Source organism: Ylistrum balloti, unplaced genomic scaffold (genome assembly GCF_031769215.1).
Source record: "Ylistrum balloti isolate Yb309-2 unplaced genomic scaffold, AGI_CSIRO_Ybal_v1 Utg369574, whole genome shotgun sequence".
NCBI lineage: Eukaryota > Metazoa > Mollusca > Bivalvia > Pectinida > Pectinidae > Ylistrum > Ylistrum balloti.
The window spans coordinates 118,297-190,385 of NW_026781868.1; the positions used below are offsets into that span (position 1 = coordinate 118,297).

At 35.2% G+C, this 72,089-nt stretch overlaps 2 protein-coding genes across 2 annotated transcripts in view; one reads left to right on the plus strand and one right to left on the minus strand.

The window, feature by feature from the left end:
* The first annotated feature begins 9,542 nt into the window (after positions 1–9,542).
* Positions 9,543–48,662, plus strand: LOC132565247 (uncharacterized). Its single transcript, XM_060229886.1, has 12 exons — positions 9,543–10,649; positions 31,872–32,028; positions 39,802–39,927; positions 40,218–40,356; positions 40,659–40,740; positions 40,977–41,169; positions 42,142–42,197; positions 42,685–42,835; positions 43,946–44,097; positions 45,608–45,787; positions 46,262–46,359; positions 46,505–48,662. Exons 1-12 carry the CDS (start codon positions 9,543–9,545, stop codon positions 47,277–47,279), a joined length of 3,216 nt encoding a protein of 1,071 aa, XP_060085869.1. The 3' UTR covers positions 47,280–48,662.
* An 11,838-nt stretch (positions 48,663–60,500) lies between these two features.
* Positions 60,501–72,089, minus strand: part of LOC132565267 (stromal interaction molecule 1-like) — a gene marked incomplete at its 5' end in the record, with an annotated part of 16,311 nt that continues 4,722 nt past the window's right edge. Inside the window, 7 exons of the mRNA XM_060229907.1 lie at positions 60,501–60,903; positions 63,412–63,616; positions 67,213–67,269; positions 70,326–70,430; positions 70,925–71,061; positions 71,382–71,482; positions 72,002–72,089. The exon at positions 72,002–72,089 is cut by the window's right edge and continues 68 nt beyond it. Coding sequence (XP_060085890.1) covers positions 60,501–60,903; positions 63,412–63,616; positions 67,213–67,269; positions 70,326–70,430; positions 70,925–71,061; positions 71,382–71,482; positions 72,002–72,089 — 1,096 coding nt within the window. The remainder of the gene's footprint in view (positions 60,904–63,411; positions 63,617–67,212; positions 67,270–70,325; positions 70,431–70,924; positions 71,062–71,381; positions 71,483–72,001) is intronic.

Consider the following 72,089-nt stretch of genomic DNA (forward strand, 5'->3'; position numbering starts at 1 on the left):
ACGTGTCCGTTCAGTAGCTTCCTCTGTAACCTTGAGATGACCATGATTTAAATGCATTTGGATGACCTCGGAAGCTACGTCTGCTAATGACTAACACCTGTTTCTGACTTCCGAGTGTAAACATTCCCGCATACCGTCACACATTTCCCCTCACTAATCCGTTCCATTAAACAATAGTTTCTTTACCAAAAATATTCTGCCTGTTTTACGTTCCATAAATAAACGTCAAAACTAGAACAGACCAGTGGCCTGACGTCACCAGCCAAGATACCCTGGAATAATGTGCCGACTGTATAGAGAACTGGAGAAACCATTAGGCCGAGCCTGTGAGTACGGACCAACATTGGGTCGCTTCATTAGGCTGGCTTTGTTCTTTGTATACGCCTTAGCCCTCAGTCGAAGAAATGATTATCTGGGCTACAAGGAGTATACTTTCACAAGGGTATCGAGAGTGCAAGCAATAAAACCGGAACTGGTTCGGCTTAGCTCGGTACAGCGTCTGTATACTAGATACAGATTATCGGCTATCGGTGGCTTCAATTATAGATACACTATCTTGGTGTATTGCTGAGAAGGAGGTGAGAGATACAGGTACACGATAGAACGAGCTTAGGGGAGAACTTGGTGAAGTTGTGTTTTCATAACATTCAAAATAATGGTTTGATCGTTTGGTATACATGACCTTCAATTCGTTTCTCTTCTTATCAGATTCATGAAAGATTGTCTTTGTGAAATGAAATTTAGAAAATTGGTGTATTTTAATTGTTCTTATTCAAATTCTAAGATTTGTAAACACATGGGAGAGTAGTTATGTTTAGGTACGAACCTATTGAAGCCTGCATCCTTGAGAGATAGCGATAAACGGATAGTTTCTATGGTTGCAAATTAGGTGAGGGCTCTATACACTTCAGGAATGGTAAGAGACACCTCGGGCTGTGTGGGGGAAGGTTACAGTCACAAAAGTAATAGACAATATACAGGAAGGCAAGGCTAGCAGTGAATATTGTACCACTATGTACGATAACTACAGCCAATTATAGAACTAATAGTCAAAACGAATCATGATATGATATTGTACATTTCTACAAAAATTCATTAAACGAGCAGATGAGCTTTTATCAGCCAAGCCTTTGGCGAAAGAAAATGAAAATATTTTAGCGAGTTTCATAATATTATGAGAAATTAACTCTGATTGGATCCCTTTTTATAGCATGATTAAAACTGTTTGCAATTATAGAAGAATGTTTGACATTCTAAAGGATTCTTGGTGTTACTACTTACATGTAAAACGTCTCTATTTCGATGTCAATTAATAATCTGCAATTGTACGATGTTAACTGATAATATGACGTCACAATAGAGTGTATAATATGGCAAAAACACTATTTATTAAGTGAATTGATATGATTAAAGCAAGATCCCACATTACACTTCACACCATATGCCTCGTTTCACGTAACGAGGTACGAAGTGAAACGCGAGACCTGACCTTTTAAATTAGATTAGCAAAACATAGCATGAGGGAATGTCATTTTAAGTTGTTGTTTTGTATGATAATTTTTCCACCAAATGTGTTTTTTAAGTACACAGACTTATACATAAGCCGTATTGATAGTTTTTGCATATTTAATACATTGACAAAATTTGAAATCTCGCGAGTTGATGACAAACTGACATGACACGAAAGAAATATATCAGAGTTGTCTCTCTTGTTTCATTAAAGCCAGTAATAACTTTAATACTCCCGTGTTTATTTTCATCAGGGATAAAAGATTAGCAAAGTTTTATTTCTTGTAAGCATGGTCATGTCTGGATGATTTTAAACCTTGATAAAAGTTGACAAGTGACACCTTCCAAAATATCCTACTAACGGGGCCAGGAGGGGCGGTCTTTTGTTTTGTTTTTCTTTTAATCCTGTCACTCATCAGTTTCGATCTACATATTTTGCTAGTGGAATAGAAACTCCCGCGGTAATTCTGAAACAAAATCGTGGACGATACGAAAAGACAATTAGGATAAGACACTGACACGATATAATCATTAACCAACAGTGGAACTAACGGGTGTTTTTAGCACGACATTGTATACACTACCTCTCGTTAGCGAAGTATAATTAGAGATCTATAGAACCCCAGTTTTACAGAACAATATACCTACAGTATAGACAGTGTTCCTCTGGCCTATAGCCATTCAGCGGTCCTTAGACTACACTGTTACCCGCTAACCTCAATTTCCGAATTCCTTTTAGACGCTATACATCGCCTACCTGCAGTTTGTGTACTTGGTTCTGTAGATTGCCCCACTGCCCCAGTTCTCGTCTGCTAGTTGAGAAATTAGATGTTTTTAGATATAGACGTTGGCAGATAAGGTTTATGATGAGAAATTGTATATTCTTTTCAGTTTTAGTATTTTTCTTCTTACGAAAATCGGTGAAGATTGAGAGATGATTGGTCTGGTTGTTTGTTGTGTTTATTTACAAGACTACTGCTGCGTAATGACGAAATGTAGTCGTTACTAAATCATGACAAAATACAATATGTTTAACGAAATATCTCGACCTGACATCGAGGATAGTAGATATAAGAGCAAGCTATGATTAATAGCGAAAACATGAAAACCTTGTGTTACGTAGGCCTAGAAGTGTCAATCCATCAAAAAGACGTGATGTTTCGTTACTCGGTCAACTACTTCTGTAAAAATAGAAAATCGTCAAATACTAGGAATACTTAACGCTGGAGGAGATGTTAACAAAATGTGTTCATCGGCATATAGCGTTGCTGAAGAGTTCCAAACCCAGTATACATCACAACAAGGAAATTTACGATGATAGACGTTTCAGTAAAACAAGTAATAACACCCAGGGAGGTAACCGAGATTACTAACCCAACCAGACTGTTGTAATAACCGGAACAGATGTCATTTTTTCCTACCGTGTAAAAAATGTGTGTAGATAGTGTAGCTATCGGATTCAATGATTTACTCACCTCGGTTTTTCGCAGTATAGAGGCATTATATGACGTGAAGAAAGAAAGGGTGATAAATATCCTTCTGGTAACATCTTCTCTCGCATGACCTTGACTAAACATAGTATTATCATGTTAGTAACTTAATTGGTTATGATCGCGGTCTTCTGTGGAATAGATAATCAGTTTATAGGGAAAATATCCTAAACATCAAACCCTGTAAACAGGAAAGTGATAGAGTCAAACACACAGAGAATACCTAGTTTTATGCGTGATAATTCAATACTAAATAATTTAATCTCCTGAAACGCCGAGTTGCTAAGAATGACAGGAACTGGTAGATGCCTCCATCTTTCAGTGATATTTTTTCCTATTATGTGTTCTCCCCGGAATTGTTTTGGTTTAAGATCCATATATGTTGAATCTAAGTGAAGTATTGAATACAAACGTAATTAGTCTGGGCGATCGCCAAAAAATAACCAAGCTTTTCATTTATCATTTCAAACGAGATTTATGAAACTCGGGCAGACGTTTTTGTAATGTTTCTCGATTAAAATATATTGCAAAAACTTCAAAATGACTGCACATTACCTTCGTTTCATATACCTTATTACGTCTTTAAACAGTTCAAAATTGACATCTTTCACTTAAATGACACAAACTTTGAACCTTTGATATTTTTTTTCTTACCTGTGTATATAAATGACAGGCAACACAATTGTATTTTGAATTGTCACTAGTTATAAAGGCATGTGTTGATATACTGATGACTTAGACAGGTGAACAAAGCCAGCAGGTTGTCTTTTGATTATCGAGGTGTATCTCGGATTGTACAGCGGTATGTTTTCAAGTGCATTCACTTTTTAAACTCTCGTATTTACAAAGTTGGCCCCCCTGGAGCACAAAGTCAAATTGCGTGTGTACGAATTACCAGTGGTAGCGGGAGAAATGCATGGCCTTGTGAAACAACACATTACAAAGACTAACGACACCTCCCACACGGCTGATTTAACTGATGATCCGAATGACGCTATTCCGGGTATTGGGGTGTTCAAATTAGGCATATACGTAAGATAGTTGGACACACACATTCTGCTTTATAGGTAACTTTTAAGGAATTATCTTTACAATGTCTTCAACAAAGAGTTCCATCAACTCCTATGGATAGAACCGCTAGTCCGAATCAAATGCGCTCGAAAAATGGACCTCCCGAGCGAAGAACATGCGAGGTAACTATCATGAGATGGGTGTGTCTATGAGGGTTGGGAGGAGTGGGGGTCACGGGGGAAACTTTACCCAAAATGGCGCAGCTGAGATTTAGGAAGGTTTCAGGAAGATTTACAATGACTCTATCAAGACATTTTATATAATAATAATGAAGACTAGATTTGACAGTTTAATCGGTGTCATTTCTGTGTGAAAAGAATATTTTATCTATTTATAAAGAAACACTCCGTGGAGAAGTATTGGTAGTTAGGGCCTTAGTCTGTACCGCCACAGAATGGTGATCTGAGTTACTTCTTCATGATCTACGTTATATTGAGGTCACGGTTTGTTAACAAGATATCTTGTCATATTTAACGATCTTTAACTGTATTATCGCCGGAGGGGTCTTACTCTGGAAGAAAACATGAAAATCCAATTATAATCTCCTAATCTTATGTTTTATTTTAAATAAAAAAAATACAGTATTCTATTTTCTTAAATATTGTACTGAATTCATATAACCAAATATCAGACTAGAAAATTCGTTTTTCGACTCCAGTTCGGTTTGTACAGATCACATGGCGCAATTAACAAACATTGTCTGGTAGTTCACTGTTTCTTGGCTACTTTTATTTTTCAACTTCTATTACATAAAATAATTTAAACTAAAAAATTGTCTAAATGAAGTGTATTTAAAAATCATCAGAGAGAAATCAAAATGTCAAGTTTTAACTGTTATGTGGTCAACTTTGTAGGATTCATTATAATCAATTAGGGCAAGTTTGTTTGTTTAATCGATAAGTATTGTTATTACGTTTCCACAAGATTATCATACAACATACAGATTGTCGAAAGATCTGAAAGAACACTGATCCGACAGAAAGGCATAATATGGCCATAAAGAAAATATAAATTTTGGGTTCAAATTGCTTCTGGACTCTTTATCCTACCAGGTTTTTCGATATCACTGTATTGTTGACAAATTATAATTTTAATGTTTTATGAAAGAGGCAAAGTTCTTTCACAAAGCCCAGTGGTTATATTAAACAATCAAGGTTGAAATAGAATATTCCGTTTCGCGCGCATGTATTCTCGTCACACAGAGTCGTTAAGTTATTTATGTCTCTTACTTTACGTAAAACTGTGCACATGCATCATGTGTTGGAATGCCACCGAACACGGCTAAGGTCAAATGTCACCACTGTCTGGAGGTGTAGACTTGTGTGAAATATGTCTACATCTCGCGTGTACGTGCACGGTCCCGCTCGCGCACCCAGCCACACGCAGGAGCGTGCAGTTGTCGATAGACCAGTCAGATGCCCGGACCTTTATACATCATCAGACAGAGTTGTTCACTACAGACCAATATCAATGCTGTTGGAAATGCCAAACGTTCTCAATAAATGTTCCCTTTGTTTGGTCTCTTATCATAGCTATATACGCAACATAGAAACTAGGGGATTTGCCTTCAAACTTTTACCAGGTAGAAATATCTGTAGAAGGTATTCAATGTTTCTAAAGAATCAATATACAAGTCTTTACATTTTAAGAATACATCATAAAAATCTATATGTTTGCCTGTAATCAATTACCTCTCTTAAATCCACGATTTATGTAGCATCAGGCTAATATTTTATATTTATGATACAATTTAAAATATATCAAATATTGTTTTGTTTGCATGAGTGTTGTAAATTCACGAATTAGTATTCTTTCATAGATTTTTTTTAAATAATGCATTTATTTAAAATGATAATTAGAAATTGTCAGATGTATCTTCTCATTTCTGTATAGAAAATGGAGGCGTATTACAATAGTTTACAACTAACGTTCGATAAAGGTTTTCCCTAAAGAATGCCATTGTGATATGTAATGTATGACAAATGACATGTTTGGGAGACAGCTCTCGGCGAATAGATGTGATCAGAACTGTGTCCATCTGTGGTGGTCAAGGTGAATTAGGACGTTATCATGTAATCACACAAGACACTCTAATTTTAGTATACCTTACGCAAGAATAGACACAAACACACAAGAATTATCTCCCCTTGTAGCTATAAACATGATCAGTGTTTATATGGGTGTGTGATGTTTATGACTCTGAAAGTTTTATTCTTCTAATAAATTACCTCCCTTAAGAGGACCGGTTAAAAATCTCAAGTTATAAAATGACGTTAATTGCACACAGAAGAACTACCCCTGCCACTGATTTTTAGATGCATTCATATTTGTATGCATTATATCCGAGCTTCCACTTGTTCATTTTGTTTACAGACACCGCGATACAACAGGTGAGACCCTACCCCAGAGAGGGAGGTTTCACAGAACCGCAGACCACGGATTGTCCCGTTCGGTCGTGGTTGTAGTCCTGTACAATACACGTGAACTCAATTTCCTCGGATAGTATGCGATGGATCTCCCGCATGTTGTTCACAGAGGTAGTCATCAGCTGCATAAGGGAGACCCTGCCTCAAAATGACCTTGCATTGGCCGTTGACGAGGCGAAACGCACGAACAATAAAATAAATATATCTCTGAATGGATAATCCATATATCAGTCAATCCCCTCTGTACATTGTCGGAAGCATCAATTTCGTAAATTTTCAACAAATTTACTTATATTATCCAGCTATCTCTCAATCCGGACATTTTTATCGAAGTTGGATGGGTCCTAGCAATGACTTCATCGGGATTTTAAGAAATCATTTTGGATATTATTATTTCATATTGTTTTGTATAATATGTGGGTATTTAATTCAACTCTGTGTTTTTATCTCACTATTCAAACACGTATTTATGTGCTTCTGGCTTTGACTTTGATAATGAATTCACAAACATATTATTTTCAATGCTGGCAGTTTCCATTTCTGAGACATTCTAATATCAAATATGTGCCGCTAGGTAAAAGTTATTTGTATAGTTGTATGTGATTATGGAGAAAAACTTGAATACAAAAAGTTATTTTCATTGTAGGGAAATGTCTTTATTCAATTCTATAGCGATGAAATAAAAACACAACTACCGTGATATACTGTTAGATTGGGTTTTGGGCAAATACAACAATTATATGTAAAAGTCCGGAAATATCCAGATCTATTTACATATATACGAACTACTCTGACTTCATTCAGCTTGTGACAGAAAGCACGTGTTAGTGATGTGTAGGGTGTGACTTTAACGGTCTGGTGTTGTTTACAATGGTCAAATTCTTGTTTACATATCGATAGTCATGTCCACATTCCGCGGGTCTTTGGCCGCCGTCCACCCGAGGGCCCCTCACATCTCGATATACTTATGTTTTATGGTCAGGGTTATTAGCCCTACGGCACAAAATGTGTAGCATCGACAGCTTCACATAAAGAGGAATGAAATCGAATTCTTCTTTGATTAACATAAAACGTAAGCCTCGAAATATTGATTTTACTTAAGCAATGTTTAGCGTACAATTAACCAGGTATGCTCGTTCTGTTATTGTTTTCGAACACTACAATAGGTAAAATTGTTATTATGTATCAACGAAGCAACACAAAACATGTTTTAATGTCATTAAGAAGAGAATTTGATTATAGTTTATAATCCTCAAACACCAAAATACCAGGCCTTGTATACTGGTGCTCGTCATGTCCATAATGGCATACCTAATTAGTGTTAAAGAGGTCCCCCGGGGGTTTCCGGTCTCTTTTGAACAGCCTGAAAAATGGTCAAATTAGTCTCGTTTGTTTCCGAGGTCTTAACTATTTTATAATCGTTAAAAGTGTTAAGTATGACGTAATTTGGAAGTGGCTCTGTTATGAAATAATCCATGAGGATTATTGATAATCCCTCATTAATCCAAAATTATGTTTGAAACGACATGATATTCATAATATAAATAATCGTAGTCATTTTATTTGATAATTTTTGACGCATTTCTAGATAAAACAGTGACGTAAGATATACGTTAAACCGCCGACTTAGACAGAGATTATAAGTCTGTTCAACTACATACAAGTCCCTTCATAAATGGAGTAGCTTTTGTCTAGGACGAAATTTATTCATGTTGTATCAAAAAGAAATATGTTCAATCGTTTATTATCAGTATATGTTTACAGAAGATATCAATGTGACTCTTTATAGTCACATAAGGATGTGCAAAAACAAGGATTTCAATCGTTTGTGTCTGTATGCTTTTTTCTGAATCCCAGTATGTTCTTACATTGTCAAGATTGTAAGAAAGACATCAAACCTAGATAAGACACATAAGAACCAAACTATTAATTAAACTGCATAATACAGCTGTCTCGTCGTCTAAAACTCGACCGAGTGATGCCAAGGGTCTTAATGTTAAACCTAGGAGGCGACGGAGGAAAATCCAAAGTGTCCGAAGATATGCACAAGCTCCACGATTCAGTGAAGTTCGTCATCATCATATTTTTGATAATTTTCAGAAGACCGTCAAATATATATGTATATAAGGTACCAAAATGATGGTTATATCATTATATGTAGGTAAATGCATGAACAATATCGTGTTCAGTACTTTTATTGTCTAAATATACGTATATACCGCGATGTATTTTTAATTCTAGATTATTATCACCGCGGACATGTGTACCGTTTAACTCCATATTTATCAGTAACAGGGAAGACTTTACTTAAGCGAAAGCCGAGAGATTAACTCAAATACTGACGTAAGTACAGGTAACTTACATACAGTGTTATACGGACTACTAGACACAGTTCACTCAACGATTGACCAACCCCTCTGGGGCCTCTTTGTAACGAATACACTTCATTACTCCAGTTTATGGTGTTCACGGTCCAGTGGAGACCAATGAAAACGTCGTTTCGCGGGTCGGTGTGGAGACCACGCCCCCTCGAGTAAAGTCACCGTAGTGGTGATATCGCTTGACTGTCGCTTAAATGTGTTAGCAAGTTTCACCATACAAGTTTGTAGACAGTTTGTCACTCGACAAAAGGGATTTAAAACACAACATTGCATTTTCCCAGGAATATACATTGATAGTTTTCAATAAATATAATTTATTGGAATTTTTACCTGGATGTTTTACCTGTGGATGTGCCGTGTGTACCTGTGTATATAGGTACAAGATATATATATATACACTTATCACCTCCATACATATACCTGTATGTTTACGTTTCTTGTTTCGTGACCTGGAAAACACAGTCATGCAGAGAAGAAAACTGTGCTCTTCTGCTCGCGGACGAGATACTCTATTTGTGTGTTAGTGGAAGTAGACGCCGGTATTGGGACAATTCACTATATAACGCGTGTGTCCTTAAAAACAGCGGATTCTGACTCGCAAATAAGGAGTAGATATAGTTTTAAGTTACTGATTCCGTGACTTGGATGTCCGGCATATATTTATAATGACCGTACACGGACAACGGTCAAGTTCTTCGGAAGCGCACATGTCATCAGCATTTACGACGAGCAGCTCTCCCAATGGATTTGATGTTAGTCCTGGTGTTTTCCCGATTGCTAAGATGAATCGTTCATGGAACGGACTAGTGTTTCAGGTATCGCCTCTGCCAAACGGCAGAATTCCAAACGGGTATATATCTGTCGAGGAAGCACAAAAACCTGATATTCCTCGGAGCATTTCCGACCCTTCGGAAAACGGTAGGAAGTATCCAACGCCGGATGGTTCCCGGTATTGTTCAACATTGAGCCGAGCGCCTCTGACAAATGGGTATCGTACATTGGATGGAGTTCGAAGAGAATTTCCTAGGAGTATATCTTATCAAGAAAATTATCATGGAAATGTACCAGTTCCAGATGTTTCCCGGAACTCCCCAAGTTTGAGTAATTCTTATTCTTCGGGTCAGTATCATTCCCAATCAGGACTAAATGATTCCGGAAGTCTTAACTCCTCCAGATATTTGGAAAGTGAGGAAGAGCCGGAGTATGTAACTTTGGACAATAGTTATGTTTTCCCGTCACGAGGGCAACAGAGTCCCTCGACATCCCCTTCCAAGTATAACCTTAATTTCCGGAGGAATCAACTGAACGGATCTGTCCGATCGGAAAACATCCGGATTATCAACAATCATATAGCTGCGGAAAGAGACCGTATAGTTGGAAATCAATTAAAGGAGAAACAGAAAACCCGAAACAGTTTGAAGAGAATCGCGGAAAATATTGGTGCAGTTTTGACACCAAGAGGAGGGTCAAAGATTGTGAAAGATGAAAATGTTGTGTTGGGGATGGGAAGGGCGCGTAGTAAATCTGTGGGAGACCTTAGGGAATACAAACATCAAAATGATGATGATGTTGGAGAATACTCATGTTGCTATAGTGACGATGATGATGGTGACGACTTTGGATTTCTTAGTTACCCTTTTGCTTCTTCCTCTCTTTCTTTAGCTATGAGCAAAAGCAAATCGCATTCCCAAACGCACGCGATTCTACCCAAGAAATGGCGGAGTAAGACACGACCTCTCCCGGGGGTAGCGACGTGTATGTGGAGCCCACAGGTTAGTAAATATTCAATTACATCACTATTAATTAGAATGTTCATTAAGTTATCGTACCACTTACTCACGTTTTCTGATGCAATGACGTCATAAGACGAATTCATTTAATTTTCGTCCAAATCATTTTCAAGAAATATACAGCAAATATGAATTTTCTGTGCACAATATATTATGAATTAACTTGTAACATCACTCGATAAAAATTGTTGGCTTTGGAATAGATGTACCTGCTACAAGCAGAGACGCATATGAATTATCATGGCGTTTCAGGATTTGAATAACTCATGACGGAAGGAAATTACAACATTATACAAATATATGCATGTAAGGTATTATATGTCGTTGGGAAGATGTCACCACATGACAACTAAACAGATATGCACTGTCATCGTGTATGCATGTCTAAGACATGTGCAAATTAATGAGAATTGTTGGTTGTAATTATGACACGCCTATGTGTTGTGTTTTAGAATTGTATTTCCTTGACTGTTTAACAAAGCAGCATACATTATATGTGTGATATAGAATTTATGTGGATAAAATGATAAGTCATCCATTTTTTTGATGTAGTAATGGTATTGAAGTACAAATTACTAACTTACTACAAATTTAAGGAGAGTCGGGATGAATTCTCGTGTGGGCGAAGCAACATCTCAGGATAGATATATTTGTATTGCCCGTACCCCCGGGCAGACAGTTTTAAATCGCTCAACTGTAAAGACCCCTCGTCCTGTTTATTTCACCTACACAGGTGTATCAGCGTCACACCTGTGTGTAAGTAAACAGATATGTCGGTTATGAAAATAGATTTAGGTCGTTTGATTAAAGAGGTAGTTATGCAAGACGAATCATCAAATGAAATTTAACGTTGATTGTTGATAATCAAATTCTCTCTTACAAAAAATGAGACAAAAACTACTAAAACTAATATGACATCATTTTTAGTGAATCCAATATGTCGGTGATTATGTATATATATAGGGTTAATAATATTTGTACATGTATATAAAACAAATGTTCTATATCTTAGATAATTTCATTTTATCCTTGGTGATACACATACACTAGATGTAGGATAGTGACATCTTTGATACATTATCAGTTTCTGATAAAAGATTTATGTGAGGCTGATTTCACCACATATGAATTTGTTTTGATACGACATCTGAGATTAAACACTTCCCAGGTGAAAGGTTACAACCCCTCCCCGTTTTACCTGTAAAGTAGGTTATTTCCGTCGTTACAGAAAAAGATTTACGACAATACTTAACACGTACAGACATCGATCTTGAGAGAACAACAAGAGAATACACTGTTCACTTATAGGACGTTAAGGCATTGATAAAGTTCAGGAGTTCTGCACCTCATAGGAAACACCACTGATACACACTACACCTCGTTGAAGACACCCTTTAAAACAAAAGCTACCTGTCTTCAGAAGAAATATTGTACTAGCTGCACGCGGACAGTTTCCTGTATTTCTTGACATCGATACTTAAGAAATCTTAGCCATAACAAAATCTGTTTCCGGATAAATTCTATCTTTCGATTAATGCCTGGATAAAATCTGTATTATTTATGGTACCTGCAACAGCTTTTGTGACATATGCTATTAACGGGGCCAAGTTCATGGGTCGTGTGCATTTCATGTAGCCGAGATTACGATCGGATCAGTCGACGATCGACTGACTTTATCGTACCGCCTGTCTGTAGATATCACAACAGTATACACTGATTCACCAGAACACAGGACCACAAACAAACTAAATATCAGGGTCGTTGAAATCGGTTTTTAATTTTCTTTGAAAAAATGCACTAATTAGCATGCAGGAGATACCGTTTTATCGGAAAACTTCCAGATCAATGACTTCGGAGATCTGATTTTCCACCGATGTCGACCTCGAAGTCCCTCTTTTTATCACGTGACTTAGACTCGATTTTGCACGCAGTTTGGAATTTAAAGATTCTCAATGAGTAATACTAAATTACTATACAGTGGGTACGATAAAGAGTTATGTAAGAGCTTGTCTGAAAACAGTGTCGTGTTTTCTCTGACTTCGTTTATCGGTTGGAATCCATTCCCTAGCTGTAGTTGATTGCTTATTAATATAGACACCTCTTACTACAGTAGGATACCTGTATGTAACGGTTTTCATTTGATTTCCTTGTATCTTTCACCTTATCGCCGTACAAACAGTTTTATCAGTAAATGTTTACATATACACGTTTAGTATTGACTTCTTATCGACCTGATATCCACCCGAGAATTCTGCTCCGCCTTCACGTAGGATGACGTCACATCCTGCCAGACTGTCGTGATATAACATTACCGCTCGGCGCCCTCGGACATGTCGCGCGAGACTCCACATTGCCTTACAATCTCCATACAAACTGATATGTCCGATAGACTCTCCACATGTCCAATGTTGTCCACCTCAGGAGGAAGCCATTTACTGATATAATCATCACACACGACAACTTAAAACCGTAGAAGGGGACCGTGGGAACCTATCTAGTATCTATTGGTATAAAAATATTGGAACATTCATGAAGGACTTGGGATAAGATATTTTATTTTGTACGAATCTTCTGGTTCAATACAAGGCAAAGAACCTCTTTGTAACGGAAACACCAATTATAATTAATATGCACACCAAAGCGTATAAGATTCTCTTTCTCCTTCTAGATGTCATTCTTTTCTGACCATTACATCGTTACAACACCACTAAAAAATCATTTGTCCATGACGATATACTTTAGAATAAATGGGTCATGGGGTTGAGGGTCAGAGATCCTTGTTTACATAGTTTTATGATATGTTCGGGTTTCCTCTGGCATTTAGAGCAATCGGAACCTCTATGATACATTTCTTGTTGGAAGTGATTAATTTACGCACTCGGGAATCTTCTCCATTACCACGATGTGGCAGGTTGACAATAAAACCATGTTTTCTTTGATACGACATGTTTAAAGACACATATGTGGTCGGGACTCACGTTTGCGCCGGTCGGAGATGTCATTTTATCAAACTCAGATGGTATAGTGCTATACGATCTGTTGTGGTCAGACAGCTACACTATGGGATGGGATGCCTTAATTATCTGTTTATATCCAGTTGTTTTGATACATTTCTATTCTCGCACTAACCAGATGATTCGTTGATCCTTGAATATATAAACTAAAACTATTTCTGTAAATTAGAAGGTTTTACCTACAGCGAAGAATTTGTTCGTCCCGACAGTCGCGAACCATACTGTTTACAAAAACCGATACCAACACATAGGAATCTTTTATGCGTCCTCCTCGGTATATTTTGAGATACGTATTCAGCGATCTTTCCACTAGTCACCTACCTGTAAATTACCTGTAATTACCTGTTAATTAGCTTGACTTTTTGTTATCAATCCATGGGTTTCAGGATAGAGTTACTAGAATGTGGCATATCTGTGAGGGGCCATGACCTGGCCGAAAGGTTAGCAGACCCGGTGACTAATTTCACATGAAAACTAAAAATTCCACACATTTTTGTTTAAACCTTATCTATACCAAAGAAGATCGCATTTCTCACACCTGGATATTTGAATACCTGTATGATTCACGTGTGCTCATGCCTAGGATCAAACAGGGATAAAACGCATCCCTTAATAATGATTTGCAGATCCTGTTAGGGTACTACCATTGCGGGGGTTACTTATGTACAAAACAAAGTGGTATTGTTGTGCACTCTTTGAAATTGATTTTCCAATCTGTTTCAAAATTCCTTCATTACTATGGATGTATCGACTTCGAGATACAATTGTACACATGTGTTCTGCAAGAACAAAGGACTTTAGGGGCAACTGTTGTAGTCAAATCGTGATAGACATAGAGTGAATTCTTGCCGATTTGAAACAGTTGATCCAATTTGTTTAAAATGGTGACTACGCGTGAATGGACAGGTGACAATGTCATTTTTTGAAGGATTTCTGTTTGTTTTAACAGTTTATTTTAATTCGGTGTTGACACTTCTACAATAGAGGAGAGGGTCACGAGGCGGGAGGTAGTCAGTGTCTCTATCTTGGCAACCTTTTACTCCTTGTCCCCATCCTAACAGCCCGTCAGACACTAAACATGTCCCAGAGACGGTGTAATACGCCCCTGCATGTCCGTCAAGAAGACCTGCTAAGTGTCACGAGAGACAGGAGGTGACCTGTTTTCTACAGCTGTCCTAAAAGCTTTAAATTCTCAATAGATAGCAAGCATCACTGAATATTTTTTTTATTGGATTTGGTTCATTTTTTCATCTTCTTTTTAAAAATTAGATTTGAATACCTGATTGGCAATTCTGACCTGTCGCGTCAGCTCTTAATGTCACTTATAAATGTTAAGACTGACTATTTGATGTCAATAATTGTACCTCTAAGCACTTAAAGGTTTTAATGGATTATCCATATGGTTTTAACATATGTATTTAATGTAACCATATCTACTGCCTAAGACGACCCTGTTGATTTTATATTGAGCTGAAACTGAAAACATCTTTCGAAAAAGAAAATTTGTATATGGTTAGAGATCTGTAAAAAAACCAATTTATTGATGTATATATATATATATATTTATAATTTGATCCCCCACAAACACAATTTATCTTCCCATGATAGTTGATCTCCCGCCCTTCTCACGCCGCATAGAACCTGTCGTGATGTATATGTATATCTAAGTCTTAAGTTGTATTTCAGGGATTTGTTACCTGTATTTGTTTACCTGTTTGTTTGACAGACAACATCCCGGACAGTTTGGTATGTTAGTATTGTTTTAGCTTTACCTTAATCTTCCTTGACACAAATATCACACTACCCAGCATGTCAATAAAACTACAAAAAGAATCCCCACATGGACCTGCATTGTTTTATCAGGGCATGTGATTACGCCATGACTTTGTATAACCAAAGGTAGTTTCCGGTTCTCGGAACTTACTGAGTGCTCTATGATAGAATAGAAGTCATTGTACTCCTAGCTGAATGCCCTTGCAGCTTAGGATTGTTTGCAATATCCGTTGAAACAAGTGGTACTAGTTCACAATACGTCCACATATAGGAACAAGTCTATAGAAACTCGGTCAAGACGAGCAGAACGATTCTTAAAATTATCTTGGACAAAGAGGAAATGCTGGTGATCAATAATTTTTATTCAATAGTTTGTCAATTCAAAAGTAAGAGATACGTTTCCGATGTCAGAAGTACTTTTGCTGTATCCGGATTTGGATGAAGTCAGTGCCCTTTGAATATATTTACCGACATTTCTGCCCGCCCTGGACGCCTACAGGTGTAACCAACTAGATGTTACGAACGTTGATTGTAATATGCTAACTGCACGGTTCCTGTCGTAATTGTCTTGGAACGCCACAAAATCGTCATTTTGGCAATAAAAACTGACCAGTATTGTCCGTGATAGATGGATCGCCACGCTTTGTGACCCGTCCGGTCATAATATGTCACCGGCAGTTATGATTGTCTTGTCCAGATCTTGTTTTCTAGCACCCTTTGTAAAGTAAATCCGAATATATCTGTCCATGAAAATGCCATTTTCCCGATCACACCGTATTTATACTACTCCTTATCTATCGCAGTCGATTTGTGACAGATTTACAAGCATTTATGATCCTCTCGGCTATTTCCGGTAATTGTCGTTATCATCGGAGTCTGATAATTTTCGATTCGTATAACGTGTTATAATTGGTTTCTCAAAATGACATGGAAACGAGCCATCATTTCCTCCAGATCTAAAACATTGAATCAAATCTGATTAATCTCACATAAGAAATTTTTGAGTTTATTGAAAGGATCGAAATAGCCGATCACCCATATTTTTTCTCAGGCAGCAGACAACACTTAAAATTAACCAAAGAAAAAAATATAATAGAGCTAATGTTATGTAAACCTGCCTTCGTGCTTACCAGAAAAGATCCTATATTTTAAACGCGAGGGACATAACCCGGATATATTCATTACGATGACAGAAAAAACTACTTCAGATCATGCTATTAATGACAATATTTCAGAAATTTAATAGGTCCGTTTAGAAATAAATGCTAATTGTATACCTAAATGGAAAATAGAAAATACGCATAAATTTAAAGTGGACTTTGACCTTTTCGCATTCAAAACATCAGTAAATATAAGTTGGTAAATTTAATTTGAAATCTGACAACCCCATTAAATGACAGGATAGTAAGTACCAATAATCCTTTGACCTCGAGATGATTTGAAACTAAACAAGATGGATCACATCAGAAAATTCGAAGTAAATAAATAGGATAGGGTTCATTAGAAGCATTTAACGATGTCTTATGTACTCTTATTTGACCAATTGACCGTAACAGGATCAATGACCCCAAGCAAAGATCGCACTCTTCCTCTGGACAAAATGGCGGCGAACATACCCGAGGGCTACGTCACTTGGCGCCCATATCTATTCGATTGAAATTCAAACCGTAGCTCATTTCCATAAACTGACAACATTTCTCTGTGTGAGGTATAAGGATTGGCGAAACAGATCCTCTAATCGATTACATTTTGAAGAGAAATGGCACTGTCGGTGATTTAGACGAGAATAAAATGTCATAGATTTTTTTTGTGTAAGGTTGAAATAATACATTCACAAAGGCTCGTTACACTTACAGAAAATCAGTAAAAAATAAACTAACTACGTACCTAGATGTTACGAATTTTGTACAGAGGGAGTATCACAAGTTCACCTTACATGTACGCTTTGTTTACCTTTACATAACTTCAATTCGTATTGTTACTGCCAGTTTGGCACTCGATAAAAGGATCTGGTTACTGGGATTAAAAGAAAAGGCTTTTCCATAATAAGGCAGATTCGAATTGGTGGATTTAAAATGTCAATGCAATGAACTTCAAAATGACTTCATGTGGCCATCGTGCAAATCTCCTAAAGCGCACATGTGGTATGAACATTATATGATAGGACCTAGGTTATGTTCAAAGAGATTCTACCAATATGTTATTAAAACAAAATCATGATAGAACTTGGAGTCTTGAATCAAGGTGTGTGGCCATTACAGAATGAATGATTGAGTTTAGACGAATGAACATTGATTTTCAAATGAATGATGTGTATCGAATGGATGGGGGATGTCTGGAAAGATGACGAGTCTCAGATGGATGTGGGGTCACGAATGGATGTGGGGGTCATGAAAACATGCATGTATACATGTTTATACTTTTAGTCAGTGTGCCGGTAACGGACTGTGACCCTATGGTGTACTCGGTATAAATCAGCCCGCGGACTGCCCGCTGTCCGGGCGCGTGATTTATGGAGTGTGGGACACTATGGCCACTCACCGCATGCTCTGTATTGCATCACGGTCAGTTTTAGAGTCACGAACTAGAGACATCGTTTTGTAGTTTGTAGTATCTATTAAGGTTTACAAATGTGAATTTGCATTTTTCTTAGTTGAAAACAACATGTCTGTCATGCTTCTGTCTGTTTAATGAGAGTGGGAATGACAAATGATACGAAATAATCTACATACAAACTTTATTGGCGTTGAAAGCACTTGGACACAAGATCTAAAGAAAGTGATTGGTGAACCATACCTACTGAACGAGGACACAAAATCAAAATCGAAAAGTTTTATTAGAAATCCTTCATATGAAATGATTAGGTTACGTCCAGTCTTCATCATTGGGGTCGGATGAGGTCAACGGTAGTAATTATGTTACGACCAAGGTTAATACTATTGCTCTGGATGGGAGGATCCAAGCTACTACGAGACCGCGCCGATCTGAAATATAGAATGGACTTCACCATAGCCAGTATCTTGTTGGATTGAAATAATTGTATTCACCACAAATAGGGGATTAAGCCATTCATAGTGAAAAGATCAAAAGAAAAATATGAGCTGACGTTTGCAATGGAACGCCATACAAGAACGTTAGGCAATTTGTTACCCGGATAATATCGCCCTTTAGGAGGTCGATAAACACCCTTCCACTAGACCGATACTTAGCCCAGTGGTAGGAGTGTCCAAAACGTAATCAAATTTTATTCAAGGGAAAAAATCGTGGATTTCTATAAAATGTGTATGGGTGTGAGAGCGAACCTCACACAGTTATAACAGGGTCTTTGTCAACACTATTGCATGGTGGCGCTACGTTCACGGAACTGTGAAATAGATTCATTCATACAGGGTGGGAACTTCTGGTCTGGAGTGTCCCTAGTTTACGATACGTGTCTACTCACATGGTAAAGGAGTCACATCTGACCCATACTCAAGTTTACTGACGTATTGAGGTCTAACGATATTTGAATAGAATGTTGACATATTGAAGAGGTTATTACTTCAGTTTGGAACGACCTGCTCAAAGCTAACAGGAGGAACACGTTGTTTGACACAATAAAGTACACTTGAACACGATTTTCATGTGATAAATATCTCCGAATAGCTTACTATGTATCTACTAACTGAAGTCGCGTGAAAAGTCGACCTTAAATTTCTTGAAAAAAAAAAAAATGTGAATGTTGATGTTGAAGTGAATATTTCAAACCAAATCTAGCTTATTTTCACTCTCTCTTTCTCAACATAGAGTTTCTGGGTTACATTACATTCAGTAGAAGTCACAGCGTACAGTTCTTGAGAATGTCCTTCTCAGGACGATAGGTCAGAATGACACAATAAACTGGGTCACTGGAGTGTTTTAATCAGATAGCACTCTCGTATTCCACGGTTATGTCCTTAAAATAAGCTAAAATCAGCTTCGTTATCAATTTTTGAATGTGACTTTCAAAATTTCTGTTTGAAGGACAAACGAAAGACGAGGTTGTCAGTGAATAGTGTGTCGTCGCAATGACATACACATAAGTTTCATACGTTGACCTAGACGGTGAGTGCAGAACTGGAAAAAAGATTTCAGAATAAAAATTACAAATGTTAAAAACCAAGTCGCTGAAATTTAATTCAAATTTTCTTGAACATATATATATAGACGAGATCACGGTGTCTGTAATCCCTTTGTCCGTCGTCTTCACAAATAGATTGATGTTTGTTATTGCGACGGTGGTAAGCTTTTACGTGCATGCTGATACACTGTCCGTCAATCGTGACACGTGTACAACATCATTACTTCAAATGACGTTTAAACGTTTTATAAGATACAGGGAGTGGTAAATATTAATATTCATGCTTAAAATCTATTGAGGTTCCGCCTCATTTATTGATTTGGCTTGTAGGGAAAAACAGTTTGAGTTTATCTCAAGACAACTCCATTCAGCACCATTACGGAGAAATGAAAAAAGCAAATAAGATCCAACTATGATGGGAAATTTAAGTAATCTGCGGTCATATTGAATAAATGGGTAAATTAATTTTGTCAATAATGTCATTCATCACATATAATATATAAGAATGCAAGATATCTCCCCTGTTTCTCCTACATGTGTAATCCTATCAAATCTATTGACACACGATCTTGTACAGGAATGTTTTTCCACAGATGCTTCGGTTTGGGTGTCACGACTTTTCACGGTGTCGTTGTTCTTAGTGTATAGATATCGTACCGCGGTCGTATGAAATTGTCGTGCTAATCTCCGGAAGTCAGTGTAAGTTTCATCAACAGATGTTCATATCTGGATATCTAATAAATACCTGGAAACCGTTTCCGTTTCTTTACATATATATCTACACACATTGGGATGATACTAAATAAAAACTTCGGATATCTGATTGCTATCTTCAGATAATGATAATGCCTTGTGAATATTTTATTGAAATTGATAGCACAGTTTTGTAGTATTGCAAACGTCATGCTGAATATTTCTCGTGACTATAAACGATATTATACAGCAAGCAATGGAAACAATATCACATAGTTGTATGCTGGTGTATGGCTTTATGTTAAAAACTAGACTGGCATATATAATGAAATTGACAGGAACCAAAAAAATCAATTATTAACTCACTTTCTATTGATAAATGGCCCAGACTTGTACCAGTTTGCAATACATCATAAATTAAAAGAACACAAATACATCCATTCAACAGAAATACCCTTCCTCCGCAATGCAGAGGCGCCACCTTTCGGCTCCGAGCCAAACCCTGATAAAATCACATCATCTAAGTTTAGATTATTTCTTTACGAAGATAAATCCCACACTGAACCTGTGTTGACTTCCCGTCATTTTAGAATGGATAAAAAACAAGCAACATTCAGATAGAGATCTTTGTGACGTCAGAGCGCATGTTAGAAATGTCGCTTATGTCACGGCTAATTAGAAGTGGAGCTAAAAGACATGTTGTAATCCGCTTTAGCAATCTCGCATGCAAGAATGTTCCCGACTTCAAGGTCAAACTCTCAATGGAATAATGTATCTTTTTCCTATGTAGTAAGGGGCATTGTGACTCTCTTCTTTGTGGGCAGGGGCCTCCTGATAGATGTGTTTGCAATTCACTGTATCTAAAGCGGTGTTAATTACGTGGAGTGTCTGAAAACAAAAAATACAACAATTACATGCAGTTGTGTAATCACAAACACAGACAGTTTGTTGGTCACAGCTTTCATGTCTATTTAACAACGAAGGTCGTGAAGATTCATGCACCATCGATAGATATGACGACTATTTTATCAAGGAAGGGAAGAGGTTAGTCCAGGAATTGACAATCCTGAAAAGAGCAAAGCCATTGTCGTGGCCATTGACACCAATGAAAACTGGGAGTAGCCATTTAAATATAATTGTAAGTGACAATGGCGTTCTTCATTGGCGTATATATACACAAGCTTTTGACGTCGTCACAATGACAGTGTTATGGCTACAATGAGTTTATGACCAGTGTCAGGCTCGACTCGGTTGTTGTCACTGTTCCGTAAGCTTTAAATGTGTTTTGCCGCGTGGCCACGTGCAGTGTCGTTGTCCCAACATGAGGATTTGGGTCACCTTGCTCCTATTTCGGCTTTTGACAGCTTATAAACTCCTACAATGTCATGCTAAGTCTACATTAGACCTTAAATTCTTACAACTACTAAGTGTTTGTAACACTGGGTGTAGAAAGGAAGTCTTGTGCTTCTATATTCAAGCTGAATATGATACCGCAACCTTCATGAGTTAATATATACTGTAAAAGGTTTCTGCATTGATGATCAGTCGCTATTATTTTTCAATTTGTGTATACGCTTTCTAGTCCGTTTTAACTAAGAACTCTGTTATGATAATGAGATTTAAGGGGTTTTAAATTTCCTTGGGAATAGTCTCGGGTTTTTTTCTCCCAAGTAGTTTTGGCAGAAAATTGTTTTGTAATGTTAACAGTTTTAAAGGATCTAACCTGATACTGGACAGAATTTGTATAGATCGGTATTGTGATGGGTGCGAAGCCCAATTAACATATTCAATCAAAGGCAAATGAATTATTCATTTGTATTCTTAAAAAAAATCCCTACATGTGACTGTGTAAGTATTATCAATATACATGCTTCAAAATCGAAATATATACAATACATAATTACTTCTTTTTAAATTATTACAAAAAAATATTTAATTTTTTTGACATTCTAATACAAAATTTGACATGAACAATTAAGTGACTGCACAGCATATCAGGAACTATAAGAAACTCACGCTTAAATTGTGGTTTCGTGACCAAGGCGTGGGAAAATGATATTTAAATTTAGGATATGTGTTTCGAAATGTTTGCACTTTTAGAAGACTTTCAGCTATTACTTAAGTTACGAAAGGTTACGTTGATATACAGCTGGCGATAGTAACGATACAGATTAAATGGGGAAGAGACAAGGGCAATATTGGTAAGGATACAGGAACTGTTAAATGTTTTGTAGAAATTATTTATACATAATTTTGTCCATAAACTTTATTTCAACCTATATTTGTATGAAAGAGAAACGGAATAACAACTAGATTGTATTTTCTCACTTTGTATTAGATCATTCAAAAAATTGTTAACTGATAAATAAATTCTATTCCAAATTTGTTGACGACGCTGCTGCTGCTGCTGCTGCTGCTGCTGCTGATGATGATGATGATAACTTCCTTTTCCATTATAGCTTAACTCGTTATTCGTGTTTACATCTTGTCCTTGCCGAAACTCCTTTAGCACATGGACATATTTCATAAACACCAGAACGTTCCGTTTTGACATGTGTCATAATAATTATATATGCATCGTTGTCTGGAGTAAGGCATTCATATTAAAACAGCGCCCACTTTATTAGGCAAATGACACTCTCATAAAAACTTCAAGTGAATTATTTTGACAGAAAAAAATGAAAATTTTTGGTTTTGAAAGGTGATGAGTCTTCAGTTTATCTCAAGATTTAAACATTAATAAAACGAGTATATATGACCGATAGAAAGAATAATCATAGGTACCACAGCAAAATATGTTGGATACAAATTTTCATTTGACAGTTTTTTTTAAAGGAGGGTTCGATCGTCGTCGGCCAGGTATAAACAATTAAAGCGGTTGGTTGGTTGGTTGGTTGACAGGTTTTCCGTCTCCGTGACTCCTCCCGGGTCCGGGTATCGTCTCGCTGACGAACATCAGTGTTCTAGCGATGTGAGCGGTCTGATTCATCTCAAATGATATCTAGAGGAACCTGAGGTCAAATTGTAAGGTCAAACACAATTTGGCGGGAAATTGGGCGTAGAGATTAGGGTTAGGTGTCATCGTTGAGATTGATGTACTTTCACATTGACCAGAATACACTATAACAAATACACGTCAACAGGTCACGCTTGGTGAGCTTTCTCGGTCAAATGACCCCCGGGTTTCCTAGGTAATGGTAGCGATCCCGATGCTCTGGGCAATCGCGCATGCGTAGTGGTATCAAAATGGCGCGTCTTCTTGGAAATGATGAACGGGACACTGTACTTTAGTTCGTGTTGTAATGAAGTTGATACATATCTACCTGGTGAAGTAGCCTTATTCTCCCAGGAATAATGACATCGTAAGCGTTAAGGCTGTACCGTGTGTAAGTATTATTGTCGGACAGTCATCGCCAGAACAGCTGCTATGACGACCGTGTCTAAGCACGCATCGTAATTCATATTTTCCCGTTTACAAATTAATGATTATGTATCTCGATTTCGAATGTCTCGTCTTATCACACCTGTACCTGTACAGCAAAATAAAAAAAAAAAACAAAAAAAAAACTTGAACATCACTACTGAGTGGCAACATGGGCATAGTGATCTAAACCATGGTGGTACGAAGTACATTATTTTGACCCCATTTCTTGTTTTTGTGTCACGTGATCACCAATCCCGTATCTAATTTACTCAAGTTCAAGTTCAAGACATGTTTTATCAAAGCATCACATATCAGTATATACATGCGGTATTACATGAATTGGATTGAAAAAAACATAATAGAAATTGACATCCAGCCGAAGTTCACTTATGTGAACCTATGATTTATATTCAAATTCACAATTTAGATGCAATAAATATATTTGACGGAGACTTGTTTCATCACCACGTTTACTACCAAACTGCATCGCGATCTTCAGTATTCCAGTTTTCTTTCCCTCCCCTATCTTGACGTCTTGTTATATTCGGATCCACATTCTTCATAATGGATGTAGTGTAAAAGTTATTTTCACTTAACACTAAAATACTTTTTAACGAGCGGGACTACACAAGTTTACATGTAATAGCTATTAGATACGGACCATTTCATCCACATTTACTGTTACTTTTCATAGAAATACATCGCTTACAAAAAAGAAGAAAGAAAGAAAAAAATCCCCGGGGCCCAAGGTAACGAGAGAATCATATTTTCACATTACAATGAAGCCTGAAATGAATTTATCCGGAATTGTACAAAAACTTATATGATATTAGTGTGAAAAAATGGAACAACCAAACCCATTTGTATTTATATATTGTATACACGGTAACCTTGTCTTTAAAGCCATTACAACAGGTAAAACTCATTACAGGTAAACTATTTAAAAAGCATCTATGTCAAGAATATATTTGTTTAATGGACGCGGAAGGTATTTTAAATAAACCATCTGGAGGGGAGGGGCTGATGACGTATAAAAAATCAATGAAATTGACAGATGATGGGTAAACATCTATTAATTAGAGATATTGACAATCCTATTTGGTTATTTAAGGTAGTGTGAATTCTAATCGTGATGTACTACTACGTTAGGAATGTATATAGATCACGCATGGAGCATCAACATGTTAACGTGATTGGCCTTGATCAGTAAGCTATTGATTAATAAATCAAACAGGTAGGAATGTATAAGACATGACTTAAATAGTTATGAATTAAATCAGTGGAGTCAAAGACAAGGACGCGCGCGTTCTTTTGTTCCCGGATTTTCCTAAAAGTATTAAACACAGAGAAGAAAATGGATTCATTACCAGGACTGATGTAAAATTCTAGTCATCGTTATTATTCGATGTTGGCTAGGCCCCGTTCTCGGCCCGTGTGCTGTCAAGGGTATCGTTATGCGATGATAACAAAGGGAAGTAACTCTGGTAATTACGAATGATTCGGCTCCTGTGCATCTGTATGCATTGTTGTATAAAAAACGGCTGTTTATATGATGGTCGTCTCAGTTGGCGTTTAGGTATTCCTACTAATATGAACGTCAGTTATAGAATTAAAATAGAGGAAACGTTAACGAGGTACACGACCCTTCAGCGCCAATATCATTTCCTCTATTGTATGGGATTGAGTACAAAAGCAGAACAGAGGGCAATGAAACGGATACCAACAATATTGCTAAAGTCAACAATGGAAAACGGAAGTTAATTTAGTTTTCTCTGGCTACTGGTCATAGTTCAAGTTGGTACAACGGTAGTTGCACTATGTCTAGATCTGCAGAACGCTTTGTCAGTACAAATTTTGTGTATTCACGTGCATTGACGTCATCATAACTATGTCGTCTGCCAGAAATGTGGTATGTAGTTCCTATTTTCATTTCCTCAGAGGTATTAGTTACATTATAAAAAAGGGTTAAACGTGATTTTTTCCGGGTCAAATCCGCGGCGTTTGTTAGTTTCTACCCATCAATGTATGATCTTCAATAGAGTGATTTAATCAGCAATTAAAACAAGCACTACCAGAACGCTTTTATATTTTTATATCTTATTTTCATTTTTTAAAACTTTTTTTTATCTTATTGTGGAAAATTGTTATATCAGTATAACTTTCAATTGAAGAAATATTATGTAAAACCGGTTAATTGATTAAAACACAATGACGCCAGTTTTGATAGTTCGTAATACCAAAAATTCTGCAAACCGGTAGAAACTGAACCAAAGAACAGACTTGTGTTGTCAATAGCGACGTGTTTGTGTTAGTATCGGATGATAACGTATTAAATGGCAAAGAAAATGCAATGTAATGGCGAACTGATCAGACTGTGTTGTAAATATTTCTATCCTTCACAACAATGGATCTTCTCTTGTCTTATTTGTTTGGCGCAGTTGTCAAACAGGTACTACGTGATTGACATTGTAACATCAAAGCCTTGCTCAAATCGCAGGTGTCAAAAACAAGTTGCTTGTTTCTCACGTCCGAATTTACGGCATTATAGTGACAACTATTACGACATTATATACTCATTTACGGCAATAGCTACAAGTTAACGACGTAGTTGTGATTCCGTGTTAGGCCCTCGTTTAGTGAGTATTTATTGGGAACAGAACCGTTGCCCCCTGGGGTCCTAACGCGTTCCAACACAAGCATTCTTCCGAGTCTGATCCATTTTATTATTTCTATTGTCCTTAATGTGTCTAGCAGACAACCAGGTGGTGACACAATCTCAGATTATCTCGCGACGGACGAGATTCCAGACACCCCCGGGGCCATATGATCACTACAGATCCCTGTGGTTCTGTGGAATCTAGATCTTGAGTGTTACCGGTACATCATGTGAACATAAGAAAACACGTCTACGATGCAGAAACTAACAAATATTAAACCTGTTTTCTTTTCAAAAAGCATAATCTAATTTCATAACAACGATTATGCTTACGGATGGAAATTTTCGGAGGCGATATTTGATTTCTGAAAGAAGCGCGGTAAACGTGAGTAAATTCAGACAGGATTTATTTATAGCAAATAAAAAAGGGTTGAGCGGCGGATAAGACACAAACACTGGCTGTTATTCCGGTATCCTACCGTGGTTCCGTTACATTCACAGGTCTATCTAACAAAAAGCTACTATATGAAAAAACAACCCCATTTCTTTGAAGGTTTGTTGCGTCAGCGTATAAGTGATTATCAATCCTAAACGTCTTATTTGTTCTCATACAAAGGTTTCTATGATGAGGACCCTGATGTTACGGGTTCAGACAGGGAACTGTTGTCTCTACCCCGCGCTTTTATCCTACAGACAAGATATTGACTTACATAACGATCCCACGAATTGTTCTATTTTAGATGACTATGGGAATTGGTGGTGTTTTAATCAACCTTACATAAGATATAAACTAGAGAGTCGTTAAATCCTGGTAGCAACGCGAGCGTCTCTGTTTACCCTTACTGACTTCAATTAAAGCTCGTGCATTTCAATAGTGCATTCAAAATTCAAAATTTTTAAACAATGATTCTTCAAGTGAGATGCAATAAAGTGGCGTCTCCACGTTCTCTGTTTATCTTGTTATGGATGTATTTGGTCGCTTGAGTAATTGGAATGCACCAAAGTTGAAATCGTTAAACCGGATTTCCATAATCCGGAAACGCCTTACATACTTACACTACTTGAAACGACTATATTCCTTACATTGATAATTAACTCTGACACAAAATTGTTGCCATGACAATCGTTATGACTTGTCAAAATAAAATGTTTTCGTTTCGATGAAATCAAGGTATGGGGAGCCATTGAATTTTGCGGAAATGTGTCCTTTAAAATCATTGACGTCAAACATCTTTTTAAGATCTTGTCTTGGTCTCGGAATTTTACATGTAATTGAAATAGGTTGGGTCCCATTAGAAATTAAATTCAGATCTTCATTTCAGATCTTTCAACGTGTTGACACACATATATATCGGGTAAGTACCCTGGTGTTTGTATTGCAATAGAAATGACCTAAACAAGTGTCCCACTTCACCACCGAATTCGGATCGCTATCTCTTCGTATCTCCTTTCATTACACGATACTGTACAGTGAACAAAATTTAAAAACCTGACATCGTATGCGTCGTTTACAAGCTTGTAACAGAGCACTTTAAAATCAGACACCTTCACTGATAAAAAAATATTTAAATTATGTTTTATTATGTCATATGGCAGGTTGTAAAATCCAGCCTGTAAAGATCGGAAAATGTAAGTGTGTTCTATTCAGTTTTCGTCTCCTACAACCGCGTCCCCTAAAATTGGATACAATGGGTTTATATGCCCCTGATGAAACTGAAGTACAGGGTGGGAATATCTATATGTGATACAGCTTATTGCACATTCATGCACCGTGACTTTACTTTGCTTCTTGATGAGCAACTGGACAAACATGTGTACCAGTAGCCAAATCTGTACATTTGTGACACATGTCCTGTGACCTCATCTTGATTTCCACCACAAGTGAGGCCTTCATTATCACACTTCAAGGGTGAACGTTGAATGCTGATTTGATAGATCATATTTTCTACTAGATATTAATTTATGCAACAAATTAATTTCGTCATTCATACTTTTGACAGTTTCTTCTAAGACGTACTTGATTTTTAGTGACCTCTACTATTCAAAATTTCCCTTGTTATTTACAAAATAACATTTTTCACCTTCGATAAATATATCATATTTCATGCCACAATTTTCTTAAACTTAGTCTGGATCAAAAGAACCCAATTCATTGATTTCGGGATGAAGTGTTTCCGCAGTACGCTTTGTAATATAACGCTGCATGCATTGCATTTTCAGTACGCTCTCAATCACGCTATCAGTTTCACAAAACACAAGATCACGTTGTTAAGGCAACCGTTTGAACAATTTCAGATTATCAATAAATACGATTTATCATTCCGAGCATACAATGGATACCGATTGCCGAAATGTCTCAAGAATGTGAAATGTATTACAGTGATAGGAGAGGTAATATCTATACATAGATTGAAATGTGTCGGGGTGTCATGTACTTTCGACACAAATGGTTTAGATCAATTCTAGATCTGTATATATACCGAAACGGTACATTAGTCAATTTCATAAACCAAAGTATGACGAAAGGTAGAAAAACCATTTTGGTCTAAGTAATGAAAAAAAGTTTATAATTTTTACCTGAAATAAAATTATATATAAAATCATGTCACCATAAAGATGTATACGAGTGAAATTTTTAAATAGCATCAGTCGAAATTGAAACAAACAAACAAGCAAACTTGATGTGTAACTCTTTTTGTTGTTTTTGTTTTATATATATGGTTCAAAACTAAGATATTTCAGAGTGTGGATTTTAAAAATTTTCGTTGACTATAGTACAGTGTCTGTATGTCGTTTTACACATAACACTTCAGGAGGTTATATATATATTTGTGACTACATCGATGAGTCATGAGTTTTATTAAATCCGTCGTTAAATTCAAATTATAGAGTAAGGTTACCTCCAATTATAGTCGTAATTATGATAAACTGATTTAAATTTGAAGTAAAATTCTTTAAAGCTTTGAGCAGATGGAAATAGGGTATGAAATAGACATTGCTTATTTCACTACAATTTACGCTTTGCGTTTGTGTGGAAGTTTTCCATGGAGAGAAAATGCGGGACAAACGACTTGATTAACTTTGCAAACCTTTTAACAAACAATGAATGGAGAGAATGTATACTTGAAAGGGTTAACAATTTTGACTTATCACTTGTCAGCTATCTAAAGGATAAGACAGACCTTCAAAAACTCGTCATATAATACAAGAGTTAATTATACAAAGGATAACAGCAGAACTCTTCAATGTGAAGGCGTGTTCATTAATTCTTCCTTTACAGCTTTACTCAAGAGATAATCCCCACGACCTACACTACGGATTTACACAGAATGACCCTTGCATAGCACTTCATACACATCTTAACACGCGTACAGCGCCAATCCTTGAACTTACAAAACAAATATTTACCAAGAATGAAAAATTAATTCACAACTGATATCAGAACCATGTTTTTTCAAAGAATATTTCTCTATTGTTAAATAAGGAAAACATCGCGCTCCATGAGAAATCTGTCGCTGAATGTATTCCTCCATTCGTCAGTGCTTGTATATATAGAAATAGCTCGTGTTACTGAATAGAGCACACAACTGATTGATTAAAACGCCGGAATGAAAACACGGCAGTTGTTTTCTTAAATAGTTTATCCTGATCTACCATATCATCGCTAAATCCACCTTCCGGCAGATTCCAAGTTCATCTCCCACGCAGTATATGTATAATGCTGGCTTGGAGAGGTCAGGTTTACCTTAACACATGAATAAAAGTTTGCATGTATGTACTGAGTACTAGAAAATAAACCGTAAACGTTATATTTATGCCGTCATCAATATTGTGGTGTCTACCTATCAAAGTACTGAGAGTGCATTTCTAGTCCTTTTCATCCTTCACTTTTATGGTGAGCGTGAACAATTCATGCATAAAAATATTGGTAAAACATAATTTCATTTTATCTTTCTTTTGATTTACCACCTGATGAACCCGCCTATTCTTTTCGTCATTTTCGTCCGGAGACAAACATCAATTATAATCGTTCGTAAAATTCCGCCAAAAGCAAAATTTGAATTCAAGACTTTACAACAAAATTTGTCCCCAAGTTATGCACGCCTCAAACTTTTCGATTGGAAAAGTTTGAAAAGAGCTGATAGGTTGAGAGTTAGGGTCTGTTTATGATGACAGTGTATCAGTGTTTATTTTCCTTTATACGAAAAGATGACGAGAAGACAAGGCATAAAAGTCCGGGTTGGTAAACAGACATATGTATACAGCATCTGGCCCTTGGGGACTATTTATTAATATACAAACATATACCATATTATCTATGTTATCATTCCTACGGCACGCTGTCACAAATCCGAAACATTTTCCCACGTACACTGTCATCAAATCTCGCTTCTATTGTCGGGAAAAATAAATACTCCAATGATGCGTGCAGACTGCCGTATAATTTTATGTGAGAAATTTCGGAGTTTTGTCTGTTAAGAGCGATTTTATAGAGTTTCGGTGTATGAGTAGATAAGACGTACAACGGATGGAAAGGTTCGGGATACAGACGAGTGATGTCCTTGTCATCATCCGTCATGATCGCCGATGATTCATCCCTTCCTCTCAAACAAGCTATCGGAAATTTGTCATCATCGTCTACATCAAAAAAGTTACCAACTGTTACAGTGTCGGAGCGGTTTTTTGAAACTTTGGTATGTGAAGGCGATACAACTTCGTGATTTCAATGAAAAAAATAAGTTCGGGGATACGGTTGAATAAATACATGACCTGATTATACAGTCGATCATCCGAGACCGTCATGACAGTCATAGTCGTCATCAAAACATGTTCTTTGATGTCGCTGACCATTTGCATAATTTTATATTCAAAATTAGGAAAATTTATGTTCTAGCTGATGAGAGCATGTCGCTCCGTCATCTTAATGTTCTGTCTAAAAGAAGAAACGGTGGTCTCAAAATAGTCATCGTGTCGCAAACTGAATGAAAAAGATGCTCGCTTTTTATAGCTCTTTTATGATTACACAACACGTTAACTGCTGAACAAATCGGTTTCCCCGATGTTAACACGGGGCTTGACATATTACCCCCTATCGTCACTCGAGTGGAACGCGTCACTGACTAAATGACTCTATCGTCACCCGACCGTGCTCCTTAACATATTTTACTTCTGTACGACGTGGCACTTATATCTTTCGGCGCGAATATTTTTATTAATGTACATCATTACATCGTTTGAACAATGTTTTTATGTTGTGCATCTGTTTATCACTTTGCTATCAGCCAGTTCCGGGTTCCGTGACATTCCCGTCAAATGTAGGGGGCGCTATCTGTATCGCCAGGACATGAAGTCCTGTATCTATGACAACAGACCACGCGTGAACGACATATATTTCACAAAGAAATTCTTTAACGAATAGTTTAGATATTTAAGTGTGCGTGCAGTGGTGCAACAAATGTCATCAAAATGAATTCAATAAACCTAATTTTTTGAATTATTTTTTTTGTCAATATTTAAATAAATGACATAATTTTGTATTTTTCAGGAGAATTGTACGTGGTGCAGTGTCAGCGGGCGCAAGGTTGTGCTCAAACCTACCTCATTACTCCAACTGACAGAAAAGGAAAGGCTTGCGCTACAGAAAATAGCTCTCTCTAAACTGCAGGATATGGGATTGGGATGTAATGTGACAATACCTAAAGGTAAACAAATAAAATATCTTATAACATAAAGCTACATCACAGGCGTGTTGTGATAATCTGTGAACACTCCACAGTGGGCATATTAGGGGACAGCTTTGTTTTAAAAGCTACAATTAAGAACATGGACCAGAAAATCAGTCATTTTGCTTCAACTCTTTCCTCGCGGAAGAACGAAACCTTCGAAAACATCTATTTCTGAATCATTGCTTACAATTACTTACATGTCAAAATGGATATAAAATGACATTTCAATAACTCATTTAAAAGACATAAAATAATAACGGGATGTGGGGAGTTGTTGGGGGGCGGGTAGTCGTATTTCGAAATTAACGTATTTCATTGAAACTTACCCGTGGACGAGTTATTTCCTCGAGGGTCACACTAAGTTCTACGAAACCCGAAGTAAAACTATCATTGTTTACTAAATATAACAAAAGCTGTGACGTGGCCGACACGGACTCAGATTTCATCAAATTGTGAAATAGGGAGGAAAATGGCTTTGTTAAGAAAAGACACGCTTACACAAAGTTTTACACTCCTATCGAACACGTCATCAAGAGCAAAGTGTCGGGACACAAAAAGATGGCGACGAAAGTAAACAAATACGTACATCGATTGTTTGTAAATAATTTGTAACCACAAAGACGAATAGTGTTTTCTTCAGAAGGTTTATCGAATTGGCTCAATTTACGTACAGAAGACATGACCCTGCACTAGCCTGTCTCGACAATATACGTATATTATATACTTATGTATACCTAAACGTGCATCAAGGGATATGTTGAAACTCGCGGTCCATCTGATATCGTTTATCCTAACTTAATGGGCGATCGTGTTTCTCCCGAACAATACCGACAAATTCACAAAACGAAAAGTAGTTGGATATAAAATGTTCCATAAAGTTCCACATTATACATGTTAATGTGATCTAGATCTATAATTATTAATACTCGCATTCATATCTAGATTCAGATGGATATTTATGGCAATTAATTGTTTACTTTTCTCCAATAAAACAAACATATATGTCGATACACGACACTATACATGCATGGATGCAGATGGTTGAACTCAAAGCATGAAATACGAAAATTGAAAATAATTTGCTATCATAAATACCCTTAATAAAAATTTAGTCATTGGGTCTAAGTTTGTTCAATTTTAAATTGGTTAAAATCCCATCCAGGAAAATATCCTTGAAAAGAACGAAACTATGTTTAAAACCACCCCTTCTCCCTTCGTTTCTCTATTGGACGTCGGGGTAACTACGGTACTATAATCTACCTCTGTCTCGGTGATTTACATACATCTAAAAGGGGTCACTAATTATAACCTAAGATATGTTTTCTCACAGAAATAATGTTTAGGTGGCTTAATTTCCGGCCATCAAATGGTCAAATCATGCATGTCCGACGAGGTCGATAAAAATCTATTGACCATTGATAAGTTTTAATTACATCAGGAAATTAGTTCTCTGTGGTGATTTTATGCTATTCACATCACTAATCGGGATCTAATTACCACAGAACCGACGGCACGAACATTTTACAATGTCAGCCGACACAGAATAATTCAACCTCCACATTTGATAATACTTTTAGATTGAGAGGAATGAAGATTTTTAGTTTTTTAATAATGTTTACTTTTTAGATAGAAGTAGGATGGAAAATGACTAAAATCTTTAAAAATCTTCGAACTGGTAAAGCCCATCGCGTTCGAACTGGTAAAGCCCATCGCGATGGTAAATGTTGAAACAGATCGAGTCAACAGTAAAATGGCGTTTTATAGCACATCGCTTTACACAAGGAAAGATGGATGAGGATTTTTTTTCGAACTGTCAGACACTCCCTTTGATTGGACCAGGAGGACCTGTAGCTTAAGTGACCGATATAAAGACGTTTGGTTTCGATGTAAAACTAGACACACGCGCTAGTGTAACAGTCAGGAGACGACGCAGATATTTTTTTTTCATGTAACGTTGGTGACCATGAAGAAATACCTACACATTACATCTGAGTTGACCACGACTGGACAAACAATGGTTTTAGTGTCCAGTGACTCACACAAGGCAACGTAAATTATCATTGACCCTGTGGACAGTGATGGTCATCTGGTGTAAATACTGACCAGTTGACCGCTACCATTAGGTACGACATGTTAATTCACTACATCCGATTCTGTAGCGGATCTCGTAGATAACAGCGTCGCTACCAATGCGCCGTCAACGTCTCGTTGTAGTCTTCAAGATGATCATAGGTCGCTTGTATTGAACTGTGCCTCCAAACATTTAACGCTAAGATGCTCCGTTTCCTTCCTCAGGAACAGAGACATGTCCCTAACCTATCAGTGAATCAGCTAGCCTTTCCTTCTACCTGAATGGAATTGTATGGTTTTCCTATTCTACATGAAAACTGAGAATACCAGCATGCCCCTTTCTTCCGATAGAACGCTTATGTGTTCCCATAATCCCAGAGAACAGTTATATGTTACTAGCTTATCAAATGACATGAGTCTGTTTAATAGGATCGCCAGGACAGCTTTACTGTTCCTTATTATTCGGAAAATCTTTTTATAACCAAATTATGGATTTCATAATTCCCCAATATTTTGTGAGAGTAAAAAGCTTAAAAATTCTGTCTCGTATTATGATACTACATAAAGACACGCCTACATGTTTACCAGTGAAGAACTGTAAACAATAACAATATGGCTGATCTTGGTGAGATAGATGATCGTTTATGGAGTTGTGAATAACAGGTGGGAACAGACACTCCAACGGTCAACAATTTTAGCGTTCAAGTGTGAATGGTGTGTTTATCTGGTTTTGTTGTTCAGCATAAATAAACTTTAAATCTCTCCATTAATCATTATTCGAGGAGTTCCGTTTGACTTTCTGATCCTGAAAATAAACTGATTGTGACTTACTTTTAAAATTTCCTCTTTGCATTGTTAACGATACGGTCCTATGAATTTAAGGGTTTACATAGCATTTTACTGGTGCTTATAGAAGTATATATCATCTTAACAAAAGCAGGTCCATTGTACGTTCATGTAGAATGTAAATCTATACAGTTGTTCATGAAAAACTTTGTGCGGTGGTATAAAGGCTGATATTTAGGGGTAAGATTGTGATATTACATTCTCTACCCACGTTATTTCAAGGGGTGAGAATGGCGACTCATGTGGGTCCATTCACGCTTCGGGTATAGCGTTCTCTGCCTGAACTAAGTGTCACGCTACTTTATCTGATAGTAAGACAATGACACCTAAATATTATCTGACAAAAATTGACATCAAATGACTGCAGCGTTTGCCTAAAACTTCCATGGACGATGTATTCAACAGTGTTCCTAGTTTGAATGAGACCAAACGTGTGTTCAGTGAAGTGTAAAGCCGAGAGAAATTGTGCTAGCAATATCTTTGGTATAATATATACCGGACATTAACATATTATAGACCGTCAATATGACAGAAACCGCTTCCATAAATTTCTCGAATTACAATTAAGGAGTCGTGTGTAATAAAACGTTATGATAGGTCCTGATAATAAGTAATAATGAACAAACCCCCTCTGCGCCCATTAAAATAGAACTAACATTTATTTGTGTATATATAAATAATAATATTTCTCACGGATTTCCGTTAAAATTGTAGGCTTTAATGGAAATTTTGATGGATGATAGTGATTTATCAGGCTTAATTGACCTCAAGCATCAAGGAATGTACTCTTCCGTTTACAGGCATTGTCCTCATAAATCCACTAAAAATCCCATCGACTTCTAACGAAGTGGTGAGAGCGGATCAATTACTACTTCTTTATTGAAAATTCGGACTTTGAAGAAATACTGATAAATCAACTGTACACGTTGGTTAGCTAAAATCTTAATAGCCTGTGATATATTTTTGTGTTATTCTTTCTTTATTTTTTCCTCCTCTTTCTATTTTTCTTTCTTTCTTTTATGATTTAAATCTGTCATTTATATTAGAGTTATTTCCCATTAAAATATGTCAGAAATGATTGTTTAATCTGTTTTCTGTTTATTTCTGTGCAATAATTCTGTCTAGTTTTCCTTTGATCTTTGTCATCAATATGTTAATATAATTAAACAAATTTCGTCAGCATCCGAAACACACTTTAAATCGAAGTGCAATAAATCTGTCAATCCGTGATCCGTTAATCCTGTCAATCCGTGATCCGTTAATCATGTCAACCCGTGATCCGTTAGGCTACTCGACTCTCAACACTGTACACAAAATGGTGTGGAGTACCCGAATAAGTATATTGACACGGTAAACACTTCAACTTGCACGGACAGGGCTTTATGGTCTAAGTGTAGGGTATTAGTGACCGGAAGTGGACATAAGCCCACTGTATTAGTGACCAGAAATGGCTTTGACTGTTAACAAGTCCACAGTACACAATACACGATCCGTGGGGTGTGCCATACTTAGTAGGATTGTGTTACGGAATGTTTGGTCCTAAGCTCTCGAATTGTTTTTACAATGTCAAGTCAGAACAACCTTAAGTATTATGTAACGCGATTTAAATACCGCAAAGTTAGGAACCCTATAATTCACATAACAACTACAGCTGTGGTGATGTTATTTGTCTGTATAGTATGTGTTCACAGGTAAGAACCACATACTATATAAACAAATAACATCAACAGCTGTGGTGTCCACAGATAAGAACCATACACTATACAGACAAATAGCATCAACAGCTGTGGTGTCCACAGATAAGAACCATACACTATACAGACAGCTGTGGTGTCCACAGATAAGAACCATACACTATATAGACAGCTGTGGTGTTTACAGGTAAGAACCATACACTATACAGACAAATAGCATCAACAGCTGTGGTGTCCACAGATAAGAACCATACACTATACAGACAGCTGTGGTGTCCACAGATAAGAACCATACACTATATAGACAAATAGCATCAACAGCTGTGGTGTCCACAGATAAGAACCATACACTATACAGACAGCTGTGGTGTCCACAGATAAGAGCCATACAGATAGATATCAAAGACATATATAAATGGTGTGAAGTCATCCTGAAGACGCCCACATGGATCAAACATGTTTGTGTTTGAAATGACATCACATTATAAGCCACACAACTCTAGGTTCAAACCTGAACTTTCGGATTACAATATACTCTTATAAAAAATGGCTTATGTGCGGGATATCATGGCTGGTGTTCGTTTAGCCGAAAGCGATACATAATGATATAGATCCCCTTCTTATCTGACAGAGACCAATGTTCTCTGTTTAAGATTCTTGATCTAGAAATCAGATAAATAGGATGTTTTCATGTATTATTTCCGGAAGCAAAAAATGTACAAAAGGGTTGAAATGTTTTGGTATTTTTCTTGATAGTTCTTAACTCGATATATTTTCGTATTTACCAGCTGGTAAACTGTTACTTATACCATCTAACACTCTCTCGGACTGAATATGCAAGGATATGGTTAGATTGAACTATTTATAGAAATTTGAAATATGATAAGTCCTTTCTCGTCATTGCTGTTTTTTTCCATAGCAGATTATGTTGAGAAAGGTAATACTCAGCTATTGTGATGTAAATACAGATATATTGCGCTAGAGTTTCCTATTTCATAACATCAATCAAACATATTTCAGTAGTTTTACCGTGTGAACGTATTGATATAGATGTTATCATCTTAAATACCGTCTATCAATTGTATTGATCACGTGATAAATGTAATTAAGGTATAGATACAAAGGTGTAAGGTTTCGCGTTGATTTTATCAGGCAGGTATTGATCGACGTTAGAGGTGTTTAATTTAGGACTTTTTCATAGATATCAACGATATTTAGTAATCAACAGATGAAAACGATATGTAATCAAGCAATCAGAGAACCAGGGGAAGTGGAATAGAACCAGGTGATCAATATCGATAAATTAAATATACAGTTCTATAGGAATTTGTTTATATAAATAAATGTAGGGATATCCGACACTACTTCAATGTATGCATACTGTCGTTATGATATAAATATATAGATATAATTACGGGCAAATCCTTATATTACGTGTATTTCAAAGCCAGCCTTGAACTTTATGCCTGTTTAAGTCCCTTAATCATGAATTTTCAAAGGTCACCGATGGCATCTGTGAAGGTATATACATCATGGAAAATGATGAGCAAAATTACGGCATTTTCCTCGTTTTGACCGATATTTACAAAACAAATGTGTCATTCTAGAAATAGATGACATGTTGGCGCACATCCGTGTCACAAGAATCGTCACTTACCTATATACGTATCGACTTGCGGTTGAGGGACACATTTTTTCCATACCGTTCAAAATTCCTGCGGTGTGATTCGATTGATAAATAACTTCAGGTCATGGATCACGGAATTCGCGAGTGTGGCGCAGAAATTGACATTGTTATTAACAAGAAATTGTGTAATTTACATTTCTACTGATTGGCGGTATGTTAGTTTCATAAATTGACTTTCGGTGCGTAAATTACAATGTGTTTCTTCCGTTTTTAATGAAAAACACTCAGAGAAAAAAATTGTATTCGCCTATCAGTCTTATTATGATGGATGGTAAATCATCAAACTTATTGCGTATTTTTTGTGTGATATGCAATAACATGAATATAAAAAACACATTCCAGCTCAATGTAAAATTTAAATGCGAATTTATCAATCCTGTAACTATATTTGCATTATTTATGTGAATTTAAGTGACAGTCTTCTTACAAATTGTACTCTATCTTATTATAATGTGGTTTTTACATCCCAACAAATGATTGGAGGTTTTAAAAAGTACAGTTAATTGTTATGTTGAGTAATGATTTAAACTATTGTACAGGTCTCGGGGATACATGGTTTGTTATTGTATTTCAATTTAGTTGTAAGATTAAGTGTCATCGTAGTATATATTTCACATCAGAGCTGATTGCCTTTTCAGAGAAAGGGAAATTATAAAATTATATGGAGAGGATAAATTTTTTTTAGAGAAGTTCATAAGTCAAATCTGTCACGGAATACAACCCACCATCACACCTTCATTATATTCCTTGGGCTATTTTTGTGTATTGTAAAAATATTGGTAGTGTAAGTGTTGTCCAAGTATGAGGCCCCGGATTATGTTATACACCCTAGCCCCCGGACCAGGGAATGTTGATTTTTTAGTGTATTCTGATGCCTTGAGGTTATAATGTGTATTTTGGAGACTCCAAGCATACAAATGTATTTTGCATCCTCGAGGACACGGGTTTGTGTATATTGTGAGACCCCGGGGCCCGGGCCGCCGGTTTATGTGTCTTTAAGGTGTTGGGTGACACTTCATAGCGTGATGACGCGGTTGATGGATTATGTCCCTTGAGGATGTGAACATCGTCGTCTCGGAGTCTGGACCTGGATAGCCCCGGGGTGTTTTCGATACTAATGACACGGATACGAAGTCAGGAAGGGAGCCGGTCCTTATCTCATATTTATGATACACAAATATTTTTCTTAGTAGTCAATGTCTCACTATAAGTTTTATTTAGAGTACATTTCAATGACGTAGATCACAAATCCATCTTACAGTATGACGGGGATGATCATCGACAAAGTGAAATTGATAATGACAATAACAAAAACGGTGATTTTACTTGTATGTACAATGTGTATTTTTCCGCAATAAAAATATGAAGCTGATGGACATTTCAAATAGCTTTCAACTTAAACATGTTGTCTGAAATTAACATGAAAATTCAATTTCAAATTTTAATTTACAGAGCCTACGGAAACCCGGCGGCACAAACGGCCTACGTTATCCTTCGCCAAGGCGCGGAGAGCTCGCTCGGCCAACCTTAGTGCCTTAATCGACAAGGTCAAGGACAAAGATAATGACCACAGTCTAGGTAGGTCACATCACAACCTCTTTCCCATAAAATCTCATTCAGACGTTATTCGTTCAAAGACATTAACAATGATTCCTCTCTATGTGTTTAATATAACAATTTTTATGTGGACGTTTTACATTGACAGTCATATGTCCCACTTTCCCGGAAAAGTAAGGTTATAATGAATTTTAATAATCATTGGAAGTGCAAGGATGATGAAAAAAAAATATTGATATTATAAAGATAGAAAATGAAACTAAGGGTGCATATGATGTCCTGGAAAGTTATTTTTCTGTTTGATATTACAGATAACGGGTCCTCGGGGATGGTGTTTGGTATCCATCTTGCCAAATGTATAGCCAATGATGCCGAACTCCAAAAACGCAAAAGTGCTGCTTCCTTAAAAGACCGGTCAGATGACGTCATCTTACACCGGAGGGGGCCAAGGTGGGTTAAAACTAACCAACATACTCATGGACCGGTTTATCTTACTGTTACTGACTTCTATTTCGACCATAAAATCCAAGTAATGTATAAAATAATTCCCAATTGAACTCTGGAAAAGCGGACACCCATTGTTGTGTGTTTTATCAAAAGCCATATAAATATCTCATTTTGGATTCAGTAATCGCATGTTTTAAACCTTTGTGGCAGAGTTGTCTTTATCACAAAGTTTATCCTTCTGAATAAACACGTTCAGTATACTTTGTCAAGCTACATTGAAATATAATCTATTGTTTATTCCACAGAAAATCCAGCAGTTCCTCCCACGATTCCTTGGACAATCTTGCGGAAAATGGAACATCTAGTTTATCTCCGGCTGTCAATAGAGTAAGTACTGACTGTTAACAGTTCATAAGATATTTCTTATAATATTAGATATTAAAAATCCCCAAACATAGGAAACTGATTTATCATGAAATCGGAAAGCTCACTCAAATATCATCAAAGTTACCATCAAAGTACAGTTTATGTGAATCGTTAGCAAAATGGAAGTTGTTGTTTTCGGGAAAAGAAAAACAAAAATCTTTATTTTAAAAGCTTATCGGTTTTTTTTTGTCCATCAGAGGGCGCCCAGTTCCGACTCTTTATCTGAATCAGACTGCAGTCGGAACACCAATAATTCTAGTCTTCTGGACGCTTTGTCGTTATCCACATCGCGACAAGGGAGTCTGCCAACGGAACACACAGAGTACACTTCCGGTTCACCACAAGTGCCACATATTGTAAACACGTGTTTTAAACATATAGAAACGTATGGTAAGTTGTATGATTCTTTCTTTTAAATGGTTTTGTTTTCAAACATATCATTTCTTGATTGCATTACATATCCCTACTTCTTATTGATATATCTTTATGACTTAACGATGATCTTCATTCCACACACTGTGTATGAACACCCGAGATACGAATTTTGTATGCCCACATCACTGTCGTTTAATATTTTATTATGTGCAATAAATAACTTGCTTACTGGTATTGTGTAGTAAACCTGTGATTACACACGGATATCGGAGTCTATAAATAGAATCTCAAATCTCATATAATTATATCGTCACATAAACAAATGGAGGGTAAAACTATGTAACTATTAAATATTGAATCGTGATAGGAAATAGAGACAAATGAAGTTTGATTTTAATACCCTGGTTTTTAATAATTGAGCCAAGAAAAGTGTTGAATTTCAAGATTGGAACTTCAGAATTAATCCGAATTAATTAAATCAGCCTTAATTTTATTTGAGCGTCATCAGTGATGATGTTTTTCGAAATTTCTTTGAGCAAAACCAGCGATTCAAAAAATATAGTTTGATATATATCATATCGATGTCTTATTTTAACGACCCAAAACTAGTAATTCAATCTATGTGAGCTCTCACGGGGCGTTAACTGTGGTGAAATAGTATCAAAGACAAAAATGAAGAAAAAAACTTTTTATTTCTAAAAAGGTCATCAAACTTGAAATGAAAGTCGTTATAGGGTACTTAGACCGGAGTGATAATACAGGGTTGTCATCAAATCTAGGTTTATAGCACCCGTGAGAGATCACAGGTGCTTTGTCACATTCGAGGGGGCGGGGCAGTTTCTTACCAACACGTGTTATTATCCTCACGTGCGTAGTGACACACAGACTAGATATACCCTATTACAAACATGTTTTTGGAAAAAATCTTCACTAGGTTGTTTTTATCACCGATTTATTTTGACATTTGCTCTGTTTTCTATTTTCCAGGCTTACGGGTTTTAGGAATTTTTAGAGTTGGATCATCTAAGAAAAGAGTGAAACAGGTGTGTTGACACAAATATTTAGACAATTTTATTTTGCTATAGCGATTGTTAGTGAGTATTTTAGCAGTAGTAAATCTGTCCGCAGATTCTATCCTTGGATTTATATGCCGGTCAATCTAACATAAAAGAGTTAGATTCACAAACATATTGGATTTCAAAACCGAAGTCGTGAAATATAAAATGTGTTTTCACATTTATATCATATTCAGTGTGCCTTTACCGTAGAATTAGGATGACATAAAGTACACAGTTGTCTTTAATGGAACAGTTACTCATTTAATTTTATCATGAAAGCTTTTGTAATTTCTTAAGTCCAAAAGAAACTGAGGATTACATTTTAACATTTCCATGAAAAATGACCTTGTTTCAGCTTTCAAATGTTACATAACTGGATCTTATTGTCAATAAGCTGTAAAACAAACATTATTAGGATTTCTAGCGTTCTTCCTTAAATTTCCGACAATTAAAGTGGTTCTCTCTGTTTCAGCTTCGGGAGGAATTCGATAGTGGAAAAGACGTCAAATTAAATGAATCACACAACCCGCACGATGTAGGGGCGTTACTCAAAGAGTACTTCCGGGATTTACCGGAACCGCTCCTAACACGTGACTTATACTCAGCCCTTGTTGCCACGAGACGTAAGTGAAAAAAAAGTTTATGTGATAATTTGTATATTTGAATGAATATCTCTCACTTCCTTAAAAGTAAAGATTCTGTTTCACTTCAACAACTTAAACATCACTCCTTGTACCATTGTAAACAGCAACGGACTTCTGCTTTCACTCTGGGAGTCAAAATGACAATTGAAACAAAGGTTATAGTGTTTTTAATTCCCTGTTAATATCAGCAAGATCTATACACATGCAATGTACTCGTTTGTAGAAATCTGCTGAACAGCTAAATTTTCAGTTTTTAATGTAACACGTGACACTGTTTGAATATGAAATTAAAATTAAAACGAACCGGACGTATATACATACGGTTAAATCGTTCCCTGCGGTTGTGACCAAAGTGGGTCATCTCAAACGACCAACTATCAGTATCTGTTTCTTACGGTGCATTTAACATATTGTATAAACACTCATCACCCCTCCGAGCAGTTTGAATATTATACGTCTTGTTGTGTATAGCTAAATCAACACAAGGTTTGACACAAGTTTTATGTTGTGTTTCTGACGCGTGAGTATATACGGGTTTGAAGGATTAAGGAAGACTATAGATTTTGATTTCGCCCGAAAACATACTTTTGAAAATCTCCGCCCACAAAGTCTGCCCTGGTTGAAGTCAAATGCTTAATCGGTTATCAGATTCTAGGTCTACATCACAATAAATCCAGACTTTGTATTTTAGTAAATGCAGGATTAGTTTTGCTGCATGCAAAACCAAAACAGCTTATAACACTTCCAATTCACTGTTAACGAAGTCAAGAAGTAATCTGGTTTGGTGCACTCCATTAAAAAACACACTTAAAGTGTTCAAAATTAATTGTACTTTACTATAAAAATACGGTTACTTCGTATTTGCTTTCATGAATTTTAGAATCTGTTGTTGACATGAATAAACTTAACCATAAAATGTTCGTTATGTTGATTCCGGGCATTGACAGAATTTAGCAGATGTTTTCGCTGTACAGATGATTTCTTTTTTCACTGAAACGTCTATATGGCTCAGAACACTACCATAGTTAACATGATTTGTTTGGTATTGTTAACCTTTTGACACGTATTAATATTGGGTTTAATTTACAGGGTTATCGTCCTTTGAGGAGCAAATCTTATCCCTGAAGTATCTTATTTATCTACTTCCGGCGCCCAACAGAGACACGCTGTTTGCCCTTCTCAGCTTCCTTTCGAACGTGGACGCTCATTCCACGGACGCTGTCGACGAAAATAACGAAACGGTAAGAAAGAAAATGATTTTGTATATTTGATTTTTAAAATGTATTTATGTGTTTTTTGTTTATTTTGATTATTGATTGTAATCAGTCATCTATTTTATGTCGGTTTTTATTTATCATTATCGATTATGTGGAATGTCCCATAAATTAAAAAACGTGCACCTACTACACTACACTACATTCCCATTTGAACTTTCTAATTATCTTTAGTGAAAACACAAAGATGAATGTTCATGATTGATGTTCTAGCTACAGAAACTGGAGTCCATTATCATTGTAAGGCATGTCAGAAACCTTAAGTATATAACTAAGACTCAAATTTACTCAGAACACGTTTTTGGAAACACAAAAACATTCTTAAAATAGAAACATATATAAAAACAGCATGAAAATGTTAAAAATATTGAAGAACGCACCGAGACAAAAGTAGAAATATATGAATATGCAGTCAGTAATGACGCAACAAACGCCACAACGTTTTACGGTACACGAGTAATGCAATTTTATCAGAAACGAACATGTTCTCTGTAATACACTGTAGCTAAATCTTCATACCGACAAGTATTCCTCACTTTCAAAATGGCCTGTTTACTTAACCGATATAATCAACGAAACGAAAAACATAAAAACAGCATTTATGTACACAGTATTAAAACGGAATTCTACAGTTATTAGCAATTAACATTCCTCCATCTAATTAACTGTTCGGGGTCATTCATGTGTATGTTACATTGATCTATATATAACTGACCTTATTCGATACACCTTGGGCTTTTTATATTTGTCTATTTTATCCGACTGGTCCTCATCACAATGCATCTGGATATATGCCATTCGGAACCATTCATCCGGAACGCCTCTCAATAATACAATAGTGGAGATTATGATCGACTCCTGAACAGCCCATTGTTAGATTTACTATACTTTATTTTCTTAAGAAACTTTCGAACAATGTCTGAATCTGCATACCTATCGGGCTGTGAAAGTACCGTGTTAGTACCACGTCTCCTAATTCTCATCGTAACATGGTCCCGAATTATTCCAACGTCCAAGTGAGAAGTTTTAATTTAGAGAAAATATGTAGGAATCTTTTAATATGTTAATCGAACACAAATGCAATGCCCTTAGGGATCAAACAGATTTGGAACGTTGACCCTGAAAGCTTAACACGAAGTCAATGTAAACATTACACTCAACTCTGTCCCATCCCCTCAAACACTTGGATGACCTTTTATTGTGGAATATGATAGGAACAATTTCTATATATAATCACTTTTAATCAACGCATTCATCCCTAAAGTAATTAGAATTCCAACACTGACACTGTTTTTTCCGCCAACGATTAATATTACAAAACTGGACACGATGTAAAACAGAACCAGATACTTTGGAATAGTTGACAGCACTACTATACATTTTTTATATGAAATATGTTTGTACCAATAAATGGAGTAATGGGGTGCTGGCTTCTGTTGCTTCCTTATATTCTTATTTTTATGTTCTGTTATTGCAGTTACCGGGAAACAAGATGGATTCACACAATCTGGCAACGCTGTTTGGACCGAACATCCTACACAAATGTAAGCCGACAGAGAAGGAATTCCTTGTGGAAAGTATAGAGCGTGCCGAGGAGCGTAAAGAAGTTATAGATGTTGTTAAGGAGATGGTGGACAATTACTCGTCAATATTTTTGGTAAGTATCTCCTGTCTTGCTTGCTTAGCCAGCCTGATTTGTCTCTTCAAGAGATACTGTAATGATTTCTATGCCCCAGTTAAATCAACCATCACGGTACGGTTCAATACAAACATACGTATAACATCTTCACAAAGTGGTCATGATATAGCTATGTGAAGGAATCTTTGTGTCTTAAGAGTCGTTTATACTGACATTATTTGTAGGTCCTAAAAGTTCCCTCCAAGTATGAAATTTTACAATGATATGGTAATTTATATGAAATTTGTATCAACAGACAATAATCAAATGTCAAACTTTGTGTAGAAAAAAAGAAAGAAAATGGCCACATTTTACTATATCTTGAATCAAAATTAACATCAAGTTCTAAAACTTAAATACCTGAAGATTAATACATCGTAAACCCAAAGTGAGTAAGAGTACATGCTGCCTTTGTAAAGTTTCGTTTTTCAATGTCTTTCTGCACTATTTCAGGTACCTGCTGGTCTTTACGACGAAGTGCTTAGGCAAATCGTCGAGACGGAACCGGAAGTAGCAGACCGCATATTTCAGAAGCTCGCCAATGATGTTGGGTAAGTTTTTCATCTCCAAGGATATTATCTGGTACTCTTACGTGAAAGATTAAAGTATAACTGTTCAACGCGATACTTCAATGTACATTATTTATCGTTTGTTTTTGTGTCAGTATTTCTAAATCTCGGTTTGATTGTGTTACAGTGTGGACGGCGATCCGGACACGACTTCCAGTAGTCTGTTTGACGACACTGAGTCCTTACCAAATTCACCATGCAGCGAGGCGGATATAAACAACTCTTCACAGAGACTGCCAGGATTGCACCCGCCATTACGCACTTCACAAAGTGCCGAGAATATGTCTCCGAGAACGCGTCGGAGATTCTTTTTCTCCAACAACGACAATGACAAAACAAACAGTGAGAACGCCGAGCGAGAGAGACGGCGATTTAGATTAAGGTTCGACAGGAGCCCAAGTCCGCGTCCTCAACGAACACCTAAAGCGAGCAGCTCACGAGTACCTAAAGTAAAAGTGTCGGACAGCGCAAGCCCGGAAGTGATACTGAGGCGACCTCGCTCTGAATATGTGGAAAGACCGTCACATCTAGAGCGACCGCATTCAGAAAACCTTAGTAACTGCCTTGCCATTCCAAAACCGGATTACGCGCGACAAAATAGTAGCTGCAGCATAGGAAGTATTGTCAATACCTCATCTACAAACAGTCCAGTTGGGTCGGAATCACCCTCACAATGGCTGCTTCCTACGCCCCCAGTCTCGGGGTCGAACTCACCCAAGTCCTGCCGCAAGGTGTCGTCCTCGCAGCAGAGACCTCTGGGAATGTTAAGTGGACACGGAAATGACGTTAGGGAAACACCACCAAAAGGTTTGTCAGCATGGGAACGAGAAAAATGGCGACAGTGGGAGATAATGGCGGCGGAAAATGCGGACGATTCATATGAAAAGGAAACTCTAGTGTGAAAGTGGCGTATGACAAGTGTGCTATTTATTCATAACTATATATTAATTGATAGTTACTGTTTTATACTGGAGCATAATGCTATCGATGTGTCCTCATTATGTAGTATATTTATCATTAGAAAGCCGGGAAAAACCACATATTTCATCTCCAGATGTGAATGTTTAAGCAATATCTTTGTGACCTAACTTACCAAACATTAAACTAATATATAATCGAAGTTTTATAGAACATATAGGTCGTAGAGCGCGTGTGGCAGAAACAGATGAACAGAAGCTTGCTTTTTGGTAATTAAATGCAAAAAATACGTCACAAAAATGATAAAATATTTTTTATCCGTTCAGTTGTGCAATAATATGACGGAAATATTCTATATAGGGGTTGTTTTATTATCGCTATTGAAATCAACATTGCATTAACAATCACGTGATCTAGGTAGAGTCCGTAGCTGGGTCTATACAGATTATTACTGACAATCCCAGTGCCTCGATCAGTTAAACGTGAGGGTAGATTGATTAGGCTGCAAGGTGTCAAAACCAACCGAGTTCGAATTCAATCAATTCCGATTTCTGTATCATGTATTGCAAATTCACATCATTTTTTTGTCATGTTTACAACAATTGAATTCTGACACGTATGTTATTGATGAGATCTCTTTATAGCTATTTGGCACATTAAAGAATGAATTTAGTTTTCAAATGTCGCGATAATTGTGCAATTTACACAAGAAATTTACATATAAAGTGCAGTTTGTAACATAAAATTGAAAATTCACGATATAATTTTGTTTTGTTTGGTTTTTACGTCGGCAATTTGTTTAATTTAAATTTATATGCTTGATAAATCTTCAATTAAAAAATCGTTTTCAAATTTGTGTATTTAAATTTCAAAGCAAATCTGTATGTTTATCATTAGAAACCTAATTATCTTCCCACAATATATCCTAACAGAAGTAGTCTGGTCGGATATAAGAAGTTAAACGATAAACAAACAACAAAACGTAACCTCCCAATAAAATGTTTTATTTGAATTTTGGTTTGAGACGTTGTAGCCAAATGTTCTATGTCAGTCAAAGCCACGTGGCATCCTGAAATCTCACGAGATCTTTTTTTTTGGATCGTGTGACCTTGACTAACTTGAAGATGATATCATATATGTATTTCTATTTTAACAGTCATGTTTTGATATTATAGAAACATTCTCGGAAGTGCTGTAGAGAGAAGATTTTATACTGAGGACCTTAGAATTGTACATATATAATGTTAATCATCCTTTGTTCTGTTGAAGCCGACTCATTGTTGCGATATAAGGATGGCTTTGTCTTATTTATCAGTTGTCTTTAGACATGGAGACAATAAATATTAAAAATCAAAAGAAAACAAAAATCTTGTCCGTTCTTTCGTTCTTTCTTTCTTTCAATAGTAAAACACCACTCAGGCTATCATTGGATTTGTTTTCACACAAAACAGAAAAAAAAACACTGCAAAATTGATTATATTGTCTGAACTCTCTGGATTTCTCATAAAAAGTGGTATGTATAATTAGGTACACAAAGTATACATAGATAAGAACATATACAGTACACATGAGTGTGGGTAATGGAATCACAATAAGGTAACCGTGGATTTTATTGACCCTGTTACAATAACCTCACATTAAGTATACGTTTTACAAATGTAAAATAGTCGAGATCTTAATATCTGATGTCCTGTGATTGAGCAGCTCATATACACGTACATGTACACCATATAGATATATCGCTACGTTATAGTACAATATCAGATTTTAAAGTTGGAGGGCATCGGTGAGATCCAGAGAAAAGGACGCCGTGACACCTCGTGATGGACACGATGGGCTCTGAAGTAGAAAATGGATGTTAAGATGTAGATGATGTTTTCTGCCTACGTCATTTTTTTTGATATACGAGAGTGTGGCATACCTCTTAATACGCTACACTTGGCTTGTTCCGATATTCAGAGAATATCTGATGACAGGTTTTCACTCAGTTTTTATCAAATAAAGAAATCGGGGACATTTTCGTATTGATCACAGTTAAAACTGACGAACGCGTGTCTCGGAAATTAACGGAATTAATTAACGGAATAGATAACAAACACGTCTGTTAAGATAAACTCTCAATACGCTGTTGGCAATAACGTTAAATTGCACGAGTGAAATGTGGCGCTCCTGAAGACTACATATTTCTTGAACCCGACATGATACCCAGTCATCATATACACGTAGAGAAGAGACATGTGACGAATATCGATAATTACAGACGATGACACTCGCAAGCTGTTTGATAAATATTCAGCGCTTGTTAAAGTAACACAGCTGATATGTATATATAGGTGAACCAATCATAAATCAAAGTACTGAAAGTACTGAGAGGCTAAACGTATTGAAAAATGTTCACAAATAACCGCTAAGCTATATTACTTTCCCCATACTCCTACACTTTGGAATGCAAAAATTACTAAGATAAGAGAACCAGAGGCTATTTTCCTTAATTTTAAGCGATTTTATTTCAAATTTGACGACAATAATGTGAACAAATCAAAATAGGTAAAAAAATAAAATAACAGAATAAACACAACCATATATTCATCGCCAACAAGCCAAATGATAAATAGCTCTATGATGAAGTTGACTTAATAAAACCTTTGAAATCCCCAAAATGTTGCAATTACTATCCTATCAATATGAGGATTTAGACAAATCGAAAGGACTTTATACCTACTTCTCAATTTTAAATGTATTGCAAAGTAATAGTCCTTACTTATAATCAAATTTGTAGTTGAGGAAAGTAGATGAGGTGTACACAGCATTTCAGATAGATAAAAGTGTAAATAATTACATTCAATGTATTTACATGCCTATCTTCCTTGAAGTATCATGGTTAGATTTTTATTCCAGTAATTATATCTATAAAGACACAGTTCTATGAGATTAAACTAGACTTCCATATATATACAAAATTTACAATATTTTCACTATAGCTACACTATTTCTGATCTCCAATGCTTTAGATAATGTCACCATGACACGCAAAATGAATAAATATGTTATGGAAATATTTTGTTCTAGTTAATTGATAATTATAGACATGAATATGGTTTTTTGTACGCGTTTTGTTTGAAGGAATACTTTCATTTCAAGGAACTTGGATACACATTAACAAACCTAGAGAAATCAGCACAATCAACCTTCATCAAATAAAACTAAAAGACAAAATATATGTTATAACAAAGTCAACATCATGATCAGTACAGTATTGAAAATATATTATTCATAAATCATGAGCACCAATTGTACCTTGCCTACGAAGCGCAAACTTTTTATCTACAAAAACTTGAAAAAGTGTCATGGCGGTGGGTGTGAAAAACCTGAAAAAGTGTCATATCGGCGGGTATGCGCGTGGGACGAACAGTCCAATTTTGTGACGTCTACTGAGGTAAAGTGATGTTATATATTAAGACGATCTTGCCACAACGACAAGGATTAAAGCAAAATTGATGTTCTGTTTGTAAGTTTTGTTTGTTTATAAGTGCTGTTAGTTAATAATTCAAACCAGAGACGTGTTGTATATGTCTCTGTTCAAACCAAGGCCCCAGACTAGCTTCTTATTATGGCGTCAACTCGCACGTACAGTGTTCTGTGCGCTTACGTCATGTCGAGAATACACTTTAAATGAAGTCACGCAGTTACAATAAACTTTGAAGATACAAGAAACCATTTTTTTGCTTACTTACGGCAGAGACGTATCTCTGCTTACGGTTAATATGGTTGTTTTCTAGGAATATTCACAGCAAGCTCGATCTTCTTCGATGTCCGTGAGCAAATTCCGTAAAATATATTGTTCAAAATTTATCAATAGTTCAACCACACTGTGCTTCTTTTTTGAAATATATAGTAATCGTATTGTTATTAAAAATAAACTTATTGAGGATGCTTTTAAAATAGCGATTTAAAAGATCGCGGCATTATTTACGCAGAAAATTTCCGCTAGATGGCTCTAACTCTTTTCGATATTTCAGCCAATGAGAAGGCCAGGATCGGTAAATTTTGTCTGAAAGGCCGTTGCAATAGGCTGTACGTTTAGCATAAAAAGTGCGTATATTGTGGGGTGCGTTTAGGCAGTATAAGGTCATACGAATTGCTTCCCTTGATACATGAATAGACTTACCTGACTCCAACTTTGCACGGTTAGGATCTTTCGTACAGTCTTAACAGGTCACCATGTTCACGTAGTCTTTTATCACATTCATATTTCTCTCACAGAAGTTAGTTATCTGGAACTTCGACTACTTAACGGTCTGTTTATATCCAGGTTATATAACTCTTGGCGGGTACTTTAGATAAACACGTCTAAATGTGGAATTTCTTCAGAGCTCAGGATCAAAGTTCAAATCGGTGAAAATATATTAGAAACCATGTAAACGTAAACATCATGGTAACCAATTTATCAGAAAACTTATCATCCAGAATTTTGACATACTCTCCATGGGACAGAAGACAAATACACAGGATCAGAAGTAGGACCGCAGATGAAAAGTCATGCAAAACATGCGCAATTTTACCTGCCCGTGAACTACCTTGGTCTAATATCAGCATTGTCTGCTTTATTCATCACAGGGAAAATGAGATTTTCTGATTTCATGTGAATTTGTAGGAAACGGATTAAATCGTGATGAAAGTCATACAATTAGATAAAAGAAAAGCGAAATCAGTATTTCCAAATCAGTATGTCTCTCGATTTTTCTGTTATATTTTCATATACGGAAACTACCAAAGAAAAGTCCAACGGATATTCTCTGTAAGGTCAAACGTCTTGACGACAAAACGAAAGCAGGATAAATCCACTGGCAATGGCTTTCTATATTTTCTATCAAAAACGCAGAAAATATGGATATCAAAGGATCTCGACACCCATGATCGTTTGATATTTATTTGTTGAAATGTTGAACTGCTCAATCCAGGATGGTCTGTTCAAAAATCAATGGGCAAACTAGGGACCAAGGGAGATAACTGCATGAAGTTCGAGAAATTAATCCAGTTAATATAGAATAAGTGTCAACAAACGTACACCAAAATATCCAAAATGGCCACCTGTCAGCCATCTAAGTCTCAAATTCAAAAGTGCACTAGGGACCAAGGGAAACCTATATATGAAATTTGAGAATGACCCATCTAGTATTTCAAGAAAGAATAATTAAAAAAAAACTTTTGTCAGAATCGACGATGGCTGTCTTTGAAAGTCATTTCGTTTTCTGATCACTCCCTTAATAAAGGGGCACAATTAGGAAACAAGGGGCCCAGTACTATTGCTGTGCATATGTTCCACGTTTAACACATTTGACCCCTGTGACCTTGACTATGGGTCAAGGTCATTTCTTTTTACAAATTTTCTTGGACTTCATAAAAGGAACATACTGGCTAAATATAAGGATTCTAGGCTTTTAGATATTTCAGAAGAAATTGTTTAAACGTTTTAACACATTTGACTCCTGTGACCTTGAAGATTGGTCAAGGTAATTTCTTTTAGCAAACTTTGTAGGACACCATATGAAGAACATATTAGCCTTATATAATGATTCTAGACATTTTGGTATTTGGGAAGAAGTCGTTTAAATGTTTTAAGATTTGACCTCTGCAACCTTGAATATGGGTCAAGGTCATTTCTTTTCGCAAATTTTATTAGGCTTCATCAAAGGAACCTTCCAACCATATATAATGATTCTAGGCCTTCCGGTATTTTGGAAGAAGTCGTTTAAAGGTTTTACCATATTTGACCTCTGTGACCTGGAATATGGGACAAGGTCATTTCTATTAGCAATCTTTGTTGGGCTTTATCAAAGGAATCTTCCAGCCAAATATAATAAATCTAGGCCTTCCGGTATTTTGGAAGAAGTCGTTTTAAGGTTTTAACACATTTGACCTCTGTGACCTTGAATATGGGTCAAGGTCATTTCTTTTTGCAAACTTTGTTGGGCTTCATCAAATGAACCTTCAAGCCAAATATGATAACTCTACGCCTTTCAGTATTTCAGAAGAAGTTGTTTAAATGAAAAGTTGATGGATGCAGGATGGACGGACGGATGGCGCAATGGCATAACCTCACTTGGCCCTTTGGGCCAGATGAGCTAACAAGGAAAATGGCTAATGAAATATTTGATTTATATTCATCCAGTACTTTTTCTTATTAAATAGTGTTAACAATCTTTTAATGTCAAAATCCAAGATGGCCACCTGTCAGCCATTTCGTTTTTAGATCAGTCAAAAAAATTTTGATAATGCACAATTATGGGGCCAAGGGGAATATTAATATCAATTTGGAGGAAATCTATCACATTCTTTTAATGAAATAGTATTAAAAAGCTATCTTTGCCAAAACTGAAGATTACCACCTGTCTACCATTAGTGATAACAAACTACTATTGCCATAATCCAGGATGGCCACCTATCCACTTCTTGTCTTTTAAATTGCCCTCAAAATGGCACAACGCCTAAATAAGAACCAAGTGGAAATTATCCATCGGTACTTCTCAAGAAAGAACAATAAACTAATGAGAGTCTCATTGGTAAAATTGAAGATTGCCACCTGTCAGTCATTTTGTTTTTTCTAATCAGTGAGAAAAAATGTGACAAGTGTGCTAATGAGACACCAAAGGGAACCGACATATGAAATATGAGAATTATTCATCCAATACTTCTCCAGAAATAGTAATAACAAACTTGTATGGCTCAAAAACAAAGATATGTGCCTGCTGGTCATCTTGTTTGTCTGATCAGTCCCAGTATGAAGTATGCACTATGGACTAACGGAAACTTACATATGAAATTCATGTGACCCATCCAGTGATTTTCTAGAAATAGCAGTAACAGTAACGGACGGCAATTTGGCTGGTGAAGGATTAATCTTTGATAAAAGTATTTTATATAAGATGTTCCTTCATTTCCTGTTGTCTCCATCTTTAATTTTCTTTTAATCTGATTTTGTCCTGTTATATATTTTTTTCATCTTGAGATCAGTTGAAGTCAATAGAATTCTGAAAACATGAGAAACTCGTTTTCTAATTGTAAACACATGTTCATTAATCTTGTGTCATTTTACAAACTTGAGTTGAATGAACTCAATAACAAGTCATAGCAAACCCAGACAATCACCTATTACCATGTCAGTAAATTTTGTATGGAGCATCAGTGTGAAAGTTATAGAAACTGACAGTAACATAAATAGAACAACACTTCACATTGAAATTTCCCTTTTTTTATTTACAGCAACAAGATCACGTTTCTGAAAAATAATAAATAGCATTACCACAGGACTGGCAGGGTGAAGACTCTATTCCATCCAAGAACCTTCCAATCAGTCCCAATGTTGAATGCCTTTTCTTTGCATAATTATAAAGCCTTGAGCTTATCAACAGACTTGGTATGGGAAACAATGCATTCCATACAGCTTCTCATACATATTTATACTCAGTGTAATAAATATGGAATAATTTTGCACATAAAATATGGTTTTGTAAACAATCATACACATTGCATACTAAAGTATTATGGTGCTTGCTTAATATATAAACATATTGGTGATTTGTACAGGAACATCGCATAAATTCCAAAGTCAATAGTCATAATTTTGAATTTATGGCATATGGGGTTGGAAATTTGTGCTATAGTGATTTAGAAATGGAATTTACAACAATATATCATTTAATACAAGGAACTTTCTGAAATTAGACGCTATAATGATTCTGTTTTCTTTTCTGCAATCAAACACAGAAGTCTGGCTCTTACCAAAGATACATAAAAGATATCAAAAGGGAGATAATTTTGAGAATATCACCAACAGTATTTGATAAAGAAGCAAGTCAAAAGGGAGATAACTTTGAGAAAATATCACGACAGTATTCGATATAGGAGACGAGTCATTCAGCTGTGATAGGGAATGTATGACTTGTGGGAATAAAATTGATATGTGGAAAACATGTAAAAAAATAAACTCTTTTGAGGGAAAAAAGCCACATATACAACATCCTTAGTGACAGAACACATCATCTACTATTACAGTGAGATATAATGCATACCAGTAGAAATTGTCAATATAATGAATATGAGAGCATGATTAAAAAAAAAAAAAAGGAAATAATAAAAAAAAACCAATGGTAATAATGAATCAATTGAATTTATCATCACCGTGCAGAAAATAAAAAATATGACATTCTTTCTAAAATTAACCTTTATAGAATCAAGTTTTACTATTAGGCTATACTGAAAAAACAAAAATATGATATTTTCCAATTGAAAACTGCAGAGGAGTCATGTCACTACTTGTATGGCTAAAATTTGGTATTTGATAGATGATCGTAAACATTTGAAATCCAGAAATGCGAACATGAAATTATTCTAGATTCAGTTACCAGATATTTCTTGTGAAAACCCTATCTACTTTGAAAATGAAAAAAAAAAATTAACAGTCTATAAAGTAATAGGAGACTGGACTAGAGGTTAAATTAAAGCTCACTTAAAATACTTGAAGATTTAAAGATTGAGAAACAAAACTCTGTTCTACTTCATATGTTTTGTTCATCATTTCACTGATAACAGTAAGATTAGGTATTTCACCATTACTATATCCAGGAACAAGGAGAAACATTGTGAAACTGTGAAACAAACATGTTGGTGGTGTCTTTACCGTAACTTACAGGTTAGACAAAATAGGTAATGACAACGAGACCATACATGATGTCTTGCCTTTACCATAGTGAATTGTTGATTGAATTACAATTAGATTTGTTCCATAAACTAGCTGATTAGCTAACAATAAATTCATGTCATCTGATTGGTTGATCGGTAGCCTGATGAGGAACAAAACCCTAATTAATTAAAATCAAGCAAGTATATGTAGTTGCTATTAAACAAACACGTTTCCCTCTCATAATAAATATTTTTATTTACAATGAGTAACTAATTAAGATGATAGTTTGTTTTTCTAAGGGAGATAACCCAACGATAATAACAGTGAAGGACATTTCAAAATATAACAAAAAATGTGAAAACTGAAGAACATTACAGCAAAAAAACTGGTAGGAAATGCCTGTCAAAGTCTCTTCAAATTTTTTTTTCTTTTACTTTCGAGAAAAACAGTTTTACATCTGTCCTTATTTTTGTATGTGAAGCCATCAAGCTGAACTTATAAATAAATTGCCTTGCTACATACAGTATTAAATAACTTAAAATGCCACTTCAAATTTAAATTCACATAATGTTAATAGCATACTTTAATTTATTGTTCCTATACTGATGTGCAATCTTGCATATACAGCAAAAAATTTCTTACTGTTGGCCTTTTTATTCCACATGTTTGTAGACAATATTCTATGAATATTACATGTAATTGCACTGTTTTAAGGAGATTTATCCTAATTGATGACCTTTGCTAGAGTTGAAAGGTCATCAAGGAAAAAGGCTATATTTTAATAAATATATACCTTCATTGGAAGAAAATGTAAAGATTACGAGAAAGAAAAAAAAAAAAAAAAAACAGAAATTACTCCAAAAATGGGAGTAGACTTGAAATTACCTGTGGTTAGTTAACATGGCATATACTACTGTAGATAAAAAGACAGGCAATGTTTCTTAGATAAAAATGAAAACAAGTTAACATATTAAACATATGACTTCAGTTATAATATTGTGTCCAATAAACATTCATTTCTTCTTTAATTGCACTGAATGATAAACAACAGAGTAAGATCTAGGAATTATATCAGATACCTGTATTGTTTCTGTCATTGACCTAATTTTAACAACCCCAAGGCATAATGAAATATGTTTTTTACATTTTCTTATCCTACTTTCCTGAAATTTGGGGATTACTTCACCAATGTTTTAAAACAAATATACAAAAAAATATAATAAATATTGGACTAGCTGGTAATATATACATGCACACTTGTGGTTTGCCGTGAAAGTCTGTCATACAAAAAAATTTGTTTTCAGGAGAAAGTTACCGAAGTTTTTTTTAAAATTTTTTTTATATCATCAAAATATCTAGGGGATAACCCTCGCTTTTGAAATTTGCTATAGCATTTTTACCTGTAACAATGAAATGGATGATTGCAACATCCTATTCTAATTGATATAGAATGAAACCAAAAACTGCAATATACTGCTGTGTTATGCATAATTGTAGAAATCTATATCATTTTACTCAGGATTCCTGATTCCAGAAATATTTAACAACAGACAACCTCTCGGGGTAAGCTTTTGTTCCCATCCTCATTTCCGTGACTTGTTGGATGTCAATCAAGGTCAATGACTTCATTAACAATTGTCATCTATTCTAGATGTGCAAATAACTAATTTGCAGATGGTAGGTCATGGATACATCATTGCAAATTATTATCATTGACCAATCAAATGACGAGTTACATCTTGAAAGAATTAGAATCTTACTTTAAACACCTCAGTTACTGTGGTCCCAACATGACAACAGTTTTTATATAAAATTGTTAACAACAGTTCTTAGAAATTCATTCAGTGATATGGTACAATAGTTACAAAATTACAAAAACACAGAGTCAATCATAGAAAAACACTTACGGTAATACCCACTAGGAGAGCAGATTACTATGAGCACCCAACACTAGTATTCAATAAAGCTGAAATAATGTATTCATATATCACATCAACATTTGCAGAGTCACATTAATATTATTCTTTAGATTTATGTTCTTTGAAAACTTTACACCAGTAACTGAAAAATAAAGAAAAGCGAACTGTAAAATATCGTTATACTACATGTAGATCAATATTTTTATACATGTATATCAATATTCCTATACTCTATGTATATCAATATTTTTATACTATATGTATATCAATATTTTTATACTACATGTATATCAATATTTTTATACTATATGTATATCAATATTTTTATACTACATGTATATCAATATTTTTATACTATATGTATATCAATATTTTTATACTACTTGTATATCAATATTCCTATACTATATGTATATCAATATTTTTATACTATATGTATATCAATATTTTTTTTTATACAATATTTTTATACTATATGTATATCAATATTTTTATCCTTGTATATATACTATATGTATATCAATATTTTTATACTACATGTATATCAATATTTTTATACTATATGTATATCAATATTTTTATACTACATGTATATCAATATTTTTATACTATATGTATATCAATATTTTTATACTACTTGTATATCTATATGTATATCCTATATGTATATCAATATTTTTATACTACATGTATATCAATATTCCTATACTATATGTAGATCAATATTTTTTTCTTGCCATTTCAATCATCACCAAACAATATCTCTTCAATAACAAATATATCAGGTAAACAGACATGAAAAAACAAGTTTCATTTTAAAATCACTTCTATATATCTAACAAATTAATTTTACAAACATATATACTCGTTGTTCCAACTATGGAAAAGGTTCAGCAGTTTCATCTCAATGCTGAGTTTGTTTTCGTCATCTTGGCAAGCATATTCTCCTCCTCTTGAAAGTCACATGAACAAGAATAGTTAATCCCTTAATACTGTAACTAATGTATTTATGGAAGGGAAAGGGTGACATAATCTATTGAGGATTGAGGTCTATTACATACTTAAAAAAAAAAAGAAAAAGGAGTAACTATCATTTAACCCTTCTGTTTCACATTACTTTCTGAAAATATTAAAATTCATTGCAAACTCACAAATTCTAAAAAGTAGCATTTACAACACAGTTGTATTGAACACAAGAAGGAACAGCATTTATAACTTCAAAAATGAAAATTATTTTGGCTATGCTCAATTGCATTTTCTGTATTTCAGTTCCACACCATCCACTTTCACAAGTTATTAAAAATCAATCCTAAAACATGATTTTAGAAAGAAATTCTATCATAAATATTGTACAATTCATTACTTTTTTTACACGTATTAAATTCACATTTTACACCTGTCTTGCATGAAAATAAGCACTTTTAAGTACAGTGAATAAACAATGGCAAGTTGGTTTCTAATTGTAAGCAACAATCAACACTTTCATACAGAAATTCATAACATTTCAAAATAAATTTTTTAATGCATATACATCATTGCATGGGATGAAAGAGAGCAAAATTATGAAAGTATCTATTCTTATTACGTATAATAGGAAAGTATCTATTCATCTAACGTTCCTCAAATTTTACCTTCAAAAAAATGAACATTTAACTTCCTAAATATATGTACAATAGAACCACCTTAAATGTATCTTAATTCAAAAACTTTCTTGTATAAACTGAATTCTGTAAAATCAAGAACTTTCCCGGTGGATTTACTTTTTGGCAATTTTGTGGATTCTCTTGAGCCACGAATCCATACATCCATGAACTGTTAAAATTAGTATACCTACATATATTTTAAGCTATATTAATCCAATATGATTTCACAATAAATCAATCAGTTTTTTTTTTTTTGAAAATACTGCAAATTGAAAACAAACTCAAATCATTGAATCTTAATGGAAATCATAACCAAAAGCTTAATATAATATTTAACTTTAAAATTTGAAGTGGATAAGCTACATTATCTAACATGAAAATATAAAATTCAACTTGACTAATACTTTACAAGAAAATATCTATCTTTTGCAGTGTAACTACTCTGGTGTTTGCAAACATGAAGTTGTAAAGATTACAGAATTCTATGTCAAAGTTTCGATGCATACCAGACACAAAGCAACAGCACAAACTACGAAACCTGTGGAACAAAGATGAAACATCAAAACAACTGAAATCTAACAGATGACATGAAACAACAACATCACAAAATGATTTAACTAAAGAGCACATTTAAAATATAAATTCTTTAAGGTTTCAACAAAAAACAATAAAAATGCCACATGGCCCATTCAATGTAGAGAACAAAATGAATTATAATTACATAAAGCCACGCTCTGCAGGACAATGTATCGCTCCCTGAACGATTCAACAGTGATGATATTGACAGCATGACTGTCTAAACTTTCATCAATACTAGGTTCTTTACCCAATACAGTTTTCACCTCTTATCACAGAATCTCAGCCTCCTCAACAAAGGGATGTTATAAATGTTCATTCAATTACATTAAAAAGAAGAGGAAAAAAAAGAAAGAAAGAAAGAAAAAAAAAGTTCCTTACTTATCACGAAGATTTGTGCTTTTCTTTAGATTTACCACCACGGAACAGAGATTTAAAAATCTTATTTTTTTTCGACTTGACTTTCCCATTCTCAAGGATACTACCAGAGTCTGTACTGGTTATACTCTGTGCATCATGTGCAATCAACTTCACTTGATGTTTAAGTAGACTTGCTTCTGAGTGACTTCGTGTCACCTGAGCACTTTGAGAATTGTCCTCATCCATTAAAGGGAGACTACTGTTGCCAATGCTATCACGGTTATTGTGGGCACTGATCTTCTTACCGCTGATGAAACAGGAATGTGAGTTATGGATAGGGTTAAAGTTTGGTTGTCCTACTGAAGCATTTCCGTTCTGCTGGGACATTCCTATTGACCCAGGAAGGCTGCATGGTGACTCAGGGGTACTAAAAAGGAAAAATAATCATAATAAGATCACACAACATAAAACTGTTCATAATTTTCTTTTTGTTACAGGACTAAGGGCATATATTAGTGAACAGCTAGTGTTTCTAAAAAATGTCCTAACAGAATAATAGAACAATACATAAGTCCGTTAAGTGGACAGGGATATCTCAACCAAACTGAGTTTTTGTTTGTTCCACTAGTAAAACTATTACTAGAAGACTGAGATATCTTTGTCAATGAAACAGACCCTGATGATGTTTTGATTATTTTCACTCACACCTATAAATAAAATTTTATCATAAATTCATGTCAATATTTGCATATTACATGTGTGTAATATAGCTCGTGGTGAGGTAACTTCAGATACTGAAATGACGTCACAGATGGCATTGGGACTTACAGTTCATAAATTCACATATCAAATGGATATTTGGGTAAGATCCTAGATATAATACACTAGAAATTGCCTTGAATAAATATTTTTAATTTGTGAAAAATATTCCTCTAACATTTATATAAAATGAACCTCGCACTTGAACTTAAACATCTAAGATAAGTTAATTTTTTATTTACATCTTTAAATAATATTTGGAGTGCTAAGGCTGGCGTTTGACAGGGACATATATGTAAGTGTAGTAGAAGGAAATCATTCCAGTAAACACACCACTAGGATTTTCATGGTGTATGAATGAATTACCAGCCCTGTGGACCCTTTGTAAAGTAATTATAACTGATTGCCTATTAGCAACAATTACATACAGTCCCGGAGTGACCTTATTTACTATCATCCTCTTGTCTACTGCTCGTACTAACAATTCAGCATGCACAATATAGATATATATATACAATAGCATGTAAAGGATATTAAAATTTTTTTCTACTAAAAGATTGATAAAAGATAAGATAGAATAATAGAAGCATTCTACGATAAATGAAATGATACAGTATATCATTAATAAATTATCTGTAAAACACTATATATATTCACAAAAAATATAACACCCACAGTGACACAGGAAACAAGATTGCAATTATTTCAATTTTTGAAAAAGAAATATAATGAACACATTATGGTAAGAGGCTTTGTCATGGTTGTGTTTGGCAGGCTACAAGTCATACCATGCATAATGTGTTACTACATATCCGAGCCACACCATCTCACAAACTTACATCTAGGTGTCACTACGCGTAATCCGTTTTTTAATCCGTCGTATTTTGGACGGTTTTTGTGTAATTGGTGTTACAGAACTGGAAACAACAGGGTTTTTATCAAAAATGAATATCATGTCATAGTAACTTACAAGCTGTATATCAATGTAATAATTGACTTTTTAATTTAGACAAAATGTTTATACAAGTGTATTAATCTAAAAAGTGCAACTTTTGTAAATTACAGAATTGCATATCTTACTTGCCAACACTCAAGCCTCCTATTTACCATAATTACCCGACAATAAGTCCAATGGGGCTGACCTCTGACTCAAATTCGGGGGTGGGCTTATTAAAGGACAGTCATAAAACTTTCTATTTACCATAATTATCCTACTATAAATCATCTGTTATTAGTAAAAATTCTTATAATGCAAAATGAAACCAATGGTGTCAAACATAAAGTGTTTTTAGAAAAAGATGTATGTATAAACTTTATTTATTTTTCAAACAATTGCGAAACAAGTTATTGCAACTTTTACTTAGGGTCTTACTATGGAAGGAGTACACAAGGAAAACACATGTGGTCTGGCAGATGACCCCACACCTTTTCATGCCCGTTCCAGGTAGTGAATCCTGAACAGCTAGATGAAAGGCGAGTGCGCTACCACTCCAACCACACATGAAGTGTAGTAAGTCAGAGGAATGAAAAACACTCTCACCTCTTTGGTTTGAACCATCAATTCTTTGGTTTTTACCACATACTCTACCATTCTACTTAAGGGAAATTCCCACTAGCTGAAGCTTGTAACATGACCTGTATTATCAATTTCTACAATACATCCTCCTACACAAAGTCCTCAAAGACGACAACAACAATCTGGGTTTGATATCTCCAAGGAAACATCTCAATCTCCTGTATCCTCTACTTTTGGAGTGGTCAGTGACACCAGAAACACTCTCCCACCAGTGAAGTTGAAACTAATGATCTTCCGCCTCTATCCAGACACTCTACCAATAGTCTACCCAATGGAAATTCCCACTAACTGATGCTAGTGAGGTGACCTATACTCTTAAACGTTGCAAAAGTATAATCTAAATTATGTTTTAATGTAATATTCATACTGTCAAAAAAGCAATCTATAAATGAACTATTTGATCCCTGAAATTTTGGATCCATTCTGTTACTTTCCAAGAAATTTGAAAATGTTGGCAAATAAGATATGCCTGTTATTGTGAAATTCAAAATCAGTCCTAGTTGGAGTAAATTTTCAGATCTTTGCTAATCACATCACCTTGCTTTTGATTATAAAACCAAGAACAATTTCTACTGGTGCATAAATGAAAAAGTCACTTACTTTTCACCAAGAGAGAAAACAGGCCTGTCTTCCTCTGGGCTGGCTGTTTCTGGCAATGATGTTGACCTATCACTTGAGGTCATTGATCGGTCAGGTGACTTGGCATGTGCCGTCATGGGTGCCTGCACTGGGGTTGTTGGGCGTGGTTTCATGCCCCCTGTACCTAGGTCTCGTGGACGCTGTCGTAACGTTACTGGTGGGTACCCTGAAATACAATGTGAAATTGGTTTAGAAAAAATGTAACAAGAATACACTATAAAACAAAACTTATGTAAACAATCCAGTACTTTCACCTCAAGATACAAATGTATATGTATGTAATTTTTCATGAAGTGGAAAGGATAGTCATTTACAAGTTCAAAAGAATGAACATATAGTCAAGACAGCTGCATTTGTAAACAAAGTATACGATCTAATACAGAATTACATGTGTAAATTTTTCCAGTTTCAAATTTAGCCAGTTCATAGGTATGCATACATTTAATGCAGTCACACTACGTGATTCTAAGAAAACTTGCTCATTGATTTAGAATTATTTTGTTTTCAAATTACTGAAGAGGAGACCTTACAGTATATGATTTCTATTAAGAAAGGTTTTTCAGAAATACCATGCTGATAACTCCAGTCAAATCAAGCCACTAGTAACATTCTTTGATTGAAAGAAACACTCAGAATACTAGTTACTGGGATAAAAAGGAAGGCAGCAAAAAATAACTGAACATAGGGGTAAATTGTATATTGTAATACTACTGAAATGGATGGCGGTCTATGAAGAGATGAGACAAAGAAGGTTTGCTTGTAAGCTTGTGTTGGTAAGAAGCTGCTGCAATATGAGTTTTAAGTAGAGTTCTATAAGCATCATAAACAGTAACATAATTTATTTGACATTCCAAAGACAGACTTCCATCATGCATTTTCCTCCCTGTACTTCCAAACAAAACTGACAATGGCAAAACTCATCAATACAGTATTCTACACACAATTTTCAATGAAATGAAAAAAAATTTGGCCGAGAAATGAATTTCCTTTATTGGCGATAGGAATGTAAAAATCTTCATCAGTAAATATAAATGTGAGTAAACCACTTAATCTGGAAGAGGTCAATGACCAATGGAGCTGAACCATGGTCACAGTTTATTAAATCTTAGGAGCGCCACACCTCCATCCAACACTCTATACTGTTAACTGTAAAAGGACTGTGTTGAGTGAGATGGACTCACATAAAAATACAAGAGAACTGTTTCATAAACAAGAATCAAGGATTTTTCTGAGCCAGAAAGTGTACACATCTATCGATATCTAAAATACTCAAATATAAAACTTAAAAAGGGGAAAAAAAGGGACGTCAGAGACCGATTATGGTCCCCGAATGGGACAAAATTTAAGTATGAAGAATAATAAAGGGCAATAAGAGTTATGATTCTTGTGCACTGCCCTCCTTCGTGTTGAGATCTATCTACCTATGAAGTTTCATGTTGATACCTCTGATAGTTTTTGTGTAATTCTCCAGACAGAAATTAAGTATGAAAAATAACAAAGGACAATAACTCCTAAATTATGCAAAAAAGAGTGAGGATTCTTAAGAACTGCACTTCTCCTAGCTAAGATCTATCTACCTATGAAGTTTTATGTTGATACCTCTTATAGTTGTTGTGTTATGCTCCAGACAAAATCATGATAGACGGACAAACGGACAGACAGATGAAGTAGCAACTATATGCTTTCCCTTTGGGGAGCATAAAATAAAAATCAGGTCTGGGTAGGTGTATAGTTTAGTTTAGTTTAGTTTAGTTTATTACCAGTGCAGTATAAAGCCAAATCCTTTCAACAATGAACATACAATACATTAACGTCATAACACTAGCATGAATTTGTGATTTGATGTAAGAAAAAGATAAGATTTTGTAATTCTACCCATAAATGTTCAGTTCCTTGGCAGTGTCTTTTCATGGATTTTATTCATCTTTTTTTTTTTTTTTTTTACTTCATACAAATTCAATCAAAATCAACTGTCTAAAATAATTCTAAGCAGCAACATTTCACTAATGATTGTCTCCCTTCACTCATGGTTTTAAAGGGATGTCATTAAACTGTCTCCCCCAATGAAATAAAGTGGATGTGTAAAAACTGACAATAAACAGGTTATCATTGGATTAAAGTGAGTAATGGTTACGTATAAACATACATCATATAAAGTGCTGTTAGAGGATGTCATCTTGATGTCAGAGGCTCTAAACTAAGAATAGTGAGTGAAGATAAATAATCGAAGTCATCTGTCTCTACCTTGGATCAGTTAAAAAGCATCTGTATTATATCCAGTCATACCAAGAATTTTTTTAGAATATTACATTGAGAGTAGCAAACCAGCTGACCATTCATTGAAACATTTATTTTCCGACAAAAAATCAAATTGGTAAAACACAAGCGCTTACAACTTCCTACTCTCTGTTCCAATATTACCTGTTGATTTGCTACTGACCATGTATATGTAATGTTTCTGATAAAGTTTACTCCTTGTTATTTTTTACTGGTGCAGAAGCTCTATAATGCGTAACAGTGTTATACTTTTTCAGGTTTACCTTCTGTAAAATGGAAAATACAGGTATTTTTGAACCTTCTAAACCTATTTCAAATTATCAGGTCCTGAATTTAAATAAAATATTCCTTATGACCTGGAAATCTTGGAAAGATTATCTAAATCTGCAAGGTAAATTATATACTCCAGCAAAACAGCAAAAGCGAAAACCCACAGTGCTGCAAACATTTAACTATAAGTACAAGAAAAAAAAAATTGCCACAAGTGCACACCACAACAAAAATGTAACTTGGCAACAAATAGAAGTCCAGGAATATGGAGAGAGTAGTCACATCCATTCAAAGGAAAAAGAACAAAGCATACAGCAGACATTGTTTAGAAAGCAAACCAGGTAATTACAGTAGATTCCATTAAATATTGGTTATCAATTTTACTCTTAAAAAGTTTTTTCTTTATTATGTTAAATTAAAAACTGTATTCATAAAGACTTCAACTATAATATATCAAATTACATAACAAATATGAAGAGCTTATCTAACACACCATACTAGTGGTGATATGTGGGAAAATATACCACATTGGAGATTTTCATGGAACCAAATAAATGTATCAAATTCCATATCTGAAAAAGAAGCTAAAAAGGAAGCTAACTAAATACCAGTACACAAAGCATATCTCATTTGACAGGTTTTTCCTAAGCAATTTCTGTGTCAAATGCTGTTTGTCTGCCTGTATTTCACACTGATCTGAACACTATGATTGTTCCCATGTTTAAGCCAATCCAAATTTTGTTGTTTGTTTTCTACCTGTATGTTTTAAATTCTGATGTGGTAGCCTTTACACTTTGAGAGTCAGTGGTATTTAAATACAAAAATTTAACTAGGAAAGAAACATGTGGCATTTCACTCCACGAAATTCTCTTTAGGTAATTATCTGGTAAAACATAAATTAAAATGTTGCGGAATGGTTTTCTACATTCAGGTTTCGCATTAAATTGGATACATAGTAAATTGGTAATGGTGCAAGTTAGTATGGTGTAATCACTCCACACGGCCGTTATAGTGTTGACAGACATAACATCAGTAAAAATAGCAAAGGGTCCTAAAGCCAGGACTAAGGTGCAAAATTAATTTTCTATCAGAAATTTAAATTCATATCTTTCAAAAAAATAAAGCACATATATATATAAATACATGGAAAGAATTTAAACAATAAACCGCATGCCACCATTTCGTTTTTCATTGTGTTCCATCATGACAAGTTACCTGAGTACGTTGGTGGTCTAGGAAGGCCGTTAGCAAGTGACGAGCGATAAAATAGCGCTGCATTAAAACGAAAGTGACATTGTGTTGGTCAATATCAGATATATCTTGGAACACAGAAAAACTCACACTGCAGGTACAAGAGCAAGGAAGACATATTCTTGTGATTTCATTTGAAAACAGGTTATTAAAATGTTAAAGGCTGTGTTTGTTTCAAACTTAAGTGTAAATTTGTTCACAAATTTTTAAAATTCGATTTTAAACTTGTAACCTCTGATGGTTAAATTTAACAGTAAAATTTCTATTACAGATATATGAATTTCCAAAATCAAGTAAGGAATATCAATCACAACAGGATCAGGGTTAGTTCTTTAGATATTATTACTAACTGTCAACCAGTTTCGCCCTAATTCCATGTCTACTATTTATAGATTCAGGTGTCCCAATTGACAGGTATGTACCTAAGGTCTAAGACAAAGAGGGCGAGACTGGTTGACGGTTAGTAATAAATCTAAAGAACTTACCCTGATACTGTTGTGATTGATATCCCTTATTTGGTTTTCCCTACTGCTCAATCCCCCTGCACGGTCTCTGGTATCCAGCTGAAGAGTAAAAGAACCCACGACCCAACCAACCTGCACAAATGGCATTGGCTTTATTAGTAAACCCTTTGGAATTTTCAAAAAATATACTATGGTATACATTTCTGATGGTTCCAAAATTCTATCCCAGATACAAACTGATATATAGGGAGAAGCATTTGTGTATGCCTAGCTATATGAGGAAATAAAACTGCAGTGACCTGATTTATAAACTGTGTCACATGACATTAATAACTTAAGGTACATGATCATTGTTATACGGTAAACTTAAATAGTGACTAAATACACAATCTGTGTCATGCAGCTTTACTTTGTAATGAAGAGTCATGCAATAATATAGCATCTCTTTCAACCACCGCCACCCCCTTAAAAATTTGTAATGCAATAGAGTAAAATGAAAACTTCATATCTAATTTTTTGTTTCTATACAAAATTTGATTTATATGCTAATAAAAGTGCTTGGTTTTTACTTCATTTAAAATGCAATGGAACCTTGCATCTGGGCTCAGAAAATTTGTTAAGCGGTTTTATCAGGGAAACTGATCTTTGAAGTTTGATTATCTAACCAATCTCTTGTCATCCATTAGTTTCTGTACACAGTGAGCGTCTTTTTGTATTTTGACAATTAAGATGTTAACTTAATAAAAAAAACAACTAGAGATCTCATTCACAAAAAGTCATTATCCTTAAATCTGACTTCAGTTCTGAGACAATACAGTACCTATGCTGCAATAAGCCTTTGACTCACACTAGGGAGGTGGGTATATATAATGTATTTTCCAGGTTATAAGCTGCACCAGATTAAAAGCCACAGAGCCGATTTTACAGATTTTTTCAATTCAATCCACATATAATCGCATACTTTCTTACAAAGTGGTAATGGTTATAATGACCAAAATTCATTGATATAACTGATAACGGAGGGCAATTTATCAAGATTGTCAGTGAAACATTTAATAAAGTTTGCGAATGAATTATGTACTGATAATCCTTTATTTTATCAATTAATTTCAAGAAACAAAACATAGCAAATATCAAAACCGATTGGCTTGGGTGCCTACACAGATTGTCTTAGTACAGATATATGGCCTGACGTTATGTATGGTTTACTAAACTAAACCATCTCTCCATCTGTGTCTAAACTGTTAAATATTAAAGAAGGCCCTTGCATGCTGATAAACTTCTTATAGTCCCTTATTACTTCTTCTTGTAAGTTACGAGGAGACCGTTCATATCGTAAACAAGCATGGTGATCATTCTAGAATTTGAACTATGACCCTATGCTTTTGAAGTAACCACGAAAATCCAGAAGATATTATTGTGATTCATATTAAAAGGTACCATTAATGAAATTCATGAGAATGCTATTTTTATTTCAATCTTCAAATCATCCGATATATGATTGGAAATGATGGCTCCTGACGATTTGTTTCAGTTACAAGCATGTGACACGCAGGTACTCTTAAAAAAAATCAGTATCGTCTCATACTAGTGTACTGTTACTCTTTCTGTTTTTTGTTGTTGTTTTTTTTTTCATCCTGCCAATTTCTTTTCCATTAACATATAAGTCACACCTGTATATAAGCTGCATGCATGACTTACAGGGAGAAAATGTGTGGCTTATAACCTGGGAAATACAGGATATATATATATAAAATATTTGTCGGTATCTTTACTGAAGCAGCAATACACATGATTGGGCTTATTCACAGCCATGGGCTTATTGCTTGATAAATACAGTTAATATTGTTTTAATTGTCTGAAATCATGTGGAACTGACATATTCAAAGAAATAAATATAGGATCAAAAATACTTGGATAATATAAAATACATATTTACATTGATATACCATAATGATTTCAAGCATGCAACATATTTACATACATACTATGCAAACAATACTCTACCAACAGGGTACTATTCTATGCACTTCTCTTCAATGATGCTGAAAGACTGATCTTGTCAGAAGTCTGCCTATCTTTGTAATATACTTCTCTACAACACTGCCTTATTCATTGTTTATACTATCCATAATATACAAAAATACACACATAGTGAATTATGTGTTTCATTTTTTCCAAGTATCCTGGGTCCTGATATTTTAGAAAATGATGTGATAAGGCTCGAAACATTTATTAAGAAACCCATCACCTATTTTTTTTTTCATATTTGTTTAGTTAGATATAAGAGGTTAATAACTAAATTAACACACCACCACAATATCAGTGTTACATTGTTATAGAAATTTTTAAAATTTGATTTTTCTAACAAATCCAAAACTTTTTTCTTATAGATCAAATTACAATAAAGTAAGGGAGTGTTAAGATCTGTTACAGTGTAAAACAGGACCTATACAAAATTAATTACCGCGAACTTTGACTGATGACTGGAATTAACCTTAACCTTGGCAATTAAAATACATTGAACAGGAGAATTTATGTATATTTGGACATGATTCTCTATCTATTTAATAGGTGTACAGGAGGGAGCATCTACTAGGGACTATAATTTACCTGGGCCTGGATACCCTGGGGGGAGGTCCTCGTCAAGTTCAAGGTCGCCAACATCCATGGCAGGAATGTGAGGTGGCAGTCTGTAGGTGGATGTAGGGATGATACCTGTTCGATAGTAATCATATACATGAATAAATTACAGTACGACCTTATATTTGTTCAAAGAAATTAAACCGAATCAAAGATGTAATGGAAATGTCCCCATTCCCTCAAAATAATGTACATCTATAACTATTAACTGTGACCTTGACCTTAAAACCTGAAACATGAATTCATAAGCAGCATTATTGTTGCTGAGTGTTGTATCAAGATGGGATGGGTTGACCAAGGGTAACAAACACTATGCCCTCTCCTCCTCACTGCAATGGTGGGGGCATAAAAATCAGGTGTTTCGTACTGATTTGATATCCAATAATTTTTTATTTTATGTTTTACAGAAAATGTTTTACTACATTGTTTACAGCCCTACAGGAGGCATGTTTCCTTGGTATACATAATTCATAGTGTTTTTATTCTAATGTCTTGAGAATCTCATGTAGAAGAACTTTTGTATTGCTCTGAGTGTAAGTAAAATTGATAAGTAAAAAAGACTGTGACACCTGTAGGTCTCTGTGTAATTCGATGAAGTGCATCCTTCCCTGGGTTGTTGATGATTGACAGGTCACATAATTTTTCTATTCTTAACCATCGATGTCTTTTTTCTTTAAATATTCTATTTACTTCTTCTAATGATTCTCTGAAAACAGAACCAAGAAAAAATATATCAATGAACATTAGGATAATATATTAGCATCACAGTGTACTTATTTCCCATAATACAGCCAAAGATAAATTCTTCAAAATATTTGATAATCAAATATTTGATAATCAATATCCACACAGTGTACTTATTTCATTGTTCTGTTAAATTTCTAAAAAGTGAAAATCTGAGTTCAACAATATTTTCAAAATAATCTAAAAAATCAAAATAACTCTTTTTAAATTAAAAAATAAAATCCTTAAACAGACTGGAAAACTTTTGATGTTGCTTATGGGAAGCATGTGAGTTAAGATTACTTGGCCTCATGGATATTGTGATCGGATTCCTCCATAGTGTGGTCAGTAGCAATACGAAATGCTCCAAACAATGCTGATCGCTTTTTCTTCATCTTCTCACACTAAGCAAATAAAAAAGAAATAAGACATCAGCCTTGACACAAAAAGATTATCTCCCTGTTACTTTTGTCAATTGAACTGAAATCTTTATCATTTTCAATTTTCTTCATCACCATACTATGAGAAAAATCACTCCAAAAACTGATTTTTGTATGTAAGTTTCCATAGTTAAGCTAAATCAAGAATGAAAACATGTCAAATAAAAAAGATTTAAAGCCAAAACTACCTGTAAAAACTGCCATTTTAAATTGTATATCACGTTAAGTTCTTAAAAGAATGACTACCTCAACAAAACTTCAATTCAAACATATTTTCACGAAAATTAAAATAAAAATTTTCAGAATGCTTTCAGAATTCAAAATGATTTCTTGATATAAAAAGCCATTAAAATACCAGGTATTTGAAACTGTTTTGGATACATATATATAGTTATTACACTCATCCTGTGATAAATAGCCAGAATCTGGACAAATCCAGATGAAATCAGAGTGTGATAGTTGTGACAGTTGTTAAATACTCACTGCCTCCTTCACAATTTGGACCCGCTTGTAGGCATCTTTTTTTTTTAATAAGAAGTATGCATGTTCCATTTCATACGAGAGCTGTAGC

What these genes read in the sequence shown, in the direction of transcription:
- LOC132565247 (XM_060229886.1), top strand. Translation starts at nt 9,543, where the DNA reads ATGACCGTACACGGACAACGGTCAAGTTCTTCGGAAGCGCACATGTCA. An exon ending in TTACACCGGAGGGGGCCAAG is followed by an intron (nt 40,357 to 40,658) that starts GTGGGTTAAAAC and finishes TTTATTCCACAG; the next exon opens with AAAATCCAGCAGTTCCTCCC. An exon ending in ATTACTCGTCAATATTTTTG is followed by an intron (nt 45,788 to 46,261) that starts GTAAGTATCTCC and finishes GCACTATTTCAG; the next exon opens with GTACCTGCTGGTCTTTACGA.